Genomic DNA, 72,089 nt, shown 5'->3' with positions numbered 1-72,089 from the left:
TGCATGTCATAATGTAATATTCTTCATTAGACTTTTTATTGTATTGCATATTGTATTACATTTTAACACCTGCTTGAAGATGTAAACTTTTGGAGCATACGTAACAACACTTTATTACATACTGTACACTGCACAATATCGCTATCCTACTATTGTGTGAGGGGCAAAGTGTTAGTAAAGGCAAAATTGTTCACTTTGTGAACATTTATTCGCATTGAACGATTTTTGTGTTACCGACCAATATTAAATTGCCCCAATAGTTATTCTACTGTGGGCAGCCTTCATCTTATGACTCCCTCACTTTAGGTGCTACATATAAGTTCTGCATTATGCACTTATGGCAGTTTCAGTAGTAGATAAGTAGATTTGGGTACAGTCTGCACAGGTGATAAGTAAAGCAAAATGACTGAATATTACTACTGAAACAATGTGTTTACAGGAGGTACAATGGAGACCTAAACTTTGGATGTTACTAAAACCAGTTAGCATGGTATGGCCATATTGTGGAATACTTAACATGAACTTTGAATTATAGGATGCTAAAACAAGATGGTCACTACATAAAGTTCTACTGTTGGGAAATAGGTCAGATTTTGACATAATTGTTAACTATTGTTGGGTCCCTTTGGAGGCAATATTTTCAGTTATTTAGGTGTCTTGACCAAGGAGAGTGTTCTGGGCAGGCAAGGGAACCGCACATAGTACAGAAAGGACAGGGATCAAGGAGAGTGGTCAAGGGATAGGCAAAGGTCAAGAACAAGGATCAGACAATATTTAAGGGCACTCAGCAACTATGAAAATAGATTCAGTGTAGCAGTGGTCTTTATATGCAGCCTAATGGCTTAAACTGATCACATGGAGCCAGATTAATAACAGCTGAGCCAAGCCATGCCTATTTGCAATTACTAGTATAGCAATGGGAGTGAACCAGGGCCTTAGCTATTTGCTTACATAGAGCAGTGGTAACTCAAAAACACCAGGTCCCTGGTTCAACTTCAGGCAGGATATTACACCTTGCTTCTGTTTCACATCTCTTTTGAGAAGTATGTTATTTTCTTAAGGAGATGCCAACAACCCTTTCATACCTCATTTCATTGTAGATTAATGATGTTCCTTGGTAATAATATTTCCCAATCCAAATAAATTTTATTAGTTGATTGATTATTTATTCATCATGGATATATGGTCATTCTTAACTGTCATAACAGTAAGTAATGATCCATTTTTTTTGAAACTTCTCTTTATTTTTCACGGTAAATCTCCATACAAAATAAAGGCATATATCGTACATTACAGCCATATCGACACAGCACAAAACGTCAGAAGATACAGCAGCATCATATGTACAATTAATACCTGAGAATACAGTACAACCATTAACTAGGTCAACTAGATCATGTAGAGCAACCAGGTCACCAGGTATGTCCGTCAATCACATATCAAGATCAAATCAACATCAAATCAACTCAGAGTTACACAACCCTCCAGAGTCATGAGGTAGCCTGTGGGGTCGGGTGTCGAAAAGTCTGCCAGGCAGACCATATTTTATCGAACTTTAAGTAAGTGTGATCGTTCTTGGCTGCTATCAACTCCATATTTGCCCTGTGATCAACTGCCACCAAAACTTGTTGAAAGTCCAGCAGACCAGCAGTTTTCCAGTTCTTAGCGATCAAAAGCGTCGTAGCATTAAAAATATGGAACAAGAACTTCTTCTGAAATCTAGTGACCTCATCAGGCAGGTTCAACAATAAGGCAGCATCCGGTGTGTGTGGGACCCCCAGTTGTAAATCAACATTTATCAGAGCGAAAACAGCGGTCCATAGGTCAACTACCAAAGGACAGGACCACCACAAGTGCACCAATGTCCCCTGATGCCCACAGCCCCTCCAACACAAAGGGGAGTACGTCCCCAACATTTTGTTCAGCTTAACTGGCGTGAGGTGCCACCGATAAAGCAGTTTTTTATAAGCCTCAATATGGTTGGTACACTTAGTAGCACCAACGAGGGTTAGCTGAATTGCTTGCCAATGATCAGGTGTAAACTCTACATTAAGTTCCTGTTCCCACTTAATAATATGGGGATGTTTGTGGTCTGGTGGCAGAGTAAGCAGAAATTTATAGCAGTCTGAGAGAACTCCCTTAGCCAAACCACCCACTTTACACAAATATTCAACCCTGGACCTCTGACGTAAGGTTCTATACTCTGGTAAGGCTTTGCTCAGAAAATGAGTAAGTCTGAGATATGTGTAATAATCTTTCTGACACAGTTGGTATTTGTTCTGAAGTTCAGTAAATCGGCGGTAGACATTTATCAAGTACAAATCCGAAACTGTCTGTATACCCTTTTGAACCCAAGCATGCAAATCTAGATCCTGTACTAAAAATTTAACATTAAGCAAAGGCATATTCGGGGAAGGGAATTTCCCCAGGTCCCAGTGTTTGTGCAGGGAATCCCACTGAAGAATAATGAACTGGGTGGAGGGTAACATGTGTGAGGTCCTAGGTCTAAGCTTAGCTGGCAACCATAACAATTGGGAAACGGTTAAATTAGAAAGGGTAGCATTCTCAATATCTAGCCATCGTTTACAATTAGGGGGACTATGCATCCTCACTGCAGTCTCTAAAAGGGAAGCCCTGTAGTATTGCAGTAGATTGGGTAAACCCACCCCTCCGTTACTTGAGGGTTGGTATAAGACTTTGGCCGAGACCCGGGGTCTCCTACCCCCCCACACAAACGAGGCCAATTGCGACTGTAGAGACGTCAGGTACTTCCTAGGGAGCTGAATTTGAATAGTTCTAAAATAGTACAGTATTCTGGGTAAAACATTCATTTTAGTAGCTATAATCCTACCCATCCAAGATGTATAAAGGGTTTTCCATCTTTGATAATCAGCCAGTAAGGTTTGCTGTAAAGGGACAAAATTCAACTTGAAAAGGTGATCAGGGTCCTTGGGAAGTTTAATACCCAAATATGTAAGAGAGTTAGGCTTCCAGTCAAAGAGAAAGTTACCATGTAGGCATGTCAACAGTCGATTAGGGATGTTAAGTGCCAGCGCCTGAGTTTTGCTCGAGTTAATTTTGTACCAAGATGCATTGTAAAAGGCATCCAATTCCTTCAGTAAATTAGGGATAGCTACGTGCGAGTTGGACAGCGACAGAATGATGTCATCAGCGAAAAGGCTTATCACTTGAGGGCCTATGTTAGTGGGGATGCCAGAAATGTCTTGATTCAGCCGAATTTTACACGCTAAGGGTTCTACAAGGAGAGCAAAAATCAACGGGGAGATGGGGCACCCCTGCCTAGTGCCATTGTGGATGGGGAAGGCGTCAGACAGGATTCCAGATGCGCAAACTCTAGCAGTAGGGGAGGTATACAACATTGAAATTGCTTTAAGAAATGTAGGGCCTAAGTTGAACTTACACAAGGCAGCTTCCATATATCCCCAATGAATCCTGTCAAACGCCTTCTCCGCATCCAAAGACAACAGGACTGATGGTATGGAATTTTGCTTGATAATGTATAACAAATTATGAAGTTTCCTGGTATTATCTGCTGCCTGACGTCCCTGTATGAAACCTACCTGATCCGTGTTAATGAGGGAAGGTAAGATGTTGTTAAGACGTAACGCTAGAATCTTAGAATAAAGTTTTAAGTCGGAGTTAAGCAACGATATAGGCCTATAATTTTGGCAGAAATCCGGCGACTTGCCAGGTTTAGGTATTGTTGTAATGTGCGCCTGTAAGAATTCAGGGTTAATTTGTCCCGTGTCAATAATATGCCGAAAAAGCGTCAATAAATGAGGGGCGAGTAAATCTTTGTATGCCCTATAGTAAGCGTTCGTAAAGCCATCCGGCCCCGGCGCCTTTCCCATTTTCAGTATCTTAATCGCGTGGAGAACTTCCGATATGGAAATAGGGGCATTAAGTTCCTCCTTCTGATCTAGTGAGGGCTGTGGCAAATTACAAGAGTCCAAATAACTATCTATGAAATCCCGTGATGGTTGTACTTCTGCTGAATTCGTGGACAGGTTATAAAGGGAGGCATAATAACGTGCAAAGTGGTCGGCTATACCTTTGGGGTCAGTGATTTTAACATTATGGTCCATTATATGGCCTATTCTAGACTGGGCTTGTTTAACTTTAAGTTGGGTAGCCAGGAGTTTGGTCGCTTTGTTACTGTTGGTATAATAGAATTGCTTAAGTAATTTCAATCTATACTCAGTTTTATACATTAGTAATCTACTAAACTCTCTTTTATGGGTTTGGATTTCGGAGTACAATGCATTGGTAGGGTCGGAATGGTATGCAATAGTCGCTGACTGTATTTTCTGTTCCAAATCAAGTCTCTTAATATCCCTTTGTTTACGTAACCTAGCCGATATCGCAATGAGATCTCCCCTGAGGGTGGCTTTGTGGGCTAACCATAACGATTGAGGGTTAATTTCCGCTGACTGGTTGAGTTGGAAATACTCCCTAATTTTCGATTCTACTTGTTGACGTGTATCGGGATCTTGCAATAAGGCATCATTAAGTCTCCAGGGCGTTAAGTGGGATTTGTGCCTAGAAGCATCAAGATGGATGCCAATCGGCGCGTGATCAGACCAAGACTGGATGCCTATCCAGGCTTTGGTGATCAGTGTCGAGGTCTGTCGATCCGTAAACATAACATCAATTCTGGAGGACATGGCATGCCTGGGGGAATAGTATGTGTACTCCTTATCTAATGGGTGCTGAGCCCTCCACACGTCAACTAGTGCCAAGTTGTGAAACAGTCCCCGTACCTTAGCAGCTAACCGGAGCTGGGGTGTAGTAACTCGCGTAAACGGTTTAAAGGTATCTTGGGTGGGGTCTAGCACAGTGTTAATGTCCCCCGCCACAATACATCTCCCTGTCTTGTGCTCTAACAGACTTGAGAGGGTTTTTGAAAGAAACTGTAACTGGTTGTCATTGGGAACATACAGGTTAATAAGAGTGTAAATCTGATTGTTTAAAGAGCAAATAAGCATAAGATATCTACCCAGGGGGTCCGCAAATAGCTGAAGTTTCTGGAAGGCCAGTCTGGAACTCAATAGTATAGAGACTCCTTTGGTTTTGGAAGTGGAGTACGCATGAAAATTGTGTGGGTATTCCTTATTATAAAAATTAGGATGATTGGACCGTTTAAAGTGAGTTTCCTGATAAAATATTACATCTGCCTGAGCCTTGTAAGCCTCATTTAGGGCCAAATTACGTTTCTGCGGGGTATTCCAGCCCCTGGCATTAAGGGAGTAAAACTTAACCATCGAAATGAGCAGCTATTTGCGAAGCCTCATAACTATACACATTCATACAAGTAACACAGAGAATGAGCAATTGGACAGTGACCTGGTGACCATGTATCTGAGGTAAAAAAGAAAAGCAAACATTGCTGAACCTTAGCAAAACAAAGTAGGAGAAGAGGTAGTAATAGAAACAACATTGTAAGTATGCAAGATGGTGATCAATGTCGGCCAGGAAAAATCGTGACATAGTTACCATCCTGTGGCACAGAAAAGGGTGAAATCTTGGCTGTGCCGAAATCACGTCTGCAGGCAGTCAGCTTGTAGACTAGTGGGGGGGGAGAGGGTAAGAGAAAAAGAAAAAAAGGGGAAATAAAGTGAACGCTCCGTATCTCGAACCAATTCTTGGAAAAAAGGAAAGACATCCGCCTTAAATGAGGGTAGAAGCACATCTGTCGTCACCGATCTGTATTCAGGCTGTGTGCCATTCTATCGGCAGCTTCTTGCTGGAGGAAGCTTGCGAGGACATATTCTTGGGAGATGGCGGCCTTGTCGGGCCCAGATTCCAGCGTTGCGTAGCTTTTATGGCCTCATCTGGTGTGGACAAAGTGATCGGCGATCCGTTCTTGAGGACAATTAACTTTACCGGAAAACCCCAGCGATAAGGGACTTTATTCTCCCTGAGTATGGTAGTCGCTTCAGCAAACGCCTTTCGTTTCATCAGTGTGGCTTGCGACAGGTCTGCAAAGACTTGGACATCCGAATACTTGGCCGGCCAATTATCCTTTTTACGAGCCGCTTGTAAAATTCTCTCTTTGACCCTGAAAAAGTGAAGCTTAGTGAGCACATCTCTGGGGGCCGCCTCCGGAGCTGACCTGGGTTTAGGGACCCTATGGATCCTGTCGATGGTAAGCTCTATGGCAGGTGTATTTGGCAAAATCGCCTCCATTAGGCCCATAAGATAAGCCTCCAAATCCTGCGGCAAAACGGATTCTGGAATACCTCGAAGTTTCAGGTTATTCCTCCGTGATCTGTCCTCTAAATCCGCAACTTTGTTAGAGAGACGATCCACCTCTTTCCCCAAACTCACTTGCGTGTCAGCCAAATCGTTGTGGGCCTCGGTGTATTCCGCCATTTTGTTTTCCATGTGCGCAGTGCGTTCGCCCAAATCTTGTATTTCTTTCCGAATGTCCCGAGAAAGCAGCTTAATATCCGCTTGCAGCGTTTTCTGAAGGTCAATCAACATAGACTTAATCTCGTCCGCTGAAGTGCCGTCCTCAGAGCGGGGCAACACACCGTCCCCCTCCTCAGGCAGGTTATCAGAAATGGCGTCGTTCTGTACCTGCGCAGCTTGTGATTGCGAGGAAAAGTACGCAGTGACTTGTTGCGGAGCCTTTTTGGGGTTCTGCTTGGGCGCCATGATCCAGGCTAACAGTTGCGGTACAGCAATGCCGGTTAGTGCGGAGTCTGTGCTGTGATTAAGCGATTAGATGGCTCGAGTATACGGAGCTACTGTTTCAAGCGTCCATCTTGTGCAACGGGTAACTCCGCCCCCCAAGTAATGATCCATTTTCATTGTTTTATTTACTTTTCTAATGCTTAGAATCATGTAGAAAAACTTTAATTTACTCCTGCGTGTGAGATTTAGGGCTCCAGTCATTAAATCACAGGAACTGAAGAAGTTAGGACTTTTCTTTGTAAACACAGATCAATGTAATGCTTTTGCTTTTTTGCTTTCTCATGGACCTGAAAATGAAGTACCAGTTAGGAAATGATAGATTGGGGCAGGCGTCAGTATTTGCCTTGAATGTCGCCGGAGGAAAATTGATTAGAAATATGACCTTCAGGCTTATCGTAAGCTACCACTATAATAACTGATAACTGTGCAGATTTATACGTGGACAGCACATTATCATTTCATGCACAAATACTTGCTCTGAAAGGGTAATAGCCAAACATATTAGACTAAAGTATTACTATTTGATAAGAAAAACTTGTAACTAAGCCTGGATTTGAGTGTATTTAGCTTTAATTCTTTATATAGGGGAATGTTAAGGATGAAGTTTTATAAATGGAATATATATGTATATATATATATATATATCTATATATATATGTCAGGGGTTAGGTAGCTGGGTCTAATTTTCTGGGGTAAAATAGCCCACAACATAATCACAACTCATTAGAGTGTAGCATCTTTCAGGCAGTTTATTTTCCCTTGCAACAAATAAACAAGGGAAAAACTCTTCAAAATAAAATCCTTGGGCTTCTAACTAACACAGGTCAGTTGTCCTAACTAACCAAGAGTAGAAAACATGAAAGAAAATAAAGTATGGCATGGATTCACAGCAAATTTCTGCATGTCACCATCTATGAATTTTTTTGTGAAACTGCAGCAAAAATCCACTGTGAAGAATTTTGCTGCGTCAAAAAGACAAAATTGTTGCAGAGACAAAAAAGTCGCCATAAGAAAAAACACCCATTGACTTTAATGTATTTGGACAAAAAAGTCGCAGAAAAAAAGTCACCAAGACAAAAAAAGTCACCATAAGAAAAAATGATCATTTGATGCATTTGAAGGGAGAAAAAATTGTCACGAGGCTTATTGATTTCAATGCTTTTCATAAATTTTTCATTGTTTCGCAAATTTTTTGCATTTCACAAACTAGATTTTTTGAAGTCAAAGTAAATAAAATCATTCAAATCGTTCGATGGAAAGGATTTAATCGTTCGATCGAACGATTTTACTTTGACAGCAGAATACCCAAATGAGAACCAGGAATGCCGAAAAAGACAGACAGAGAGACAGACAGACACTGCTTTAACCACTTTCATTCTGCCCCACCATGCAGAACATGTGCGTCAGCTTCAAATCTCCAACATCACGTGTGTAGTGCGGTTACGCTTGTCTATCTAAACTTTTTAATCTTGTTCCTAAAGAGTGAAACATCAGAATAGGCCTCATTCTTTCTTTTGACTTGTTCTGCCAACTGGATCACAGTCAGAAAACTGACCAGCAGATTCTGCTGTTGGTAAATAATTCATTATATTAGCAGAGTACATCTCTCTTCATACCTTGGAATCTTCCAAAACAATGTAAATAGCAAAAGTACTCAAAACAGCACTCTAAGCAATTTAACATTCATTTATAGGTGATATAATTGCATGTGTTGCAGCTACAGTACATTCGAGATCAATGCTTACCCTGAATGTCCTTGTCATTGGTCAATAATGTGCTGTTTCACATGTTTGGGGGGGAGGTGATTATTACAAAACAATGAGATCATATAAATAGGTCTATAGAGTTTTACATTCAGTTGAGCATTACTGCCAGACCATGGTTTGATATACTGTACTTGGCCTCATGGAAGCAATAATGATTGGCCAAGTTGATTCATTTGGATAGATAATTCAGTCACATGCCCCATCTCCATCCCCCTTTGGATTACCCATTCATCTGCAGATGATCTGCTCTATTGAAATATCACAGATAAAATAGAAATTAAAAACACAATAAAAAGTGAGCTTTATACTAAACATTGCAACAGCCCCTTCCAGCACTTTTTTTGGTGATATTTACAATTTACAAGGTATTGACAGAACACAAATTATAGCAGTGCCAGGTCCGTACCATGACAATAACCGGGAAGTGGAGCTAAGGAATATTAAAATGTATGTGTGTCATTATATAGTTATCAGCTAGTTATCACTGGTTCATAAGGATTTTTTTTAAGAAAACACAACAAAATAGAGTAATACAATTCAACAAAGATAAGTGAAGTCCCAGAACCATCCATATATCATCATTTTAAAAAGCCTTTATTGGAATCTTAATAAAGACAATAGAGTAGTTATAATGGCTACACATGAGCCCACTGTATAGTTAATGATCAATATGTTAGAAAATGTATGGGGGAACCCAGTTATCAAAAAAAAAAGTAGGACTTTTGCAGGCTATCACTCTGAAAAAAGGAAAAGACGCCAGCGTTTTTTGGACTTTGATGCTTATTCCACTCACAGAATATGATGTAAGTAACAGAAGATTGAGGAAGATCTATGTGCGCCATTGTGGTTCACCTGGTCTGAACTGGCGAAGGCAAGTCTGGCAAAAGAGTTAATGCTTAGTAAAATCCGCATTTTAGTGAATTTGCAGAGTAACGTCCATTCAAGAGAGAGAAAAGTCGCCTGACGATAGAGTGCGAATGACCGCTAGCATCAATCTCTTTTGCTAACGAATTGGCGCCTGCGCCTGTTAGTAAATTGGCAATGTCCCTGTGGGCGGTAAAGCTGGTGAATTGAGTCTAGCGTTAGCCACTTCACCCTTTGGTAAATCTGCCCCTATATCTCAAATGTCATGAGGGTCATATTCTCAATTAAGGCCATGGGGCTCCAAAGTCTCAAGGTGGTGTATCCACATAGCTTCCTTTATAAGTAATATTTTTCCACGGTCACCACCGCAACAAAGTTTAGGAATTATATCCAGTACCTGAAACTTTAATTGTTGAACCCCATAGTCCTTCTCGGCAAAATGACATGACACTCTCTAATCTAGGCATATGATATTTCTTAGGTCAGTTCTAAGCAGAGGAGCTATAACTATGACTATGGAGTGTACTATGTGTCACAAAATTACCTTCACATAGCTTTCTTTTACAAGGAGAAATGTTGGTTGAATGCCTGTAATTATTTTGTTATATTGTGGAATTTAGCTGTAGCGTACCCTCTTGATTATAATTAATGTTGTGCTGGCACATATATATTTACACAAATATATTTTTTATTTTGCGAATAGAAGAAAGAAAGAATTTGAAATTGTCCTGAGACATGTATACAATATTTAATACTAAACTCTGCCAATTACTGTTTAGTCTTACTATTTGGGTATGTGTCCTGCCAATTATTATGTTGGGAAGTTCAATTATTAGAGGCATTGGCTCATGCCGGATGTTAAATACATATACACTAGGGATGTAGCGAACTGCCGATTTGGTGTTCGCGAACGCCGTTCGCGAACACCGGCAAAAAATGCGAACGTTCGCGAACAGTTTGCGAACTTCGAACACCCGCTAAAATCGTTCGATTCGAACGTTCGAAGGATTTTTCATTCGAATCGAACGTTCGAAGGATTTTAATCGTTCGATCGAAGGATTTTCATTCGAATCGAACGTTCGAAGGATTTTAATCGTTCGAACGAATGGAAATCGTTCGAACGAATGGAAATCGTTCGAAAGAATGGAAATCGTTCGATTTTAGCGGTCGAATGGTCGAACGATTTGTATTCGAATCGAACGCGAACTCAAAATGCGAACGTTCCCAAACGTTCGCGAACATTAGGCGGACGCGAACGGTCGAAGTTCGCGCGAACAAGTTCGCCGGCGAACAGTTCGCTACATCCCTAATATACACCTAATTAAAATAACAAGATTTGTTTTGCAAATAAAATAATGACAGGTATCAGCTGAAAAGAACTCTTAATTGTATTGGTAAATTATTCATCAATTTGCTTAAGAGATTATGTATACTGTAACATTCATCTTTTTGATTAAAAAAAAAATCACTGATCACTTTACATATATCATCATTTCTCATTCTATTAGTGGAAAAACAAAAACAATCTCAACACTAGTACACATCAGTGTAATAAGATAATTGTAAAATGCATCCATTCTATACAAATAAAAATGACTGTCCATTACTAACCATTCCTGGGAGACCTACTGACTTGCAGAAAGGAAGTACAGGTATGAGACCTATTATGCAGAATGCTCGGGACCTGGCGTTTTCAGGATAATGGATCTTTCCATAATTTGGATCTTCATACCTTAAATCTACTAGAAAATCACGTAAACATTAAATAAACCCAATAGGCTGGTTTTGCGTTCATTAAGGATTAATTATATCTTAGTTTGGATCAAGTAAAAGGTAAGGTTTTATTATTACAGAGAAAAAAGAAAATCATTTTTAAAAATTATGGATAAAATTGAGTCATTGGGTGATAGCCTTCCCGTAATTTGGAGCTTTCTGGATAATGGGTTTCCGGATAACGGATCCCATACCTGTACCAAAATGGCTCAATAGATTATATTGATTTGAAGATTATGAAAACTGAGGTTTAACTTAATGGTGGGCACCTGGAAAAATGGGGCTCACGAATCAACACTAGTCTTACTGGGCAGTAACCTATTGCAACTAACTGCTTTCGTTATTCAACTATGTGGTATTCATTTAGAAAATGCATGTTTTAATACAGTATGAACAACCCACCATCCTCCTAAAGATCTGACCCTTAGGCTGCAATCCAAGCCTGCTTAAGGGCTTTTACACACAGGCGTTTCACCTTGTGTTCCTCTGTGAATTCAGGAACAAGCTCAGCCCATTCTTCTGGATTGGGTTGTACTCACTGAAGCACAGACAAGCACTAAACACAAATGGAACACAACTTGATGTGGAAGAGCCCTTAAACACAATAAAAGAAAAACAGACACAAACTATAACTGAATGTCCGGTATATCTGTTGTGTGTAGCACCATGGTCCTAGAGGAACGTTGTTTCAAAACGTATATGGATGAAATGACAATAAACTCAATCTTGACTCTCGACTAAAGGAGAAGGAAAGGTTAAAACTAAGCTTTATCAGGTCTATATAAATACACCAGTAAATAGGGATGGGCAAATCTGACCCATTTCGCTTCACCAAAAATTTGTGAAACAGTGAATATTCGCCAAAGTTTATTGAAGTCTATGGGCATCTGTATTTTTGTGCGGTACATCAAATTTTTTTTTAGTCTTACGACAATTTTTTTTCACCCATTGGACTCTATAGGCATCATTTTTGCAGCGGAACTCATTAAAAGATTTCGCTCATCACTACCAGTAAACCCTCAAAGTAATGCTGCTCTGAGTCCTCAAAAGAAACACCACATTACTTTCCTAATATTGTGTACACATGGGCTTCTGTATCAGACTTCCTTCTTTCAGCTAAAACCTCCAGGGCACAGGCTTGAGCATGCTCAGTTTGCTCCTCTTTCCCCCTCCCTTTTTTCTCCCCCACTGCTGTAATCTGAGCCCAGAGCTATGAGTGAGCAGGGAGAGACTCAGGCAGGAAGTGATGTCACACCTAGATAATATGGGCGCTGCTATCCTAAACAAACAGAGAGCTTCTAGAGCTGTTTACTTAGGTATGGTGAAGCATTCTGCAGAATAAACATAGCGTTCTAGCTTGCACTATTGTAAATAATGTATTGACAATAAACTGCTTCAGTAGCTTTCCTTCTCCTTTAAGGAGTCGGATTCGAACATGACAAAAATAACTTTGTCCATGTAATCAATCTGAAATGTTCATCTGATTCTAAGAAGCAACAATTACCCACAAATGGCTGTTACGTCTATTGCTGTACGTGATCCCACTAACAGCTTTTACGTTTGGGTGAAGTCAAATTTATTTTTTATTGGGTCTCTTTTCTTTATAGTGAAATCTATGAAACGTTTGTAAAACAGAGTGGATTGTACTATTTGCAGGATCACATAACCCTCATCGATTCTCTTCTCATTCCGTAGAAACTGCAACAGGTTGAAACAATTCATCTGTCGAAGATATATAACCACAAAATGAAATTATTGATTTGAAACTGGATTTAAGGCTCAAATGCACAATTACTGATTTGTGGCACGTGTGCCCTAATTATTCTGCCTTGTACATCCGCACAAGCTCAGGTACCAAAATGCTATGTCACAAATATATCATGCAAAAAACACATGGGGCAGATTTACTCAAGGGCGAAGCGGCAAGCGATGGCGACAGTTCGCCAGCGTTACTGCCCGCAGGGACTTTGGCGATTTACTGGCGGGCGCAGGCGCCAATTTGCTAGCGAAAGAGATGGACGCTAGCGATGATTCCCACTCTATCACCAGGCGACAATCGCTCTGGCAAATGGACATTACTCAGCAAATTCATTAAAATGCGGATTTTACTGAACATTACCTCTTTCGCCAGACTTGCCTTTGCCAGCTGAGACCAGGCGAAGTTCACTGGAATAGATCTTCCTCTATCTTCTGTTACTTACATCATATTTTGTAGTGTAAAAAGTCCAAAAACTGCTGGTGTCTTTTCCTTTTTTTCAGAGTGATAGGCTGCAAAAGTCCTTAAATTTTTTTTTGGGTAACCGGGTTCCCCCATACATTTTCTAACATATGGAACATTAACTATACAGTGGGCTCATGTGTAGGGCAATATAACAACTCTATTTTCTTTATTAAGGTTCCCTGGACTTGTGTAGTGTAATGTATTTGCTGCAACATGTACGTCCATTCAACTTTAAAATTCCCGCCATATGCAAATTAACCTGAGCACAAGACCTCTAGCGAATTTGCGCTAGGCAGAAATGAATGCTAGCACATCTTCGCTTTGAATTGCTTGCATTGCTGAAGTAACGATAGTAAAAAGTTGCCAGGGTCCGTTGCCCAGGACGAAACTCCGCATTTCAGCAAATTTTCACCAGGCAAAGTGTGCCGATGGGAGCGAAGCAGTCACCGGTGACTTTTCCCCCTTGAGTAAATCTGCCTCATAGAAGGCTTGGTTAAACTAATTAAGATTTTTCTAAAGTAGAAATTGTTTTGAAATAAATCTCGGAAATGTTCTTTACTACTTATTAACCAAAGTCACACGCCTACTGCTTCCACCAACAGTATAATTAAATTAATTCCATGGAATTACACTATGCCCATCATTTCAAAGCAATTCGGGTTAATTCATGGAGAAATAATATGTTTCGGTGAATTGAAGTCTGTGGCCCTCCGGTTGTACTTGACTCGATAATCCACGTATTTATGTAAAGTCAGTGACTGGCTGTGAATACTGGAAGTATTACATTAAAACGTCTTTCATTTGTTTTCACAAACACAGTAATCTATTTTTGCGCGGATTTAAAATGATTATATTAGCATAATAGAATGTCAGTGGTGACAGCATAATGTGTGCTTTATGGCGTGGTTATATTAAAATCTGGTTACAGTTTGTGCAGCCTTTACATCTAAATCTGTACATCATTTTTCATCTGCTTTGGGTAATGTTCATTCCTAAATTATTCATAAATATAAAACAAAGGGTGACAGGTGCAAAACTTTACTCCAAAGTTTAAAGAGCAACTGCTATTAGTTCTGATCTGTCAGCTGAGGTCAGACTAATGAAAGCAACATTTGTATAATTTACCATGGTACATATGATATTCTGAAATCACATTTACAGTTGATTTTCTTTAATTGCCCGTGCAGGGGATTTTTACCGCTATTTAGTGTTATTGGAATGTACCATTCTACACAGCCCACCTTCCCTCTTCCAAGGCTTACAGGCAGTACCAGCTGCTCCATTCCAGACTCATACTTATGTCTCTGTCTGCTTACAAATACAATCCTGTTGAATGCCAGCCACCCCTGCTAAGCTTGTCCTTGATAACAATCCAGAACCTTTAGGACAATAAGTTGGAGAAGCCAAAATGTATAATATCATGCAATAATCTCAGAAGCACTGCCAGAAGGACAAGATAGTGGAGTTTATTCAGGATATTATAACTTAACAACTTTAGCTCTCTCTCTCTCTCTCTCTCTCTCTCTCTCTCTCTCTCTCTCTCTCTCTCTCTCTCTCTCTCTATATATATATACAAACATACCTGATTCTACAGATTGAAAAGAAGCCATCTGTGACTCATAAGAACTTTTACTCAACCCACCTTAGGCTCACAGAGTCCTGCAACCCTTCCTTCGCCTTTTTCCATTGTGAAGTGATGGATTTTTTTCTTGGTGAAGCAACACATTAGTAATTCTGTCTCAGTAATGGCTTAAATCACTGCAGCATCATTGCAATGATTAGCTGCTCATCCAACGTGTATAAGTAGGTCTGTAGTATGATCCAATCACTTTATCGACTCAATGTAGCCCAGCAGGTGGGTGTTTAAGTTTGGCAAATGTCCACTTGTTTGGTGATCTTGCCAAATGACAGTACTCCAAATCATCAGAGCAGGACTAAATAGGAATCTTCAAGATCATGAGATCATGTCCCAAAACTATTATTCAATACTACAAGGGGGCAACATCTGCCAACCAAAAAATAAAAAATAAATTGGGCAGGATCTTATGGAGGATCATGGCAGCATTATATTTTTATTTGTGAAACTTACAGATCAGTGAGATGCAACTTACTTTTAGCATGAGGACTGAAATTAATGGAAGCTAATGGTGAGAGGAGCACACATATATGAATAGTAATCACCAGCTTTATGCTTAGGAACATACACATTACAACATGGTGTATTATTATTGTTATTTTTAGGTTCATGTACTTGTGACCCTTGGAGAAAGTAAATTGCCCACTTATTCACCTATCTTCATGTCATTAGCCGATAGTTGAACAATAACAACTTTTCCAGACAACCAGCAAAGAGGTACTAACTAGGCTGAAGTTCCAATATTAAATCCCAACAGGTCTGTTAAATATTAAAGATCCTAGGCACAGAGAATGTCATTTACTCATCACGAGGAAACAGATTTGAAAGCCATTTTGATTACAGTCATGTTTGTTTCTATAAATTGGTACAGGTTATGGAGAAAAGGGTGCATATAGTGTAGCTATGCTAATATCAGCCATATTCTAAATATGATACAACTTGCCAGTTATTCAGATGACACCATATGGTCCTTTGGAAAGGAAATTTGCAGGTCTGCATATTCATCGAGCTGCATATTTTCAAGAAATTCAATTTGATTTAAATTACAGAGCGACATTTAGAAGATCAGTAGCAAAGAAAAAGCCTGCAGATGTGAGAATTACAGAATGTTTTCACATCTCTCATTCTATAAGTGGAGTCAAAAGGGGGTCTGCCTTTCACAAACAGAGAGTTCTGCCAGTGTGTTTGCCTGTGGTAGGAGATTTGTATGCATTACTGTGCCTCATTTATGCTTTAACAAGTCAGTAATATTAAACTTTAAGGGGCCAATTCATTAACTTCGGTGAAGGAATAGAAGAAAAAATACTTTGAATTTCGAAGTGTTTTTTTGGCTACTTCGACCATCAAGTGGGCTACTTCGACCTTCGACTACGACTTTGAATCGAAGGATTCGAACTAAAAATCGTTCGACTATTCGACCATTCGATAGTCGAAGCACTGTCTCTTTAAGAAAAAACTTCGACCCCCTAGTTCGCCACCTAAAAGCTACCGAACCCAATGTTAGCCTATGGGGAAGGTCCCCATAGGCTTGGCTAAGTTTTTTTGGTCGAAGGATAATCCTTCGATCGTTGGATTAAAATCCTTCGAATCGTTAGATTCGAAGGATATAATCGTTCGATCGAACGATTATTCCTTCGATCGTTCGATCGAAGTATTTGTGCAAAATCCTTCGACTTCGATATTCGAAGTCGAAGGATTTTCATTCCCAGTCGAATATCGAGGGTTAATTAACCCTCGATATTCGACCCTTGATGAATTTGCCCCTAAGACACAGCATAGTTGGCTCCTGGTAAAATTGACCCTACTGTGTGTGAAAGTGGTAGGAAGCTGGACTGCAAGTTCCACTGGGTGCAGAGTGTGAAATGAATAATGTATAGTCTCTTATTTAGAGTAATAAAGTAATACAGATGTGATCCAGAAACCTCAAAATAAGAAAAGGTCATCTCCCATAGACTTGTTTTAATAAAATAATTCACATTTTTAAAAAATGATTTCCCTTTTGTCTGTAATAACAAAGCAGTGTCTTGTACTAGATCCCAGCTAAAATACAATGGGGGAATGTAAAATTGGTCAGTGGGAGAAGTCCCAATGATTTTTTGATGTGAGCTGGGTTTCGTGCAATCGTGAAAATCAGATAAAAAAATCTCGAAAATCTGATTTTTCCCCGCAAAGAGTGGATTTGATCGGAATTTGTAGCAGAAAATATTAAGATAAATTCGGACTTTGATAAATAACCCCCTAAGTGTCAGATGGACTCAAAACGCGTAAAGTTTGGTCTGATCTGCATGTTGATTCCAGAGTGCCATATACCTTCTATTTTTCTATACAGATTGACCGCAACCCCTGAATTTAGAGCCTGGGAATAGATATATTTGTGCCTGGATTTGTATTTTAGAGGGTGCAATGGAGCCCTGTACTGACCACCTGGCAGTCAGCAAGGATAGGGCTGTCTATTGCTTGTCAACTCTGCACATATCAAAGAGCAACCAAAACCTAGAATCAAGTTCTTTCTGAATCAAGGGGAGAGCTTGTATCTGGGGTCATGCTAAATTACCACTATTGTGTTTCTATTCATGCCAACTCACTTCTCTGTCGGCTGAGATTAATCTGTAAATACTAACAGGCAAAAGAAAATTAATTCAGAGCCGTAATTGTATTATGCACCTGACAGACAATGGGAAATCTGTTCTGACAATCATATACACTTAAATCTTCAGATGCAGAAAAATGGGCTTGGTGGAACATTTTATGACAATGTCTTTTTTTGCTAAATTCTAGGAATGTTTTCAATTTAGTTCGTATTTCCTCTTAGGAGTAATAAGTATTCTATATAAATGCAAAATCTGTTTTGCTAATTCATACCACCTGTTTACACACAGCGTAGAAGCAACAAGTCAGCATCCAGAAGCAAACTGGGATATTTGTGCAGCCTTTGTTTATCAGCTGAATTCCCAGAGACAGGCAATGTGTGATTAAAGCCACAAACAACCCCGTAGAGGCTAAAAACATTTATACACGCTGGAGATCTGGACGGCAAACACACGCAGGTCACACTGGGATTTTGCAAATGGGAATAATCACATTAATGACCTTGTGTGCTGCATAGCAATGTTCTGTAGACCACCCAGCTTTAATACACTTTAACTGCACGCAGAAAACAATATTCACTGCATATTAAGATGTGGATTGCATTCACCGTGTGTTCCATTTTTATCTTTGTGAGTCATTCTTATGTTTGGCAATGCCCTAGCAAGCCTGAATGTGATAAACAGGAGAACAGATCCAGTACAATACTACACAATGAGCTGGTGCCAAAATGCTTATATAATAAATTTGGACTGCAGCTACTGTCATGCATCCAATACGGTGCCTGCTCATCAAACACAGGAAAGTTTGCACTATGAACTCATGCAGTTCTAGGAAAATGCAATGGCCGGTTGTTATTATAGTGGAGGAAAGATTAGACTGTTTATTTGTAGCAGTAATATAACTCCATGGGGCCAGTTGCACTAAGCTGTGAAGCAGAGGTGGGGACCACACGCAATTTATCTTCAGTGGCACTATTGAAAATGTTTTGAACACTTCAGGAGCCAATGGCTTTTAAAGGGAAAGTTAATCTTTGCTTCTGTAGTTTACTATGGTCTATCTTTTGTAATGCTATTATCTGTGCAGTCTTGTTTTTTTAAAATATTTTTTAACATTTATTTTCTGTATATATTACCAACTCAAGTGCAAGTGCGCCTAAGCTCATATGGAAGCAAGGCTGTGAGCATATTTATGTTATTCTGTTTACTATTACTGGGAAACCTCAGAGCTACCATCATGCAAAATTTGCCTATCACTAGCTAGTAGTGATAGGCAAATTTCTCCTGTTTTGCCGAAAAATTTGCGAAATTCATGAATATATTTTTACCCTGCCGACAATTCCAACGGCAGTGACAATTTTACGCGCATTAATCTCAACGGGCACCTTTAATTGTCGCCGGCGTCGGAACTGACCTGAGAATTGTTCAGACGAAATTCAACGGCAAATTTTTTCTGCAATTTTGCGAATTTATTAGCCGGCGGTGAAACACGCAAATTCACTGCGAATTTGCGTCTGGCGAATTAATTTGCCCATCACTACTAGCTAGCTTCTTCATAAACATAAGAATAAATGAGATCCGTTATGTGGAAAACCATTATCCAGAAAGCTCTGAATTACAGGAAGGCCATCTTCCATACACTCAATTTTATCCAAATAAAAAAAAAATGTTCCTAACTAAGATACCATTAATCCTTGTTTGAAGCAAAACCAGCCTATTGGTTTTTTTTTTTTCAATTTTTAAATAATTTTCTAGCAGGCTTAAGGTATGAAGATCCAAATAATGGAAGGATCCATTATTTGGAAAACCCCAAATCCCGAGCATTCTGGATAACAGGTCCCATACCTGTACCAGATTTGCCACTGCTTGAAGCATCATTAGGCAAAGCAGATTGGCATTGACTAACACCATTTTAAAGTGGCATGTCAGAAGTGTCACACCTCCACTGCAAAAATTTTAGCTGCAACACGCACCAGATTTTTAATGAACACTCACTTAATTGTGTTCATTTTACTCCAATACTATGCTAGTCCACAAGGACTCTGGAATTGTGGTGGCAAAACAACGCTTTGTGGTAAATATTTGCAGCGACTAAATTTACTAAACAGCGATGTGCCAGCTTATGTTACTAAACCAGCTTATGTTAGCGGTAATTTTAGCGAGTTTCGAATTTTCTAGCGACAAATTAAGTTTTTAGAATATTTATGCTATAAAATAGTCTTGTTTTATGGCGGTTATTCTGGCAATTTTTACTGTGACATTTATGGCCAGAAATGCATCTTCAAAACTCATAAACTTTATTGACTGATGATTATACCATCCAACAGCATTACCAGAGTAACAGCAATCAAACATGTCTGCATCATATAAACCCTTCTGCCAATAGAATCATATGAACAAGAAATCATACCAGTCAATCTCTTTGCTTCATAGAAATGCACAGTTTAATGTCGCCAATCACAATGAAATCAAAAAACGTAGAGGCTGATGAATCCTTGGACTGTGATGCCGCTGCCAATAATACGACTCTGAGCTGAAATTGCTGCTGTTGCAACAGATAGAAGCAGAAGCCAAATCATCCTGTCAGCAATAGCTACAGATCTCTCTCCTGTCAGCAAAGAATGATGGGTAAAAAAGTATTATGGGATATCTCCTGCCCTTTGAGAATTTTCTGGTGAAAAAATACTTTTACGCCACAACATAGGTGGCGGTAAAATTTAAAAATTTTGTCTTTTGCACATTTTGCTGTTTAGTAAACCAGGCATTAATGTGTACGTAGCGTTATTTTCAGTGAATGCGATAACTGGCGAACACATGGGGGCACATTTACTAAGCTCGAGTGAAGGATTAGAATTTCGAAGTTTTTTTTAGGTATCTCGACCATCGAATAGGCTACTACAACCTTCGACTACGACTTCGATTCGAACTAAAAATCGTTCGACTATTCGACCATTCGATAGTCGAAATACTGTCTCTTTAAAAAAAACTTTGACTACCTACTAGCCTATGGGGACCTTCCCCATAAGTTTTCTAAGCTTTTTATGATCGAAGGAAAATCCTTCGATCGATGGATTAAAATCCTTCGAATCGTTTAAACGATTTTTCCATTCGATATTCGACCCTTAGTAAATGTGCCCCTTATTCTTGTGCAAGAAAATTTGCCATTTCTTGCAGATTTGCCATTTGCACACTGCAATTGTAGTGGTTAATGAGCAGCTACACTCAAGCAGATGTATATTTAAATCCTGGGCTGTTAATGCTGGAAATAGACAGTAGAATAGTTATCTTGGTAACTTCCATTTAATACAAATCCGAAAACTACAAATGACTTGTGCAATTAATAAAGTCTTGAATTAACTGCATGTTTCTATTAAAAAAAAAAATGCGAAGCAGACGTTGATGCCATGACACAAGGAGAAATTTACTGAACTATGGCATGCATCCTCAAATATTTACTTAACATCATATGAATCAGAATGGCTTTATCAACTAAGTTATTTGCTTAATTTATGCTAAAGTAATGAAGAAGCTAGCTAGTTTGAAATAAAACACAAATGGGAGACTGGAAGTCATGCAATACCCTGCAGACAAAGATGAAGATTGGGAGCTTTGCTACTGAGACATATTCTAAATATTTATTTAAATATAGCTGCGTGTGTTTATTAAATACAATCTTCATAGTGTTTTCCAAGGAAGATTGCTTCCCTGTGAAGTTCAGCATTCCCCGGTACTGCATTTATTACTGAACATAATGAGCTAAACCGATTGAAAGAAATCCTGCAGAAAAGATGGCCATGATTACAAGTGGGAAACAATCTGAAAGGCATAAGCTCCTAATATAAATTTCAAACAGGATGACACGGGAAGTAAAAAATGTAATAAAAGTTGGTAATGGAAAAACTATTAGCAATGGAAAAAGTTATCCGTTGCAATCAAAATTCGCAATGCAATAACAGTTTAAGGAAGAATATCATATTGCGAGATGTTCCTATTGCTGCAAATTGTTTTTCACTTTGCAACATTTATGACATTCCCCTTTAGTCTGTAAAATCCTAATATAGAAGACAATATGTGCTATCCAAGCTATTTCTTAAGGTTATTCTGGATGAAATAATTGCTTTGAACGCAGGCTGGGAGCAGAAATGTGAACCATTTAACCTATAGAGTGGAGGGATGCATTAAAATGAAAGCTATATAAGACAGGTTATCTGTATCTGTAATGCACAGTATCACTGTACTGCTGCCACACATTGATACCACATGTAGGGCTTTTAGAACGCAAAACAAAATTAAATATTTATGATCCAAGATTCTTGCAGAATATGTAGCAGATTTTATGGCCACTGAAAAAAGGGGCAATCCTGAGTGATTTATACAAAAATAGCAATCAATCTCTTATATACTATATTCTGATTTCATTGTAATGTCCATTGTATGCTCAAACCAATCCACTAATACAAAAATGTATCAAAGAAATAATGACATTCCAATAATATGGAAAATCCATTATACCTAAATGTGCAAATCAAACTTGGGACCAGTCTATTAAAGATCTAAACAAATACATTATATATAGATACAATAGATAGATAGATAGATAGATAGATAGATAGATAGATAGATAGATAGATAGATAGATAGATAGATAAACACTGATGATGGCTCGAGTGTTGGAGTCGAAACTTTGAAATAAATATATATTTATATATATATATAAAGTCCTTGTGTTTTCTCCGCACTCCAAACAGCAGTAAGTGACCCAGGTGCTACCCGTAATGGAATAGATAAATACGTTGTAGATGGGTGCACACCAGGAACGTTTAAAGTCAAATTACTTAAATATTAAAACATACTTTATTGAAAAATTTTTTAAAACAGGCCTGTTATATATATATATATATATATAAATAGGGTTTGCAGGATGAGGGATGTTTCAGAGTTCATCTGACTGAGAGTTCATATCTGTTTGAGTTTAAAGATTTTGAGTTCTGGTATTCTCAATTAGACAGCGGAGACCTAAAATCTCTAAGGGTACGGGTGTTTCTATTTCTGAAGTTGCCCGAACTTTCCTGCTTCAATGAAAAAACGCCTGCGACAATGCACTCTCAGCACTTCGATTTCCAAAGTCGCCCGTGAGGAAACTTCGGGCGACTTCAGAAAACTAAGTGCTCCTAGTGCCATCCTGCCGTCGATTTACATTCTAGCCAGTGGGAGGGCTTTTTGGGGAGATTAGTCACCCAAAGAAGAGTAGATTTGTCGCTGGGCGACAAATGTCCCCAGATTCTTAGCTTGTGTCACCACCCTAAAGAGTTTGCTCTATTTCTTTACTGTTGCCCATAGCAGCCAATCATGATTTAGCTTTGATCAGTCTACTACAAGTGAGAAATTAAGGTAAAAGATCTGATTTAGTTGATATGGGTATTTTCACTGGAGGAATTTATCCCCTATCTTTGTAATTTAGCCCCAGTGTTGGGGGATAGAAAGATATAACAGGAATTCAGGCCTTCACAGTTGTCACAGGAGCTGCCAATCTTGGATTTAATGAGGAGTGTCTATGACATCCACATGCTCAGTGGGCTTTGAGCAGCTGTTGGGAAGCTAAGCTTAGTGGAACATAAGGTTGGCCTGTCATATAAGCTGATGCTACAGGGCTAATAATTAAATCCTGATGCTAATTGTGCTTGTTTCTGAGCTGCCATGTATCAATAATTATTTTTTTTATTAATCAGCCTCAGGATTATTTTGTGACATTTATTTCATATATATCCAGTATATTGTCGGTAACTAAGCTCAGTAAGTGACAGCAGCACAGAGCATATTCAGTGAATCAGCAGAAAAAAGATTGGGGAGCTACAGGGGCATCTTTGGAGGCACAGATCTTTACTGCTAAGCTAAAGGGTTGTGTTTGGGCTAGCACAGAAGCCCAAAACATAATGTACAACATTTCTGCCCTACTTCTTTAGTTAAGCTATAGTTCTCCTTTAACAGCACAGATAATGTCTGCATGACAAGAATGTATATACAATAATTCAAACTCCCATGCAAACAAATAAGCCAAAAAAAACCAAATCCATTTAAATCTTTGGTACATAATACAAAACAAAAGCGAGTACTCCTCTATACACATACTGTAATATAAAATCATACCACCCTGTAGTGGTTGTTGGGTTCTTCTCTACAGTACAGGTTACTCATTATCTGCATTTCTATCCCAGTTAGTTTTGGCTAAGAATGTGAAAAATCAAGACTTTTTTTTACACCCACTGTGCCAAAATGGTACCTACACCTAGGGGGTTATTTATCAAGGTCAGAATTTATCTTAGTATTTCAAATATCCAACGCTGACCAACTCCAAATTCCCGAATGGATCTTATTTTTTAACGTACGAATTGTTTGAGTTTTTTGCTCCAAAACCCCAAAATCATCAGATATCGGTACGGACATCAGTGCAGACACTGGGATCTTTCCCATTGACTTATATAGTACCTCGAGAGCTTTTAGATGCCAGAGATTTGGATTCTGAGTTTTTAAACCATCGGACGTTAATAAATCTAGAAAGATTTGTAGGTTTTTTTTCTCAGAAAACTACAAACTATTTCAGGTTTGGATATTCAGAGCTTGATAAATAACCCTCTAGTCTACAATCAAATAGCAAATCCCATCTGTTTGGACCACTGGAGAAAATTAGTTTAACTAATTTGCAACACTGATAACATCTATCAGAAGGTCAGGTGAGCTGTTTTGATAAAATATTGAAGATTCAAGATATTATGCTGTTTGGAAAATGTTTAACCCCAAATTAGTATTTGTAGATAATACATTGTCATAACATTGAATATATGCTTGAAACATAAGGTCTGCAGTTGAATGTTTGGTTAATTATCCATATTTCATACAAACTGTTGTTGCACATGAGAATAAACAGGTCAGTAAATTGAATTAAACCTGTAGAATATGGAATGACTGCAACCATGCATGACACTATTAAACCAAAATATATATAGTTATAAGACTGAGACTGAGTTAAAAGACACTCTAATGGCCTTTAATCTTCAAATGGTTTTAGTTTATTTTAGGGCACCCATCTTGCCTCTTCTGAGCAGTGGTGCACAATTGTGCCTACTGATGTTGTGGATCCCTGGAGCTGCCACCATTCTGGACATGGCAGAAGCTCCATGGTTGCATCCAGGGCTGTATCAATGGCTGTACCAGACTTAAGGCATGTGAATAGGATGAAAATTCGGGTTTGAGCACACAGTGACAAAGTGACAAATTCCCCACTCTAAAAATGCTAGACACAACCTTGTACCTGATTTGCAAGTGGAATGCTTTGACATATCTGGCACAATTGTGGAGGATGGAATTCCGAGTGCAGCCACAATTACACTAGCATTATTTGAATAGAAACATGGTGATGTGCTTCCGCAATTGCACTTTGCACAATTGACTTGCTTTTGTAAATGTCCCCTGTGGTCTTGCCATATGTATTTAAAGTCTACTTGTGGTTCTTTTATGCAAAATAAACCATACATTTCTCTGAGAGTATGGCCCAAAGGAACTGTCCAGACAGATTAAACTCTTATCCAACTGGAACATTCTTCTCATTGCCCTGACCAAGCAATCCCTAGCCAAAAAAGTTGGATCTGAGTCAGCATGTGGGTGGATTCTTCATCGAACTTAGCCATTCTCTTTTGCTGCGTGTGTTTCATAAGTTCACGTATTGCAGAATGCATTTGCAGTGCTTCCTGGTTTGCTAAAGGCCCCTTGTGGATTTTACTAAGTGCCGCGACAGCATATACACATCTTCACAAACAAGAAATAAGGATTTTCTTTCAGGGCAGGCTTTATAGTTTAAGAGCGTAAAAGATCTGAACGATACTTTCAAGATTCTTTCGAGAGGAAGAATTGAGAGAAAGAATTTTGAAGTTGTGCTTCAACTTGTGTTCTGCTACTTAACCCTCTCACCAAAGGGCAGACATTCAACAATCTGTGTGGCTGAACTTTATGTCCACCTGTTCAAATGTAATGTAAAAGTTCAAGCCTATTTCTGTTCATGTTACCAATTTGTTTTGGAAAAAGCACAAGCTATTACAAAGTGAAAGATAAGAAAACAAAAACAATAGAGGGAAATACTGTCAACAAAGAAATCTCTTTTTGTATTTCGGAAAAGTGTTTTAAGAGTATACAAATAAACACAGCCTGCTCACCGTCAAAATATCTTTAAGAAGATAACAATAATAGGATTTCTTGAATATTTACAATTATGTAAACCTAAATATAGCTATTTATGACCAAAATGCAGAGTTGCAGTTAATCAAACTTCTTCACAGTCACTTGCACAAAAAATCCTATTCATGAAAGTTATGATTAGCTTCTACTTGCCACCTATTTGGATTAAGCACAGTTACACCTATTGATGCAGAGAAAACTCTAAAGCTATCTCTACCTAATAACAAAGCATGAGCTCCAGGGGTCCTACAACTCCCTGCATCAATCTCCCCAATGCAGTTCAGCGTAAAAGAATAGGGCTCACATGTCAACTGGTCTCTGAGTCAAAAGTAACTTCTTTTGTTGACCACAAGGATGCTGGAATTATGGGGAAAGCACCACACTTGTGTAAAGTAACACTATTCTGTTGTACCTATTAACCCTTGAGTACAGTATATGTGTCCTCCAAAGTTGGCTTTCGCTTCAGATTTTCTGTGTCAATCACCACTGTGCAGTTACAGGGAAAAAAATAGGGCACAAATATCAGTCGAACACCAAAGTGCTGCAGAACTTCTAACCATATTTATCAATACATTTTCATGCACCTGGTGCAGGTAAAGACTTGATAAAATTGTAAAAAAAAATCGGAATCGTACAATTTTTTTCAGATTTGACGCCTTGCACTCCGACTCCGACTTTTTTGCATTTTCAGCCGAAAACCGCAAAATCTTCGGATTATTGTACGAAACCCATCTCAGATCAGGCTATCATCCAATGGCAAATGGGACATCTGCCATTGACTTCTACATGAACTTGGCAGTTTGAGGTGGAGCACTTATTTGTTTTGACTTTTAACAACATTGGAGTTTAATAAATCATGAAAAATGTGAGTTGTTTTTCTCTGAAAAATGGTGTTTTCCCCTATTAAAAGTCCAGCCAGAAAAAAATGGACTTTAGTAAATAACCCCCCCAAATGTATCCAAACTACAATGTATGACAGTTACTCACCTGCCAAATAACATAAATTACTCCAACTGGGGTATGTGTCATGCTGAAGTGCAAATATAATTAGCTGGGGTGATTCTTCGATGACTTTTCGCTGCCTGAGTCAGCCTTACAGATGCCGCCCCCTTACCTTTCCGAGCGCCGTTGTGGGTCGAGGAGGGGGATGCATCTTTAGTGCAGAGAGAAAAAAAATTAAAAAAATCAAATCAAAAAAAATTTGCTGTGTGGTAAAAAAATTTTGACGGCCATAGACTTTAATGGGCGTTGGCGAAATTTCGCCGGCATTTGTTGAGGCGAAACGGGTCAAATTCACCTATCCCTATTTATAATAAATACTAGCCAGGTAAACTACCTACATTCATTAGCCAGCCACAGTTAAATTCACGGCTTCAGTCCCATTTTACCAACTGAATAGCAATTTTTGTACTGCCAATATGTAGTTAAAATGATAATAGTTACAATAATTCTCTGTTATGAATTGTGTTCCACGGTGTTTAAATAATCCATTACTCAACAAGTCATTTCTATAAATGGATTATCAATTCATTTTGAAACAACATTTTCAAATCCAATTGAAACTCATATAACAGTAAATAATGTTATCTGAACAAAGGTAAACAGGTTTAAGCAATAAAGGCAGCTAGAACACTTCGACATACAATGAAATTGGAGCAATAAAACATTGCCTCTCATAAAGATGATTATTCCATGGTGGAAATTACAAGACAATTTAATTTTCAAGCTACCGAAGAAAGTTAAAACCTTGAATCCAGAAAAAAAAACTTTTCTTTAGTAAATTGTGCAAATTAAACTTTGAACTTATTTAGATAGAGATAGAGAACTTCAATTTAGGACAATGATAAATTATATTGTTATGCAAATTAGTACACCCAGCACAGAAACCTAACATTGATTAACTAGGTTAAGGTGCAGTGTAAAGGGTCTTTTAAAGTTTTCCACAATTATATGGCCAGTGATACCTAGGCAACAGTTCCATTTCATGGCATTTACCTAAGCTTATCACCACAAATAAATTTTGATGCACTCAAGATATATACAGTATACACGTCTATCTATCGATCTATCGATCTATCGATCGATCTATCTATCTATCTATCTATCTATCTATCTATCTATCTATCTATCTATCTATCTATCTATCTATCATCTACAGTATCTATCTATCTATCTATCTATCGATCTATCGGTCTATCGGTCTATCTGTCTATCTATCTATCTATCTATCTATCTATCTATCTATCGATCTATCGATCTATCTATGCCATATTTGTGCAGCAGTAGTCGGTTAACATTAGAAACTGTAACTGACAGGTTAAGAAGTGACAATCAGGTTTGCAAAACAATCAGGTTTATGAACTTCAAATTACAATTACTTACAAAAGCAGAACTATCAGCGAAAAACGATCAGCATGACCTATAGGTAACTTTTAATGTCGATTAATATTTTCAAAAGAACATTTTTATTAAGTATCACAAAGTCTACTAGAAAATCGTGTAAACATTAAATAAACAGAATAGGCTGGGTTTGCTTCCAAGGAGGAGTAATTATATTATAGTTGGGATCAAGTACAAGGTACTGTTTTATTATTACAGAGAAAAATGAAATAATTTTTAAAATTTTGGATTATTTAATTATAATGGAGTCTATGAGAGACGGCCTTTCTGTAATTTTGAGCTTTCTGGATAATGGGTTTCCACATAATGGGTTCCTTACCTGTACTAATACCAATACTGGGAAGTACTATTTGCTCAGTGTCCCAGACCTCTGGTTTTTAGCATTTTTATTTGCATGTCAGGTGAAGTTCCAAGAGCCAAGCATATGGTGATCCCACCCCATTTATCAACTAGGGAGCAGGCATCCCATAGGAAAAGTAGAAGCTTCTGGAAGTAAATCCACAGCACTTCTGCTACTTACATGAAATGGAATTAATGGAAGTTCCTGGTAAGTGCTGACAACATGCTTCCAGTTGTGGCAAATTATTTCAAATAAGGAACTAGGCAATCACTTTCTTTTACACTTTTACGCTTGCGCTAATTCATACAATCAGCAGATGACAACCATGATGATCTGAAAAAAATTGAAAAAGGTTCGTTGGAAATCTTCTACACCCCGCTACTCTCCTTCTTTCCTCTAAATGTATATTTAAAATAGTCTTTCTTTCTTTAAAACCTGTAATATATACTGTACTTCTCAGGCCATTGCTTTTTCTTACCAAAATAATATAGAGAACAATTGCAGTAATACACAAGAATGTTAAATTCCTCTGGGACCCACTGATGGAGGCAGACTCATTCTACTTGGCCTATTGTGTATTTACTTATAATACACAAAAGCCATAAATATCCTGTAAATTATATCCTTATAAACGGTGAGTTCTGATGTCATCAGTTATAAACGGTGAGTTCTGATGTCATTTCTGTCACATGACTCACTGAAACTTGTGTATTATAATAAATAAAGTACCCCCAGTTGTAAAATATGAGGATATTAGAAGTTACCTCTGAGTTCCATGACCTGTTTAAAAACATTCGGCCTTCGGCCTCGTGTTTTTATATGATCATGAAACTCCTCGGTAACTTATAATATCCTTATATTTTACAAGAGGGGGTACTTTATTTATTATATAATGTAGCTGCAACACCTGAGACCTGCAATAAAACAATTCCCTACATGGTTTGCCTACATATTCCCTATATTCTTCTAATGGGGATATGAAAGGATCCTGGAAAAAGCTCATGGGTGCAATTTTTAGACTTTAGCAAGTGTTTCCTAATTTATTAAAGAAAATATACATCAATACAATGCACAATTGGAAGGCTGCCAATGAATTACCCATCCCACAATAGTATACAGATACTTATAACCATGCAGATTTACTTTATCATATTATTGTATCCTATTCAAAAACTCTAGATGCTGAGCTGTCTTCTTTTTGTTTGAAAAAGGTTGACAAATTTAACAGCCTTGATCAAATAAAATAAAAATAACACTTACCAAGCAGGCACAAAATAACATGTCTTCTGCCTTTACAGCGCAAGCAGAACTGACTTAACTTGACTTGTTCAGTCACAATAAATTAGGCTCTCAAAATCAGTGGCTCTGTTAAAAGATACCTTTGAGTTGCACAAAAATCTGCTTAAAAATAAACTTAAATTGAGGGGGATTTTTTTACTATATTTTATAAAGCAAGGCAATGTGAGACTATTGTTTCAATATTTGGTGTTTCTCTTAAAATATTAATGAAAAATGCTACGGGTGCATTCCAGTCTGATCATCTGTGGTTAGACATTAATTACTGCTGACTTTTGTTTTTATGTCGTTGTGTACATACAGAAAGCATGTTTTCTTATAGGAATTGCTAAGGCTTCAGTCTTATTAGACAACATATATTTGCCAACTGAACTTATTTGAAAGTAACTTATCATTGACATTCAACTCAAGCTCTGTTACGGGCTGATCAGTCTATAGAATGTGCTGGGCAATGGCAACTACTTATCAGAGAAACAATGTACAAAAATGATGACAGTTGGAATTCTATTTCATTGTAAAAAGTAAGTCCAAACTGAGAATTAGTAGATAACTCCTAAGGTAAGATGTAAAAGGCTCTGTAAAGCAGGTGAGATTTCTCTTTAGCTAGTGACACCTATTCTGTTCTCCCTGTAGACTACTGATCCAAGGTTTAACTTTAATTCATTAATGGATATTAATGTAACCTTAAAGCAGAACCAAATATTTTATCAGTAAAAAATAAATTAAAATAGAATGTTACTCAAGGGGCCGAACCAATAATGCCCAATTGTGTACATAAGATATTAATACAGCAAGTTATTCTGTTGCAGATTATTTTATTCCACAATTAAAATAATTGGTCGATTACACAGGCCAAATTATCTTAGGTCTTAAGAAACACTCTCCTTTATGGATTGTTATATGAATGTTTTATTTCTTTTTTCAATTGAGTACATTGCTCAGGTAAAGTTATAAATATAATATTCTCATCTCCAGCTCCTACCCAAAGCTTTTCATTTGCAGCATGTCACTTCCCTGTGATGATCCTATCATGATTTAAAGAAAAGGGTATTTAGCTACCCAGACCAGCACCTAAACATACTTTTGGCTAAAGAGCTGCCACTGGAGCTGTATTTAGGGGGAATCCATATGTGTGTAATAAAATCTTACCCTGGTGGGGTTCGTTGGATTGGTGAGGACGCCCGCTGCACTCCAAGCGGGGACACCCGCCAATGCAGTGTGCTGCGGCAATTTCCTAGGGCGCGTGCGGCTTGCCTCCTTGTGTCTTAAAGGCCCAGGCGTGCTGACGTATGATGTCAGCGCGCAATGGCGCGAAATTTAAAAATAGTTAAAGATACATTTTCTTTTTACACATTGCTGCTATAGGAGTTTGTTCCTGGTGCTTTCTGAGTGTTTGCTATCCTGTATTGAACCTGATTGATTCCTGTTGTGACCCCTGCCTGGCTTTTGACTATTCTGACCTCTGGATCCTGACCTTGCCTGAATACCGACAACCTCTTCTGCTTAACCCTTCTGATTGGTTTGACCCTTGCCCGCCTGATTACGTTTATTCTCTGCCTGCCACGAACCGGCCTGATCTGACTACTCTATTGCCTAACGCCTTGTACCGCGACCTTTGGCCTAAAAGACTCTAGCTAACAGTCGTGCCCCTCTGCCTATCCAGAACCTCTAGCCTTGCACCTCTTGTTTAAGTCCTGGTGGTATCCAAGTAGCTGAGGGCTCCTCCCGATGGCAAAAGGCCATCGGTCACCAGGTCACACTACAGGTGAAGCACGTGCCGAGACCAGGGTGCTTGGCATTTGTTCTGGTGTTGGGTGCCGACCGTGACAATGTGCTGGTACTAGCTGTGGGCAAAACTCTATATACAGTAGCAAAGACTCTCTTCTCCTCCATGAATTACACCTTTATAAAGAGAACATTTGTAAACAAATGGTTAGTTATGGAAAATATTTGGTGACAATGCACCTCCACGTAACACCAGAAGGCTTGAAACACTAGTGAAAGATGAGGCCTAGAATTTCTAACCCTATGTGGTTGCCAACTAATGGAGAGAATTTGAACAAAAATGTAGACCCATAAGGACACATTTATCAAAAATCATGTTGTTTTGCATAATTATCTTGCATAAGCTCAAGTTATTTGTCTTGTGCAGAATGATAAACTAATTTTGAATCTCCTTACATCTGATTGTACAGTAAAAGAGATCTCAGTGGGTTTATCTAGATACCATTTACATGAAGCAATTATACTCAAATGTTTGCAAAAATACAGTCTTCATTTGTTGTGTCAGGCCACATTGAAAAATTTAAATATTCATATGAACCATACATGAACTGGAATATCCCATTTCAATTGATTTCAGTCATATCTTGGCTAAAACTTCATATTATTTTATCATAAATCAATTAAATTAAAAATCAATATTTTAGGCCAAACCAAATAGTCCACCTTCAAGATATTTAAGCAGAATATGAGAATATGAGAATTGCCCATGTTGGTGTTACTGCTTAAATTTCTCCCATGTCCTGCTGAAAAGACTTGACTATACCGAAGGTATAGTAGTAAGTGAAAGAAGACTTTCCATTTTCTGTGTAATGACATGTGGCATGATTATTTTAACAATAATGTTTTAGAGAATGCAAATTAGAACAAAGACAGGAATAAGATTTGAATGACAGGGACATTGGTGGAACTGAGGCTTTACAAGCTTAATTTGATTAAGCATCACTGCTTTTTAACTAAACCCAAATTAACTTCAAACTATGGGGCAAATTCACTAAGCAGCGAAAATGCGCTCAGTGAGGCGAACGGTAGCGAATTTGTGCTAGAGTTAATTCATCAAGCAAAGCGAAGTTACGCTAGCGATGCCTAAGTTGCATACGGCGCCAAGTTAAAGTACAATGGACGTATATGTAGCAACAATACATTACACTACACAAGCCTGGGAAAGCTTCATAAGATAAAACAGAGTTGTTATATTGCCCTTTAAATGTGCCCACTGTATAGTTTAGGTGCCATATGTTAGGAAATGTAGGGGGGAAGGAGGGTACCCCAAAACAATTTATGATCTTCTTCAGCCTATCACCTTTAAAAAAGGAAAAGACACCAGCGTTTTTTGGGACTTTAGGAAAAATTTCAACTTTTTTTGAAGTAATCCCTATCTACCCTATTGCACTCCGCCTGGTCTCAGTTGGCGAAGGCAAGTCTGGCGCAAGAATTAACGTTCATGAAAATCCGCAAGTTAGTGAATTAGCGTAGTTACGTCCCTTCGCCATAGCGCAACTTCGCCTGGCATAAGGGTGCGAAGTAGCGCTAGAGTAGGTCCACTTTGCTAGCAAATTTACGCCAGCACCCGTTAGTAAATCGGCGAAGTAACGAAATGACGTCACGCTGTCGAATTTGCGCTAGCCTTAGCGACTTCGCGCTATAGTGAATTTGCCCCTATGTGTCTTCCTTTTACTGTTCCAGATTCACATGTAATTTAGATTTAGAGTTTGGCATTATTTTGATATTAACTGAGAGTGTGTGTCTCCAGAAAGCAGTTTCCAGCTATTTCAGTTAGTGAGTACTTCTATAGACTACCAATAGATGTGGCTTAGTAACTGTTGTCACACTCTTTGTCAGTGGGTTTTTGCTATTTATCTGAATGAACACAACAGCAGAGTTCAGATTGGGAACACTACTGTTTCACTTCCTAAATGTAAATTGCTTTGCAGAAAAGAGTTCAATTGTCCTAACTTTTGGAACACAAAATGCATGTCTCACATGAGCTTAATGAATGGATATTTTACAAAATAATTTACTAAGAGTGCCTTCGTTTTTACTAAAAAACAATAATGATTTACATATTTTTTATGCATCAATAAGTCAATCATTTAAGAATGTATATGTTGTAAACTCTTCCTCTCTCTATGGGGCAAAGCATTTGAAGTGGATCTGACATTCCGGTGAAAATCGCTGCCATCGCCACACTTCGCTCAAGCAACCCTAATTCCCTAAGTTGAAAAGTTTGTCGCCAACGCCGAAAGGTTGCGAAGTTGCGCTAGCGTTAATTCGGCAAGCAAAGCTAAGTTGCGCTAGCGTTGGCTAATTTGCATACGGCGGGAAGTTAAATTTCAATGGCCGTATATGTTGCAGCAAATACATTACAATACACAAGCCCAGGGAAAATAGAGTTGTTATATTGCCCTACACATCAGACCAGTTTATAGTTTATGTGCCATATGTTAGGAAATGTAGGGGGGAAGCCGGGTACCCTAAAAAAAATTTACGATCTTTTGTAGCCTATCACCCTGAAAAAAAGAAAAGACGCCAGTGTTTTTTGGGACTTCAAGCAAGTCTGGCGATAGAGGTAATGGTCAGTAAAATAAAAAACACAGTGAATTTGTGTAGTAACGCTCTTTTCGCTAGCGAAATGACGCCATGCTGGCAAATTTTCGCCAGCTTTAGGCACTTCGCCACTATATCTATAATTAATCTATATTGAAGGGATATTAGCATCCCTAAAGAGAAAAACCCCTTCTGTTTTTGCAAAAATTATCTTGATATTGCATCTGTAGTCCTTGGGGTGTTTCTTACAGGAGAACAAAACTAAGAGCACCGACAAACCCATTTCTCAATTAAGGTGCAGATTTATCAAGGGTTGAATTTTGAATTTGAAAAACTTCGAAATTTGAATTCAAAAAGACGAACCGAAATTAAATCAAAGGGGGTTTTTTTTTGGCCGAATGGGTCCGTTTTAGAACTATTCGGTCCATTTTCGAATCGCATGAGTCAAATTTTTAAAGAGACAGCACATGATAAATTTTGAAATTCTGATTTTTTTATTTTGTGTTTGAACCACTACTATACTTTATATAAACAGGCTGCTGTGTAGCTATAGGGGCAGCCATCTAAAGCACAGGTTATGTAGCAGATAACAGATGCACTCTGTGAGTACCATTGTTTTCTGTTGCATAGCTTTAGCCTGTGCCTTTTCTCCTTTTTCAGTTTGAATGGCTGCCTCCATGGCTACACAGCAGTTTATTTACATACATTTTAGTAGTCTTTCTAAAGCAAATAATTAACCTTCACCAATGCAGAGCAATAGTATATGATATTTCAATTACTTTAAAAACACTTTGATTTTTTTTTTGCTGTTACTGTTCCTTTAAATGGTTGTGCTATCAAGAGTACTTAAATTAGATATTAGACTTTAGACAAAATTAATATGTGTGGGATACTTTTTTGTTATACAGACAAGCTATTTACAAGGTAAGATTCTCTTATACATAAAAGCCTTTAACTTCAAGGTCACTCATTGTAGAGTTTAACAGCAAATGCAAGGAAATTCTACCATTTAACACTCTGGTCACATTTCTCTAGAGCTGAGAACAAAAGGAGCTCTGTATTTCCCTTTGAGTGTGCCCCATCAGCTTCTTGCATGTGACCATAGCAATGAACACAGCACAAAAATGTTGAGGTTCTTGATCTTTTTGTAGATCTGAAGCTAAGTAATAGAGGAACACTTACCATTTTGTTAACATCTCTATATATATATATATATATATATACCAATAGTTTCCAAACCAGCACTCCCTTTAGTGAAAAAACGTAATTTTTATTATTACATGGTATCTTTTTCCAACGTTTCGGTCCCTGACCTTTTTCAAGGAAGATCCACAGTGTTATAAAACAAAATCTTAAATACCCTAGTGCTTCACAACAAGCCAATCCGTGCTCAGGTGTCTCATAATTGGTTAATTGATTTAAAAAAAACTTGAATTAGTTAACAACTTTTGTATATGTGCAAAACATCTGTATATATATATATATATACATATACACACTGTATATGTGTACAATTCTTAGTTAAGGAGCATAGAGGGCACAAGTGTGGGTTCCCGAAGCTGACAGGGGCCCAGTGCAATATTACACTTGAGCATAACTATAGTTGTATTACTGATCATGCACCTACCATCAAGGCACAGCCTGATTTAATGAATTGTGCACAAGGTGCAAAGTAAAGGCTTCCATATATCCTTGATTTCTTTTGCCATTTTCAAATTCAGTCACCTCTATGTAAGGCTATTGAATGTGGCTAACCGGATCTCTCAAAACCATGAGCTGTATTGATAATTGCCATGGATGAGACTCTCTTTTCCCAGATGTGAGCTTTAACTTAAGGTAGAGGGCAGGGTGTAGCGCAACTATATCTCTAGGGTTGAGATGACATTAATGATGGGCACCAGAGGTTCTTAACTTAACCATGAACAGATTTATTGAACAAGGTCCACAACGGAGTGTAATGGGATGTTATAGAAATACAGGATGTAGTAGTTAGAGATAACTAACAGCACACAGTATTCGTCAGCATAAATCTCTGCAGGGTAATCAATGAGAACCGAGCAGCTTACAAAGAGGCATCCCGGGCCTTCAGGATCTGGCCTAAATTGGAACCAAGGGTACTTCCCTAGTCCCTGAGTCTTGTTTCCCTACTTCTGGGCAGTACTGGACCTGGGAACCTAATTCCACTTATTTTCCTCGGTGGCGATTCAGGCTGGACGCCGAAACAGTCCTAATCTATCTATCTGTCACTCCTACAGCGACCTATTAAAGAGTATATCTTACCACTTACTACATAGGTTCCACAAGTCTCTTCCTGACTGCTCAGGTGAGGCAACCACAAAATGGACCAAGAGCACATGTGTGTTCAGCTTATATATTTTAACATATTGCCATCTTATGGCTAAAATAGGAATTGTAAAAGTCATACTCTGGTCCAGGAAGGGAAGCTTATTTCCATTCTATGGGTAAGGACCCCCCCTTAGCTGTCCAAACATAGAATGAGGCCTACATTGATGGTGAAACCTTAGGGGACTATCCTCTTAAAGGGGAAGCTCTTTTATCAATCCCATACATATACATTTATTTTCTACCTCTATTCTCTGTTTTTGCCTATTTCTACTCTACTCTACAGATTAAGCCACATCTAATGTTCTTATGTTTTATTATTTTCTTATATTTTATTTTGTATAAAAACAGATTAAGTCAAGTGTTTAAAATATTTATTCTCCATTTTTTACAGTATTCTTCTTGCACACTTTTTACTAAATACATTGTACAACCAGTATTTTAACATGATAGGGACCTATTTTATATACTGAGCAATTTCTAGTGAAAAACATTTCTTAATTACTCTGTGCTGAATGGGATTGGGAACAGTAGGAGAGCTTTTATATTGGGGTTTAAAATAACAGGTGAATAGAGAAAGAACAAACAGTTAGAGGGACCAAACATGACCCTACTTGAAATCAGCAAGCTCAGAGATCACTGGTGATAAGATTACTTTGTCAGCTGCACTTTAAACTCTGTTCTCTATGATTAGACTGTCTTCAGTGTTGTAAAGCAAAAGACATACATGCTTATTTAAACGTATGGTGCACTTCATGTGCATTCAGTAGAAATAAAAAGAAAGATAATTCACCTGTCACGGAATGTCAGATCCACTTCAAATGCTTTGAGTTATAGCTTGACTGGCTTTAAATAAATAATAAGGCAAAAAAAAAAAACAACAATTTTGACAATACATAATATATTTTGCTCTTCTCATTATTTTTGTTTGTTCATACAAGAAATAATTGCATCCTTACTGAATAGAATTCAACACTTTGCCAACTATAATAATAATTTAATATAAAAAAATGTGGCTATATAGTAACATAGCTAAATTGGGTTAAAAAAATACAAAGTCCATCAAGTTCAACCCCTCCAAATGAAACCCAGCATACATACACACACCCCTCCATACTTTCACATAAATTATAAATACCCATACCTATACTAACTATAGAGTTTAGTATCACAATAGCCTTTGATATTATGTCTGTCCAATAAATCATCCAAGCCATTCTTAAAGGCATTAACTGAATCAGCCATCACAACATCACCCAGCAGTGCATTCCACAACCTCACTGTCCTGACTGTGAAGAACCACCAAGTTGCTTCAAATGAAAGTTCTTTCCTCTATTCTGAAGGGATGGCCTCTGGTGTGGTGATCATCTGTATGGGTAAAAAGGTCCCCTGCTATTTGTCTATAATGTCCTCTAATGCACTTAGTAAAGTGTAATCATGTCCCCTCGCAAGCGCCTTTTTTCCAGAGAAAACAACCCCTACCTTGACTACCCTCATAATTTAAGTCTTCCTTCCCTCTAACCAGTTTAGTTGCACATCTCTGTACTCTCTCCAGCTCATTTATATCCCTCTTAAGGACTGGAGTCCAAAACTGCACTGCATACTAGAAATAACAAACATAGCTTTTTTATAATTAAAACAAAAGGTAAGAGTATGCTCTATCCATTAAGCTTATGTTGGAAAGGGTACATACTGCTCCTTGAATTGTGCAAGAGATTATGATGCACTACTAAAAAAGTGAATGGCACCATAGTATAGTTATTCTTTTCAGCACATCTGGGTTCTCGGTGTGAAGCCATATGCGCTCATGTCTAGAAGAATTAGTGTTCATAAAAGCAAAGCGACACATTCCCTCAAACTTGTATAGCATAAAAATAAAATGTTTTGATTATTTTCCTTTTTTGACTATTTTTATTTATGCATTTTTACATTTTTTTGTTATGCCTTAGTTTAGAGTTTATATGTTGTGGTATATGATGTATAATATATATATATATACCAAAAATGGTTCTTAGTTATGTTATCAGCTATAATCAACTCTTGTGATGTAATTTGTATCATATGACCCACTCAAACTTGCCATCATCATTGTTTATTACACCCACTGGCGTGTAAGACAGCAAAAAGAAATGTCATCTTCTGTCTGTGGCCTATTTTTAACTGTTCCCCATGTCTGTTGCAAGTGAGTGGAGGCCGGCCTAGAGTGACATGGAAAAGGAAAGTTAATAAACGTTATGTTGTCATGTCACTTTAGGCTGACTTCCTCTCTGCTTTCCATTTGGTGTCCAGTGAAGGGCAATGTTGGTGGTTGAGTCTATACTACACCTTAGTACATGTCCACCTCCATCACCTTTGCAATATGATGGTGGCCATGTCCTTTAGATGACAGTGAATAAGAAGGTCACTTCTGAGACTGGTGGTTTGGCTGAGAGCTTGACTAAGTCAATTTCTGTCATGCACGAGCACTGGCAAGACACAGCTCTGGTACAGGCTTTAGCTATTATACTGTAAGCCTTTTTCTAAAGTAAACGTACTCCCATCTTTTCATACAATACTGCTAATATAAGTAAAACTATGAATAACTATAAATGGCAGTTCTTCATTGATGCTGATGTTTCAAAATGTAAGGCCATAATTTCAGTTTTCTTTCACCTGACCTTCAACAAATGCTATCAAACGTCAAAAGTCAACAAAGTTGATATAGCTTCCTTTGCCACTCCATGCACTGCTCTATGATGTTGGAGAAAGACAAAATCTGATAGCAGCACACCCTTCCTCTGCGGAATCCACCTTGCTCTTATCCACTGCATTATCTTACTAGGAGGAGAAGTATGATAGTTACATAGTTACATAGTTAAATTGGGTTGAAATAAGACAAAGTCCCTCAAGTTCAACCCCTCCAAATGAAAACCCAGCATCCATACACACAGCCCTCCATACTTTCAAATAAATTATATATGCCCATATCTATACTTACTATAGAGTTTAGTATTACAATAGCCTGCATGGAACCTATAGTTCTGCACAATTAATTATAATCATCAATAGAAACAGTACTTTCAATGCCCACCTCTAGGTTATTAATAAACAAGTTGAAAAGCAAAGAACCTAGTACAGAGCCCTTCAGTACTCCACTGGTCCAATTAGAAAATGTTCCATTTACAACCACTCTTTGTAGTGTACAAATACTATGTTCCAGGCCAAAATTCCTTAATTTAACTAGTAACCTTCTGTGTGGCAAACCTTCTGTATCAAATGCTTTAGGAAAGTCTAAGTAAATCACATCCACTGCCATCCCATCCCATTACCTTCTCATAGAAAGAAATTAAGTTAGTCTGGCAAGATCTACAGTATTACACATAAAACCATGCTGGCACAAGCTCATAGTATTGTTATTTGCTATGAAGACCAGTATCTTATCCTTTATTAACCCTTCAAAAAGCTTTCTTACCACTGACGTTAGACTAATTGGCCTATAGTTTTGAGGCTGAGAAAGGGAACCCTTTTTGAATAGCGGCATCACATTAGCAATTTTCCAGTCTCTCTGCACCATGCCAGACCTCAATGAATCCTGAAAAATTAAGTAAAGAGGTTTGGCAATAACAGAGCTAAGCTCGCTAAATACCCTGGGATGAATACCATCTGGCCCCGGACCTTTGTTTATCTTAACATGTTCTAGTCTCTTTTTAATTTCTTCATGTGTAAACCATGCATCATTAGTTGTATTACTAGAATTGGGACTATTAATAAGGAAACCTTGACAGTTGTTACAATCTTGATACTATGTTGATATCTTGATAATCCTTTATTCCATTCCTATTTGCACTTAATATTGTCACATCCAGAAGCCTTTCCTTTTTTCAAGGATTTTATAACTACTATAATGGCCTCTCTTTCTGGTGGTGCAGTGTTGATCTCAAGGTCTGTTGAGGCTTCTTGGATTTTAGCTTCTTCTCTGGAGGAGGTCTGTTCAAGATTTCCAGAAAGTGTTCCAAGAGCAGGATTTCCTGCTCTTATTAAGTTGTAAACAAGATTCAGAAAGACCATCACATACTTTTGCAGTAGAATATTTCCTTATTGCTCCTTTTTCTGTAACAAAACTTGTTTTATGAGTGAGGGTTTGTTAGCTCTGCGCTTAACCCCCAAACCTGGTGGACCAGTGGATCACTTTTAAGTCTGGTCTTTACCCTTTGACCCGTCTGACAAATGGTGGCCCTATCAGAAGCATAAGCTCCAACCAGTATAGCTTTCTGGGTTACAGAGGCATGAAGGGCCCCTAATCAAGACAAGGTAGCAATCCAGCTGAAGGAAATGAAACTTGTATATAATGAAAAATAATGTACCCTTTGTCATAAAAGAATGTGCAAAGTTCACCATCCCCCCCGTAAGAGCTTAATATCCTACATACTGCATTGTATTAAAATTCCACTGTGCCAATATTAAAACTGTTTATAAACATAATCATTTAGTTCTGTTATGTACTTTTGTCTGTGGCAGCTGATAAATGCAAGGTTATATCCTTATAAATTAAGTTCATGAGTAGACTTGACAGGCCAATGAGCATTTTGCTCAGTACTTGCTTACACGGCCTAAAACAGCTGGTAAATGCAAGGCTTACATCCAAAATAAACGGAATTGATTGGCCAAGTGGGAAAGTTCACTCTTCTACTACAATTATATTTAGTGTATCTGCGATGACAACAATCTATAGAGAGTGTAAGGATGTTATAAGCGCCTAAAATATTTTGTTAGTACATGAGCTGCTAGAATAAAACTTGCCTTGGTGCACTTTCACTGATGGTACAACATGATAAAATACTTAGAAACAAGACTGTTATGGTATTACTATAAAAGTCAATGCAACTGTCTTCATAAAATCGTTTTTATAGGTTGCTCATGTTATCTAGGTTCCAACAGCAATAACAAAAATATAAAATTCCAATATTAGATTTTATATGGTATTATAATGATGATCCTTTCAGGGGATGAAAGGCATGGGTAAACTGTGCTGCATTTTTTCCTTTTATTTTACTAAACATTGTATAGATATTTTGTTCATAAAATGCATTTTTTTTTAGATTTTATTGATATTTTTAATATTCTACCCACAGTAGTAACTGTCCAGGAAACCTTAATTTAGGGCTATCAGTACTATGTATGTTAGTCAAGGCATTGAAACACTTTCCATTGATTAAAGGGGAATTATCGCAAGAAAATAAAGTGAAATATAAGCTTCTATTATTTTATGGAAATAAGAATATTTCAAAATATAATTAGTTACAAATGCGTTTCTAAAATATTCAAGTTACTCTCTTCATGCAGAAGTAGAAGTCAGATTTTAATTGACATTGAGGTATAATATATCTTTAAGGGGCTCTCTTTACTAGCAGATGTATTAGAGCGCACTGAAATAAACAACTCAAGCACAAACAAAATAACCACCAACCCCAGCACAAATCCTGCAAGCAAAAAGAGAGTATTTCTGATTATTTTGAAAGAGTGAGCCCTAATACATCTTCTAGGGCAAAAGAAGCAACCCAAAGAATGTATTAGGGAGCTAACTGTCAATGAAATCTGACTCTGAAATTCTGAGAGAGCGTTCATTATTTCAGAATTGGCACAGAATTTGAATTGATTATATAAATATAAATTTCTTATCTCAGTATGATGGAGCTTATATTCAATTTTCATTTTTGCGATAGTTAAAACTCTGTATCAGACGGCTACCTAAACTTGTATCATATGGAACGTTTTTCAATCTCTACAGTTTTGTATTCAAGTCACATGCATTGGTTTGAAGGATCCAGATATAAGCTATGGGGTGCTATGTTTAAAGGAACAGTTCAGTGTAAAAATTGGGTAAATAGATAGGCTGTGCAAAATAAAAAATGTTTCTTATATAGTTAGTTAGCCAAAAATGTAATGTACAGACTAGAGTGACTGGATGCATAACATAACAGAACAGAACAGAACATTACTTCTTGCATTTCAGTTCTCTAACTCTGAGTTAGTCAGCGACTGTAAGGGGGGCCACATGGGATATTACTGTTCAGTGAGTTTGCAATTGATCCTTAGCATGCAGCTCAGATTCAGAAGCAGCAGTTATGACCCATGTGGCCCTCCCTCAAGTCTCTGATTGGTTACTGCCTGGTAGCCAACCAGTGGAAACCAAGAGAGCTGCAATACAGGAAGTAGTGTTGTGGCTGTTCTGTTAGATATCCAGTCACTCCAGCCTTTATACATTACATTTATGGCTAAATAACTATAATAGAAACATTTTTATTTTGCACAGCCTCTATTTTTTTATTTTTACACTGAACAATTCCTTTAAGATGACCTTACAGAAAAGCACATTCATACTGGATTTGACAATTTTCTTATTGTTCATGTCCCCCAGGGCTCCCACACGGTTGCAAATAAGCTAAAAGGAAGCCAGACTGAGGCATAACAGTACAGGGCAAGAATAAAACAGAACCAATGTTTAGAGGTGTAAATATTAGCCAGTATACCTGAATTCACAATAAAAGGTCAAGACATGCAACATAAATCTTATACAGGCAGAGGTCAGAGACAAAGAAAAAAGAATACAAGGCAGAATTAGAAACTATGAAAATCTTGGAAAAGTGTAGCTGAAGCTGAAAAAGGAGTTGAGACTGGAGAGGAGGTTCATCATCAGGATCAATGGAGAGACACAGTTTAATGTCCCTTGGAATAGCCAAATGCTCAAGTGATATTTTCTAAGATATCTACCCAGTAAATTTTCTTTTGAACCCATTTCATTATAGGTGACAAGTTGAGCCTAAGAAAATGTATTGTTTAAATAGTTATTTTCTTATAGATATTGTGTGGTTCAAGTGCAGGAAATAATTGTATTACACAGAGATAGCTAGAGACTAAATTGCTCATTTAAAAATGCAGTTCATCGTGCAAAATTGGGAAGCAAATTGACATGGTTGTACCCATAAAGCAACAGTAAGTTGTCAATTCTGGTGCACAGTAAGTTCTTTGCAGGCAATTTTATAAAGAGGTGGTCTTCCTTCCTGCACTCAAATTGCACAGTCCTCTTTAAAAGAAATTCTATGCCATCTCTGGGGTGGCATTTTGTTGCTGGTGCAGTATGTGCATTTGTATACATATGTTAATACATATTCTTTTACCTAACAAATATATAACATTTGTAACCAAAAAAAATATAGAAATTGAAGTGCAATGTCAATATGATGTAGCGTACAAACTGTGTGTGTTAAACCAATGCACTGACATTTAAGAATAGGTGTTAATTAAAAATCTGATGATGAGCCATCATTGTTAAAACCTTTGCTTTAAGGGGCACATATTTCCATGTCATTAATAATTAATAATTTACATGGCATAGAAAAGTAAGTAAGCACAGTGATTATCAACAGTGGCACGACTTCAAGAGCATGTCACAGGCAAAGACTAATGCTCCATTAAATGTGAATAACATAACATCGTTTTGACATTAGTTTACTGTATTAATATGTACATGCACAACTAGCACTTCTGTAAATGGGTTTGTCCCTGTGACATAAACCTTGATGAATCATAATTTATTCGGAAGTTTTACTTGACATTTTGTCTATTTTCATTGAACTAAAGATGCGAGACTGCTCACAGCAAAGGATTTACCTGCAAAAGTTAAAAAAGCTGTTCACAGACATTATATTGGTCTCGTGGAGATACCTTTCCTTGTGTGAGTCTCTGTTCACATTGAAATATGCATTAGTTTACTTGTAATCCTATGTGTCTATTTTAGAACTAGGGATAAGCAAATTCTTTCACCAGGCATGAATTCTTTTTGCGAAACTATGGCAAAAATCTGCAGCAAAAATTTTTTTTCACCCGACAAAAAAAATTGTTGCTGAGACAAGAAAATTAACATAAGAAAACACGTCCATTCACTTTAATGCGTCTGGACAAAAAAGCCACTAAGACAAAAAAAGTTGCTAGAACAAAAACACCAAAAACACAAAAAAAGACCCATTGACTTTAATGCATTTGGAGTGAGTTAAAATTGTCACGGGCTTAAAAAATTGTCAAATGTAAAAAAATGTTGACTCCCATTGACTTCAATTCATTTCATAAATTTTTTGGAGAAGTGAAATGGGACAGATTCGCTCATCACTAGTGATAGGTGAAATTATTCGAATTTCCACGTTTCGCCACCAGCAAATAAAACTGCAGCCGTGAAGAAAAAAAATGGTTGCATGACAGAATAGTCGCGCGCATAAAATTGACGAGTCAAAATTATTCAGAAACCCATGGGAATAGTAGGCATATATTGATACCCACCAAAACTCGGGTATTTATGTCTCTTACCTGTATTACCACTGCAATATGATATTACCATAAGTGATGGGCGATTAAATTTGCGTGGCATGAATTTGTAGCAAATTCCCATGTTTCACCGGCGGTGAATAAATTCTTGAATCTCTTGCGAAAATTCGCCAGTGAAAATTAGCCGGTGTCATTTTACGATTTTCCCGATTTTTGTGAAAACATTCAAAATGCTCGATTTTTTCGTGAAAAGGTTCGAATTGCTAAATTTTTTCGGAAAAACGTCTGAATTACACTAATTTTTCATGAAAACTTTCGAATTTCACAATTTTTTCATGAACTTTCCGATTTCACAATTTTTCTCGAATTTTTCTCGTATTTGCCCATCACTAATTACCATCAATAAAGAAATTACACCACACTGGAGAATGTGTGGTGAAAGGCCGCAGCTGCTTTTATTATAACTCAGAATAAACAGGAATTAAGTATTCATTCCCAACAACATTTTATCTGTGTACAATTTTATTATTATTAGCGTCTTTTAGCCGGGCGCTATACTCTCAGTGCCCGCCATGACTTAAATGTTCTGCCATGCCCAAATGCCAGAACCATCAGTTAACATCACCATATATTAAATAATATTAACAGCCGCAACAAATTATTATTAATTCTTTTTAAATAGGGTGAGTGGGCTGGGGAGTTCCACAAGCGGTGCTGCCCAGGCTGCACTGTGCACTACCGGTAAGGGCTTTATACAGACTTCACTTTCCCGGGCTTTTGTCAGGAGGGCCAATTTAACCAATAACATGCGCTTATAAGCGTTCACCTTTAAATGTAATAATTACCTATTGGCCCTAGAGACAAAAGGCCCTAATATAACATGTATAAACCTATATTAAAATGCCACATTCCCATGTCCAGCTAAAAGGGGGTTTATTACCCCCCCACACTTGGCTCATTGACATGCATCAAAATTATTTTGACGCCCATTGACTTCAATGCGTTTTGCGTGGTTTTTGCCATTTTGCCAATTTTCCTGTAAATTTGCTAATTATTCGGTGAATCGAAATGACACAGATTCTCCCATCACTACTCATCACTATTTAGAACCCCTAATCTATAAAACAGTAGAGCTCACTAGTACAAATATTGGCATTGACTACCAAGCCCCAAACCTTCAGCCATGGCAAGCAGAAACAAAGTAACAAAAAAAGGCTATAATTAAGGGGCCAATTCGCCAAGCTCGAGTAAAGGATTCGTAGTAAAAAAACTTTGACTTTCGAAGTGTTTTTTGGGCTACTTTGACCATCGAATGGGCTACTTCGACCTTCGACTACGACTTTGACTTCGAATCGAAGGATTCAAACTACAAATCGTTCGACTATTCGACTATTCGATAGTTGAAGTACTGTCTCTTTAAGAAAAAACTTTGACCCCCTAGTTCGCCATCTAAAACCTACCGAACTCAATGTTAGCCTATGGGGACCTTTCCCATAGGCTTTCCTAAGTTTTTTTGGTCGAAGGATAATCCTTCGATCGTTGGATTAAAATCCTTCGAATCGTTCGATCGAACTATTTGCGCTAAAATCCTTCGACTTCGACATCATTATGTAATAAGTCTCTTAAAAGAAACTAGTGGAGGAGTGCTTACTGGTGTACAGCATAAGTTACCAGCAATGTTTTTTAGAGGCACAAACAAGCCTCCTAGATATTTCATTTAGCTGTACTTGTACTAAACACATTTCAACAAAGAAATGCACGGGGCTTCAAGACTGTTGAAAATGGTCTAGAAATACCTTTGGTCAATACTTGGAAACCCAACTGAATTCAACATATGGAACCATTCCAGATCCAAAACTCAACACTTTTTCCACATTCTGCATAATTTTGCTATACAAATACTGTTAATTATTTAATGTGATTTATTAACAGCAGTTTCCCTGAGGTCAGCTGCCTTCAAGCACTGACAGTTTCGTCTACAAGGAACAACTTCAGTGATGCATTTTTTATAACCCTGTGACATCTACCTGACCTAACGTTTATACCATGTGATATGTGTGTATATAGAAGACCTACACATATCTATACATGGTTATATAAAAAGACAGCTATGAATAATATAAATAATTGCTCCCCATCAGGAAAACTTGACTCTCAGGACATACAGTTTTAAAAAACTGATAACAAATGACCCAATAAGTAGGTGTAAGGCGTTTTAGTGGGCTGTAAGAAAACCAGAATGAAGGTTATACAGCAACAATATTACAAAAAATTATTTTTATAACAATGAAATAATGACTATAATAACCACTTTATCCTGAGATTACAGATGTGTAAACTTTTTGGAATTCTTTCTTGCCATGTCCCACAGAAGTGTATGGAAAACTTTATCACTGACACTTTTCTGAAAATATAATACTGAAAATACTGAAATATATTGGGCTGTACCCCATGTGATATAAGCATTATATTTAATGGAGTCTGTTCTCAGTTTGGAAACACAATTCAAGGAAACAAAAATAAAAAAATGGTTCTTCTACACTTATCTATATTGTTTTATTTAAAATGTGTCTACTTTACATGCCCTTACTTGTAGATAAGCAGGGGGTTTTGTCAATATATTTAAACTGGCCAATAGCGATGGGCGAATTTGCGTGAAGAATTCACAAAACTGCGGCGGTGTCTCGTTTTTGACACTGGCGTCGAAAAAACGGACGCCGGCGCCCATTTTTCGACGCCGACGCACGTTTTTAACGACGGCGTCCGTTTTTTTGGACGCCGACAACAATTTTTTTTGACGCTCGTGAACTTTCGTCAGCGAATTTTCACGGCCGTTTCGCAAATTTATTCGCCAGTGGCGAATCGCACAAATTTGCCGCGAATTTGCGCCTGGTGAATAAATTCGCCCATCACTACTGGCCAACAGTTATTCCTAGTCTGATCAAAATGACAAGAATTTATATCTAATATACTCAGAATTTCAGCATTGGTCGAATTATGAGGGTTCAAACTCCAAAATGGTTGCCCTATTTATTAGACACAACAGTGATCACCTGGGAGAATTTGTTCCCCCCCCCCATAATACAATGTTTTTTTCCCAGAATGCCAATGTCTTTTCAATCGCAAGGGGGCATTGCATCTGATGCACTTGATGGTGATGCACCACAATTAATTCAACTGCACTTCTCATTGTTGCAATGCAAATGCAATTGCTCTGAGAGTTTTCCAGAGCATTTTTGATGTACCTCATGAATGTGCTTTTACACGCAACTGACGGCAGGGAAATTTGCACAAAAGCAACTGCATTCGTAAATAATAATGACCCCTATTGGGTATGATGGATGCTACAAGAATATGCTGGCCACTGCTTCTGTATAAGCTAGTTGCAAAATGAAAAGTTGTGCTTACCACCGCAACATTTTTAATTAGAAAGCAGTGGTTCAGTGATGATGTGACCCTATAATATGAATAAACAAAAAACTTCAAAATTCATAAATCAAAATTCATAAGTCTTTCCATGTTTGATTAGAAACCACTGAACTATATATAAACTTTATATTACATTTTAATATGTTATTGATGGAACTATTAATTACAACTTTTTAGTTGGACTTCATTATCTACTATGTACTGTATTAATGCATGTTTATATTAATGCATGTCTCTTAATTATCAGCATTCCTACTCTTTGGAACTATTTATATCAACTTTTTAGTTCGCTTTCATTATCTACTATGTACTGTTTTAATACATGTTTATATTAATGCATGTCTCTTAATTATTAGCATTCCTACTCTTTATATTGCCAACATGTAACTGAAAATGCTTTTTGGTTGTTGATCTCAGACAACTTCTATTTCGACTTACCAGCCTGCTCCCTTGTTGCTAGGATAATTAGGAGTTAGCAGCTATACATTGTAATTCCAAACCTGAGAGTTTTTTTAGTGTAAAACATTTTATTCAAAAACATTTGCAAGACAAAGGGGCACATTTGCTAAGGGTCGAATATCAAAGTCGAAGAATTTACCGCTATTCGTTCGATCGTACGATGAAAGGAATAATCGTTCGATCGAACGATTAAATCCATCGAATCGAATGATTCGAAGGATTTTAATCCATCAATCGAACGAAATTCCTCCGATCAGAAATTAGCTAAAAGCCTATGGGGACCTTCCCCATAGGCTTACATTGATGCTCGGTAAGTTTTAGGTGGCGAAGTAGGGGGGTCGAAGTTTTTTTTAAAGAGACAGTATTTCGACTATTGAATGGTCAAATAGTCGAACGTTTTTTACTTTGAAATGTTCGATTCGAAGTCGTAGTCAAAGGTCGAAGTAGCCAATTCGATGGTCGAAGTTGCCAAAAAAATACTTTGAAATTCGAAGTATTTTCCATTCAAATCCTTCACTCGAGCTAAGTAAATGTGCCCCCTAATGTAAATTTTAAAATAACACTGCTGCCTAACTCATAATCGTATTTACTTTGCATATTAAACCCCCTTTAGAATTGAAAACATTTATTTTGGTACCTGCTATTTACATTAAGGCAGACACAAGTACACTTCACATACATTTTCGAATAAATCTCCTACTATTTTGAATATCTAGTTAATTCAGTTCTATACTTAGGAACGGTTTGGAGCTATAAGATGCTTGCCGCTGGCTTCTTCAGAATGCTAGTTAATCCTTAATCATATGTTGGCTTTGATGTTGCAGAATAGTGGACTCTATACAAGGATCTTGCCGTTAGTTAATATTTGCCTTGCTGGAAAAAAAAAGTGCATCTCTTTAAGCATGCAATGAAAAAAATGTTTACTGAACATTCCTACGGGACATATATGAGATACTCAGCAATACTCTCTGATTTAAACTGCTTTTAATCAGCAAACTGGAAATAACCACTTTTTACTACCGGTAATACAAAAAAAAAATGCAAGGATGTTAATATAGTTTTTGCTTTCAATATGACAATACTGTCAACAAAAATGTCTGTCTTAGATGCACTGATGTATGTTTGTTTGATGTGCAATGCTCAGCTGGCCATGTTAAAGTCATGTTCTCTCAATATGAAGATTTGTTCCCTTTATATAGAGAATGGAGATGAATGCATAGTCGTGTAGACAAGTTTCTATCAAGAAAACAATGTAAGCATCCCTCATGACACAAGACTCTTGAAAAACCTAAGCACGGAAAGAACAGCTGAAGAACAGCAAACTAAATAAAAGTAAGCATTCATTATACACAGTATGCATGGCTGACTTTTCAAATTATTACTGTTTATAATAAAATTCCCATACTTTACATCTGCCGGGGAAACAGATTCATCCCTTTCAGGTCTGGATCACTTAGAGGCTAAAACACAACCTTATGTTTTCTTAGTGTAGAAATCTTTGGCAGCAATGTCATAAAATATAACTAAAATGGAAGGGGGAGATTGTAAAAGAAATTCCCACTTTGGTAAACATGTACTAAACAGCTTCCATCTCTGGAGCTATCACCATAGAGAGGAGATCTTCAGTATAATAAGATTCCTTCTGTGTCTTCCAGAATAAAAACTTATTTTGATATTACTCCTATTAATATAATACTTTATATAACTATTAGACAATGTTCATGCAAACACATTACATTATAGAAATCTGCACTGTTCTATTGGCTATTAGCACATCTTCTGTCCTATTATAATGCACAAATATTTTTTTTCTCTAAGATTTATTGAGCATTTTTGATTTAAATGTTTGTAGATAAATGTTTGTTCATACTGAATACCCTGGTGTCAGTCCCTTGGTACTGGCTTGCGCCCCGGCAAGAGGTCGCGGCGTGTGTGCGCACCGGCGCGGTTGCGTCGAGTTGTGCGCGCGTGCGTGGACGGAGGTTCGCGGGCGCGCGCACGTCTTTGACGTGCACGTTTTGACGCGCGCGCACGTTTTTGACGCGCGCGCACGTTTTTGACGCATGCGCACGGTGCGTAAAAGGACGCCGAGGCCTGCAAGTCACTGCGAAGTGATCTTGCCTCTGACACTAAGCGTTTTTGAATTCCACATTGCTGATCCACTGGTTTCCTGATTATTGGCCTGTTTTTGACTCTTCTCTTGGATTTCCCCTGGTACCGCTGATTCCGTTCCTGACCTACGCCTGGCTTTGACTACGTTTCCGCTTATCCCTGTTTGGCTACCTCGACTAGACTTTTTACAAGTGCCTATCCAACATCTATTACCGGCACCTCTGTTACTCTCCATCTGGACTTATTCCTGTCTCCACCCAGGCTCTAAGTTCCAGTGAGAGGCATAGGGGAGGCTATTATTTCGTCGGACCCATTACGGAGCCTGATAGTATCACTTCGCCAATATGGAGTCTGGCGGTGATCAAGCCTCTCAGCCTTTTGATGCCCTCGTTCAGCAAATCACATCTCTTACTAAAGCAGTACGGGACCTGCAAGGAGGTTATCAACAGATCCAGATTCAACTTCATGATCTTACTCCTCCTGTTAATCCTCCTCCACCTCCGGTGTCCCAAGCTCCAACCCAACCTACCGCTTCCGCTTCTGTTTATTCCGAACCTAAGGTGGCGCTACCAGAAAAGTTTTCCGGAGATAGACAACTTTTTCGTGCATTCTTCCATGGTTGTCGACTAGTATTCTCCCTGAAACCACAGACCTATGCCTCCGAACAAGTCAAGGTTGGAGTAATTATTTCCTTACTGTCTGGGGAACCACAAGCTTGGGCACACCGTCTGATGGAGAGCCAAAGTCCACTCCTGAATGACTCTGATACTTTCTTCCAGGCCTTAGGTCAAATTTATGATGACCCCAGACGCGACGTTTCTGCTGAGGCCGCCATTCGTGTGTTACGCCAAGAAAGACGGCCGGTAGAGGACTATATTTCTGATTTCCGCAGATATGCAGCAGACACAGAGTGGAATGACAAGGCTTTGAGACATCAATTTCGTCTTGGACTCTCTGATGCCTTAAGAGATGAACTGTCTCGTGTTGCAATGCCCACCGATTTGGAAGGCCTTATTGATCTAGTAATCCAGATGGATCAACGCCTGAGAGAAAGACGTGCTGAAAGGTCTTCTTCCTGGCTTCTTCCCAAGGCTCCTTTGCTCCCTCGCCTTTCTGCCTCTTCTCATCTTGTGGAGTCGGGTGAACCTATGCAAATCGGTCTTCTAAGGTCTGCTATCTCTCCTGAAGAAAGACTTCGCAGACGCCAACTGAACCTCTGCCTGTATTGCGGGTTGTCTGGTCATTTTCTGAAGGACTGTCCCACTCGTCCTTCTGGTAAAGCTGGACTGTCTTTTTTATCTGTTAGTACTTCGTCCAGAGGATTCTCACCCTTAACTCTTTCCATTTCTCTACAGTGGCTCGAAAGAAGAGTTAAAGCATCGGCCATCGTTGACTCTGGGGCGTGTGACTGCTTCATTGATTCTGAGTTTGTTAAGACTTACGTTATCCCTATTCGTCTCAAACAAGAGCCCTTCTCTGTAAGGACAGCCGATGGTTCATCGCTCTCTTCCGGGCCTGTGACGCATGAGACGATCCCTTTGAAGGTTATGATAAACTCCTGCCATTCAGAGTCTATTGTTTTCAATGTGATTTTTTCTCCCCTTTTCCCTGTTATTTTTGGCTTACCTTGGTTAAAACGTCACAATCCTTTAATAAATTGGTGCACTGGTACCCTGCAATTCGACTCCGAAGTCAGTATTTCTCATTCAGTTACAGAAAATAAAGAGGTTTCCATGGCTCTGTGTCCCTCCTCTGACGATCGTTTAACAAAAATACCATACTTTTTACACGAATTCTTGGATGTCTTTGATGAGAAGGGAGCTGACAAACTTCCCCCTCACCGTGTTTACGATTGTCCTGTCGACCTTTTACCTGGAGCAGCCATTCCTTTTGGGCGAATTTACCCTCTTTCGGAACCTGAACTGTCTGTATTAAAGAACTATATCGACGATAATTTAAAGAAGGGTTTTATTCGTCCTTCCACTTCACCAGCTGGGGCAGGCATATTCTTTGTCGAAAAGAAGGACCACTCTTTACGACCATGTATTGATTATAGGCAATTGAATCATATAACTGTCAAGAATCGTTACCCTCTTCCTCTTATTCATGAACTTTTCCAGAGTCTTCGAGGGGCAAAGATATTTTCAAAACTTGACCTACGAGGTGCTTATAATTTGGTGAGGATCCGAGAGGGCGATGAATGGAAGACAGCTTTTAGATCCCGCTATGGACATTTTGAATATTTAGTCATGCCGTTTGGCCTATGCAACGCCCCCGCAACTTTTCAGCATTTCGTCAATGATATTTTTAGAGACATCCTCGATCAATTCGTTATCGTTTATTTGGACGACATACTTATCTTCTCCACATCCTATGAAGAACATGTTACACACATGAAGAGAGTTTTCAATAGGCTCCGTACTCATGGTCTCTTTGCTAAGCTAGAGAAATGTGAGTTTAATAAATCTTCCATCGAATTTTTGGGTTTCATCATTTCCGATCAAGGGATATGCATGGATAAGAAGAAGGTTTCTACAATTCTGGAATGGCCAGTTCCTGATAATCGTAAAGCTGTTCAGAGATTTGTTGGTTTCGCCAATTTCTACAGAAAATTTATTAAAGACTTTTCCAAGATCATCGCCCCCATCACAGATTTGACCAGTTCTTCTAAACCCTTTGTCTGGACTCCTCAGGCTCAATCTGCATTTCAGAAACTTAAAGAGTTATTCGTCTCTGCACAGATTCTTAAACACCCAAATCCAACTTTGCCGTTTGTCCTTGAAGTCGATGCCTCTGAGGTTGCAGTCGGTGCCATTCTTTCTCAAAGGTTTGGAGCCCAAGGTTCTCTTTTTCCTGTAGCTTTTTTTTCTAAAAAGCTCTCATATTCAGAAAAGAACTATGACGTTTCCGACAGGGAACTCCTTGCAATTAAAGCTGCATTTGAAGAATGGAGACATTTGTTGGAGGGGGCTTTACATCCTATTTTAATTTTTTCTGATCATAAGAATTTAGAATACTTACGTACAGCTAAACGTCTCAAGCCTCGACAGGCTAGGTGGGCTTTATTCTTCTCCCGTTTTAACTTCCATATTACCTATAGACCAGGAGCAAAGAATGGTAAAGCCGATGCTCTTTCCCGTATATTTTCTGAAGATGATAAAATTCCTGAACAGATCCATACCATTCTCCAACCTCAGAACTTCCTTTTATTACAGTCTGAACTTATGTCCAGAGTTAAAGAAGCTTCTTTTTCCACTAATATCTCCCCAAATCTGGAACCAAAGGATGGTTTTCTTTTTTTCAAGAATAAAATTTTTGTCCCTGAGACACTTCGTGTGGACGTTCTTCAGTTTGTTCATAGTCATCCTCTGTCTGGACATTTAGGTACAAAAAAGACTATTAATTTAGCCAAAAGACTTTTTTTCTGGCCCAGGATGAGTAAGGACTGTAGGCTGTTTGTCAGTTCTTGTGAGACGTGTGCTCGTTTTAAATCTTCTCATTGTCGACCCATGGGGCTTCTTCATCCGTTACCAGTCCCTGACAGGTTTTGGGGATCACTTTCAGTGGATTTTATTGTGGAATTACCTCCTTCTCAAGGCTTTAATACAATCTTTGTTGTGGTCGATCGTCTATCCAAGATGGCACACTTCATTCCCATGATTGGTACTCCTTCGGCTGCTTCTACTGCTGAGGTCTTTATTAAAGAGGTTATCAGACTACATGGGGTTCCGGATGAGATTGTTTCCGACAGAGGGGTACAATTTACGTCCAAGTTCTGGAAAGCACTCTGCCAGTCTCTGAAGATTAAACTTCTTTTTTCCACAGCCTTTCACCCTGAAACTAACGGACAAACAGAAAGAACGAATCAAACCCTTGAACAATATCTTCGTTGTTTCACTTCCTTCCTACAAGATGATTGGCATCAACTTCTCCCATTTGCCGAATTCTCTTACAATAACTCCGTGCACTCATCAACTAAGGAGACGCCTTTTTCGCCAATTATGGTTTTCATCCTCAAGTTTTACCTAACCTTCCTAGAGAGGTGACACTGCCCGTACTTCAAGACCGACTTACATTTTTGTCCAGTAACCTTCAAAAGATCCGACAAGCTATGACTGTGTCACAAAGAAATTATAAATTTTTTGCCGACAAGAAGAGAAGAGGGAGTCCGGGTTTTAAAGTGGGGGAACAAGTGTGGTTATCCACCCAACATGTTAAATTAGACTGTCCTTCCAAGAAGTTGGGGCAAAAATTTCTTGGTCCGTTCCCCATCATGCAACAAATCAATAATGTGGCTTTTAAGCTGAAGTTACCTGCATCTTTCAAGATCCACCCAGTATTTCATGTATCTCTTCTCAAACCGGTTGTCAAGAACACGTTTCCTGGTCGTTCTTCTTCTCCTCCAATACCAGTAACCATTCAAGGAGTTGAAGAATTCGAAGTAGGTGCAATTTTGGATTCCAGGTATCACAGAGGTCAGTTACAATATCTAATACATTGGAAGGGTTATTCTCCTGAAGAGAGGTCTTGGGAACCAGCAAACAATGTTCATTCTCCTCGGTTTATTAAAATGTTTCACAAACGCTATCCTGCTAAGCCTGGGCCCGTCCAGAGGCCGCGCCTCGGGGGGGGCAATGTCAGTCCCTTGGTACTGGCTTGCGCCCCGGCAAGAGGTCGCGGCGTGTGTGCGCACCGGCGCGGTTGCGTCGAGTTGTGCGCGCGTGCGTGGACGGAGGTTCGCGGGCGCGCGCACGTCTTTGACGTGCACGTTTTGACGCGCGCGCACGTTTTTGACGCGCGCGCACGTTTTTGACGCATGCGCACGGTGCGTAAAAGGACGCCGAGGCCTGCAAGTCACTGCGAAGTGATCTTGCCTCTGACACTAAGCGTTTTTGAATTCCACATTGCTGATCCACTGGTTTCCTGATTATTGGCCTGTTTTTGACTCTTCTCTTGGATTTCCCCTGGTACCGCTGATTCCGTTCCTGACCTACGCCTGGCTTTGACTACGTTTCCGCTTATCCCTGTTTGGCTACCTCGACTAGACTTTTTACAAGTGCCTATCCAACATCTATTACCGGCACCTCTGTTACTCTCCATCTGGACTTATTCCTGTCTCCACCCAGGCTCTAAGTTCCAGTGAGAGGCATAGGGGAGGCTATTATTTCGTCGGACCCATTACGGAGCCTGATACCTGGATTTGTTGGAGTCATATCAAGCTGATCGCACCCTCTGAACTATGAGGCTAAGCCTATTCTGACTAAAGCATACCGGATATAGTCTTATATTGCCATCAGATTAATATAATCAAACCAGAGGAAAAATGAAGGTTTAATGGCTCTTTAAGAGAGTTGAAGGTATGAAGTTCTATTTTATTTACTTCTCCTAAACTAGAATAAAACTCTTGGGTTTCAAGTAATAAATAGCAGTATTTAATCCTGATGTGTGAGGTGTGGAATATACTAATGTAGTAATTTGGTCATAAGTTCAGCTAATGTATGTATGCTGTAATAAACACAACATTAGTATTGCATGCAATAAAAAAGGACTGGTATTTAATCTTAGCAATATTTTCCATCATAATTTAATTCACTTAATTGCTGTCCCCAGTGAGGTTATCCATTAAATATTGTAAATTCATATCTTACAAACAACACTTTCATTTCACAGGCAAAGGCTTTTATGTGACCAAGTGAATTAAAGCTGCATTATGCTGGTAAAGTAACATTTAATTAAGAGCAGTAGGAGGATGAAACTGAAGCTGAAAACTAAAATTCTTTTCATCAGGAAGAGCTCATACTCTTCACTAAATCATTCACAATTTCCAATGTTCTGGGTATCTTTCTCCTACTGATATAAGGGAAGGACCAGTCTATACGAGCAGAGGAAGGATGAATATTTTTTTTCTTCTAACCTTCAGCCACACTGGGTGTCATAAGAGTTTTGGTGCCTCTAAGCAAAGCAATAATGTATAATTGAATTTGGGTGGAAAAACCTTTTGTAATCTAAATAAATGAACAGTGACCTGGGGGCAGATTCACTAAAGGGCGAAATGGCTCACGCTAGCAACAATTCGCCAGGGACATTGGCAATTTACTAACAGTCGTAGAGGACCATTCGCTAGTTAACAAGACCGTTGCTAGCATATGTTAGCACTCCATAGCCAGATGACTTTTCCATCGGTCTTTACTCCTCAAATTCACTAAAATGCGAATTTTACTGAATGTTACCTCTTTCACCAGAGTTTCCTTTGCCACCTCAGACCAGGCGAACTAATATATGAAGTTACATCTTCCTCAATCTTATGTAAGTGACATCATATAGTGTATGCAGGAAATTCATTAAAGTTGTAAAATCTTCCCCTAAATGTATATATACAGGTATGCTGATCTACTACTAATACTGGAATTTGTTACCAAAGCAGAAGGCTCCATGATAAACATAGTGGCACAAAGAAGCATAGAGCCCCTTCAAACTTCCACTTATCGGCTAGTTAAAGATAGATGTATGTGGATGGCAATTGCACATGTAGATGTTGTAAATACTTAGGCCTGGTGGAACTTGAGTTATAAAGGTAATTATCTTCTTTATGTATTTACATTTTTTTCTTCAGTTGACAATAACAAACCATAAATAGGGTTAATTAGCAAATTGACTGGGATAAGAAAGTTTAAGATTTAAAAAAAAAATCAAAACAGTTTTACATTTAAACTATATTTAGTAACACTTAACTAAAGCTAATTAGAATGGCATAAATGAAGTAAGTAACCAGTTCAGATACATGTCAGAATACATTGATAAATCACTCCAACCCAACATTTTCACATATATATAGTGTGTTGCTAAACCTTCCTATATCTTTCTTATATCTCTTACAAAAGGGAGCTTGGTGTTCCTCTCATGGCCTGACAATGGATGTGCTGGGAAACATTGCCTTACAAAGAGTACAAGGGTAGGAGCTGAGTCTAAGAGAAAAGTAAGGCCTAACTTGTGCATATACATTTTGACTTTTGATGGCATAGCATAGATGTTCCTTTCAAATTCTCAAAAGAGAATAATGATATGTGCATAAAAAGTGAAATATAAGATATATTTTATTGTTCCTTTCTTCTCAACGCTGATTGATATTTAATTCAATATTTTTTTTGGCAGAATTGTAGAGTTGAAGCTATACCTGCAAAGCCTCAAATAAAATCCACTTTCTTTTAGCAACAATCCCTGTCAACTTTCACATGACTGGTTATTTTAATTTATGATTAAAAAGTCATAATGATCTGCCCGAGGGTTTTTCACTGAAATAGAAGCAATTTTTCTACTTTGATGTGTTAAAGGGAAAGGGAACTCTGTGCCCATCCGATTGCTGAAGAGATAACAATCTCTATTTCTTTCTAAAGAAATCCTTAAACACTTTCTAGTGAAGGGACTGTGCAGTTTTAGTAATGTCAACAGAACAGTGTGTGTGTGTGCTTAATATTTAATATTTTGTAAAATGTATAAGATTAATTTGAAATAATCCAATACTAAATTGGAGGCACAAAGCCAGTGCTGGAGATGTAAAAAACAAGAAGGCACATTTAGCCACATTTGGTACCAATGCAACAAAGATACTGGCAGGAGACAATTAGAATTATGGAACAAGTCACCGGAGAAACAGTAGCCACGAACTTCCTACCTAAATTGATGCTACACTATGATCAGGACTCTAATTCTATAATCTCAAACAGACTATTGCTTCACATGCTACAAATGGCAAAATCAATGATTCCAGGAAAATGGAAGGATACGGAGCCACCAACATGCCATGATTGAATACACTTGATGGAAGAAACCAGGAAACTAGAAGAGTTTCCATAACAATGGAATTATCCATAACAAGAATACCAAATATTGGCAAATATGGTCCCCTTGGATCAATTATCTTAAATTGACTAACTTATAGGAGGAACTAAATTAGAAACATCCTTGTTAAAATTATCATATCTCTGCTTTTCTCAAACCATCTCACCAAGAGATAAAATCTATTAAATTGGGTTAGACTTAATGTGAATAGAATAGATATAGGAAACCAATGCGCTCTCTTTCGATTGAATAATAAGTTTATGCTTTGTAAATACAGTTATAGGATCCCTTATCCAGAAACCCGATATCCAGAAAGCTCTGAATTACGTAATGGCTGTCTCCCATAGACTCCATTTTATCCAAATAATCCTAATTTTTAAAAATGATTTCCTTTTTCTCTGTAATAATAAAACAGAACCTTGTACTTGCTCCCAACTAAGATATAATTAATCCTTATTGGAAGCAAAACCAGCCTATTGGGGTTATTTAATGTTTAAATGAATTTCTATTAGACTTAAGGCACGAAATTTACGGTTAAGATCCGTTATCCGGAAAACCCCTGGTCCTGAGCATTCTGGATAACAGGTCCCAGTACTGTAGTACTGTAGTATCTGTACTACTATTTATAAAATGTACTGCTGCAATTTTTATGCTTATGCATTTACCCCCCTCCCCTTATGTCTACCCTTCTTCCCCTCTTCCTCTCTGTACCCCCCTACTCCCCGAGAAATGTTTAAATAAAGAATTTATTAAAAAAAAGTGTAAATTGTGTGTACAAGTATGTACAGGAAAAGGAGCAGACAGGCTCAGAAACCATGAATCCATGATTCCTGTTTTCTTCTCTGTTCTATCAATTTCACTAGACCTACCAGAATATGAAGATGCCATTATGATAAAAGTATAGAGATCTTTAGCTGTTGGGGCTATAATATTTCCTTGAGCTATATGGCTTCCAAACCAATTAAACTTTAATACAGGTATTTTCATACAGGTATGAGATCCGTCATCCAGAAAGCTCAGAATTAGGGAAAGGCAATCTCCCACAGACTCGATTTTATCTAAATAATCTAACATTTTAAAAATGATTGCATTTTTCTCTGTAATAATAAAACAGTACCTTGTACTTGAACCAAACTAAGATATAATTAACCCTTATTGGAAGCAGAACCAGCCTACCTTAATTCTAGCAGAATTAAGGTATCAAGATCCAAATTACGGAAAGAACCATTATCTGGAAAGCCCCAGGTCCCCAGCATTCTGGATAACAGGTCCCGTACCTGTATTTGCTTCAACATATGTTTGTATCACTATGCTTAACTTTTTTGTGTATTCTATGAGAAGCCATGAAAATATCACTCTATTAAGACCTAGAGAGTAGTGATGGGAGGATCTGAACTGTTTCATTTTGCCAAAACTTTGCAAAACAGCAAAAAATGTGCAAACACATAGATGTCTATGCGCATTTTTTGTGCAACAATTTTTCAAACGATGCAACATTTTTTTAACTGTGCAACGTTTTAAAACAATTTTTAACTATAGTCTATGGGTGTTTTTTTCTTGCCAAAATGCAGCAAAATATTTTGCTCATTGAAATTGATTTTGAAAACAGTATACTTGTGTGAGCCTGTACTTAATTGATATATATTATACCCGGAGGAGCTCCCACTGAATTTTCAGTGTTATCAAGTTACTGAGTAATTTAATCATTGCACCTGTGTGATAATATGTATGTATACACATGTGTTTCATTTAAGTATTTATCATGTAAAACGCCAAGCATCACTATAGAGCCCTGGGAATCTGGCCTCAGTAAACTCGTCTTCCTACCGCTACTGACTAGTCCGCCTAGTATAGATAGGCTTTGTGACTTAAAGTGATACCGATAATAAAGAAAAATACTTTTGAAAATATTAATGTACATGAAAAGTTACCTTATTCCTAAACCTAAAGACTATTTTGCCATTTTGAATGTCCCTTCTCAATCTGTCAAAATTTCTAATGCTAACAGACTACTGATGCATAAGGAAATATGGGGGATGAGATAGTCATGTAAAAGCATTACACAAATACATACTGTATATGGCAAATTTATAAATAGCATGCAAAGGCAATGTTTAATACAGTGGAACCTCAATTTTACATCTCCTGATTTTAAGTTTTCCCTCATTTTACATTTTTGTTTTGTGGTCCCACCTATATATTATGCATAATAAATTTCCCTAATTTTAAATTTTCCTGTTTACACCATTTTTTCTGGTCCCCTGAAAAACATAAAAAAGGTGTTCTACTGTATACGAAAAAAAAGGTTTAATTTTTGTTTACAGTGTCGCATTAACACTCTAGGGGGAAAATTCCCTAACCTCTGGAAATTCGCCAGAGACGGCTTCGCTCACATCGCCATACTTCGTCAGGCAAGAATTCGCCAGGACAACGCTATTTCACTAACATGCAAAGTTGCATCCTGGGCGTCAAATGATGGCGAAGTTTCGCTAGCGTTAATTTGGCAAGCAAAGTGAAGTTGCGCTACTGTTGGCTAATTTGCATATGGCGGGAAGTTACATTTCAATGGACGTATATGTTGCAGCAAATGTATTACACTACACAAGCCCCGGAAACCTTAATGAAATAAAATAGTGTTGTTATATTGCCCTACACAGAGCCCAGTGTATAGATTATGTGCCATATGTAAGGAAATGTAGGGGGGAAGCCGAGTACCCTAAAAAAATCGACGATCTTTTGCAGCCTATCACCCTGAAAAACTGAAAAGTTGCCAGCATTTTTTGGGACTTAGAAAAATGTTTAATTTTTTTTAAGGAACTCCTATCTACTCTATTGCACTTTGCTTGGTCTGAGGTAGCGAAGGCAACGTTCATTAAAATCCGCATCTTAGTGAATTTGCTTGGTTACGTCCCTTCGCCAGAGCGCAAATTCACCTGGCATTAGAGTGCGAAGTAGTGCTAGAGTTTATCTCCTTCGCTAGCAAATTTTCACCAGCGTTAGTCACTTCGCCCTTTAGTAAATTTGCCCCTAGACCTCTAGCACTACCAGAGAGTCTACTGAGCTTGGGGAAGGGAAATGGTGAGGCAAGTAGACTCAGCAAGAAGCTTGGTCAGCAAAAATATGAAGTATTCCAAACATACAAGCAAGAAAGACATATAAACCTGGTAGAAAGTCATTGTCCTCAAATGGTTTATAAAGATCCACTGTACCATGTGAAGAACCAGGCTAGGTCAAAGCTTCATACAAGATGTTTTCCCATGGTTTTTGTATCAATATAAACTCCGTGCAGTTTATATGCAATACTGCATTTGGGCAGTATTACCTTACAGGGTGCTGGCTTACATTTAACATCCAATATCAACAAATATCAATAACAGGTGTTAGGTGTGAGCTCGGCATCATGACTGCTGTGACACTGACTTCCTTTGGTAAATATCATGATAAATACACACATGTGGCTAGCGGTGTCACACATTCACTGCACAATACTCTCTTACACTCCCACTATATGCAAGCTATTTGAAAAATGCTGAAATCAACTAGTTCATTGTCTTTCTTTTAACATTAAATGTATTTATTATTTTCAATACAGTAGTTCTATTTACCAAGCTATCAATCACCATTCATTGAGACTTTGCAGTTGACCAATTGCTGTGACAAATCATATTCCTGCATAGTCTTTCAGCCCTCCAACAAACCTCTCACCCTTTGACTGTCCAACACAATGCCAGCAAAATTTCCTTCAACTGTCACGCATTAAATCAAGAGACTCTACAGTGTAAAATTCCCTCCAGCCCTCTCACAGCCTGCCCCCAAGAGAAAGAGACCAAACATCAGTTTTTTTTGTGCTTTTTTTATCCTATATGACGAAAGCATTAATAAACCATTCAGCCAATATTTCAGATGGGTTTTTAAGCATTATGCACTCCTGGTATATGCTTTGAAATACACAGCCACAGTTCAAATCAGCATGCAAATTAAGTTAATCACTTTGTATCCATGTTTTTCCTTGTTGCCCATAGGCGCTACACAGTGTAGGATTAATTGCAGCATCCAATATGCATAATGCAAATTCAACTTTAACTAAAGTCTTTGAAAATTTCATCTTTTTTATCCAAATACCACTTAAATTGAGACTCGGATTAAACAAGCTTGTCAGAAAGAGTACATTTAAAAATGATGGTGGACACCATGGACAGTTTTGCAGCTTATATTATGTAAAATGAATATTATTACCCTAATATAAAGTTTACAACACTTCTTATCTCCTATGTTGACCAATCAGCAGGTAGCATTTGCTGGTCACCTGTCTAAAATCAAACATCTTATTGGTTGCTATGGCTCCTAGGCAAACTTTGTAATATTTATTATATGGGAGTGTAAAAGGGGTAATCGTGTACCTTATTTGTTTGGTTTCCAGTTTTAATGGAAAACATAAGGCAGTTGTGATAAGATTACACAAGTAAACTTTGCATAATCTAAAGGTTTAATGAAATCTAATTCTAAACAGGGAAAACTGTCTTAATCCTTAAAAAGATCATACAAGTGAAAACAAAAGATTAATTGGGAAAATTGGTTGAAAATATGGGACATCAGTCATAATTATTTCTTACTACTGAAACATTATGTTAAATACCTTTTTTTTTCAGAAAAAGACTGCAATATATTTTTAGCAAGCATTTTGTGTTTTACCCATAATGACCTAAGGATGCAAATATGTGTGCTCACCAGCAATAGATAATCAAAAGAATTGTCACAGGCATCAGTGAGAGTGTTCTGTTGAAGGTGTCTTGTCTATAGGGAGATGCCAATGTCTATAACCTGCATATAAAGTACATGTTGGCTGAATATTCTAATTAAGGGGTTAATGATAAGTACTGTCCAACTGTAGACCCTGTTGGCTTTTCTGCTCATCACACAATTTTGTGCCGGAATGACACTGAACTGGGTTAGTTAGAATGTCCTAAAATGGCAATTTTTGCACCAAAGGATATCTGAAGATCTCAGGTTGCTACTATCTCCATTCTGGGTACAAAATAAGACTAGTCTTTGGCTGCAGCTCTTTAAAATCTGTCCAATTGAGGACATCCTTCTTTAAACTATGTAACAGCTATTCCTTATAGTCCAATTGTTGCTCATAACAAGGAGAGTGCTGAATGCAGATCAGTTACTCACAGATTTTAAATGTCAGGAATCATCCAAGCCCACAGATATGATTATCTACTAAGCATTATTCTCCTGGATTAGACTGACAAGTCTGACCAAGTATCACTCAGCTATCCTAGATCATTACAATTCACTATGGAAAAATCCACTATAGAATGATGCAAAACTTACTGAGTTATACAGAATCTAAGATACAACATTCCAGAAACATGCAAATCTTCTGCATAGAATGTCAAAACACTGGATTCACTTAGGATACTCATGACATAATGGTCACAATGGTTCACCTAGACCAATGGTATATAAGGTCCATATGTGGTAGTCCCCTAGGGTGTCAGGGTGGGGTTACAAGAAGGTCAATTAAGGTTAAATTTAAGTGAGGATTTGTCTACCTGAAATTCCTAAAACTATAATAGAATCAATGTTGTGATCATGTTATCAAATATCTGGGACTATGGGGCAATATGGGGCCCAAACTGTATGACCGTGTCCTGGATCGGTTTACTTGATATATCACAAGAGCCACAGCCATCAGAAACATTGGAAAAGCACTACACTAACTTATTTTCCTGATCAGAGTCATAAAAGCTAGGTCAATGGCCAGGGTCCTCCAATCATCAGTAGATAGATTAACATTTAAATACCTCTCCCCTACTTTGTGAAAATGAATTAGAGAGTTTGCGGAAGTAAATTAGACTGTGAGGTCACTGGCTATCTAGCCCACTTACTACAAAAATTGTCACCACATGTGATAATTTCTATTAGACCTTTGAGAACATACTATTCCCTTTACCTTGGCCATATGATAGGAAGCTGTCTAGATGTCCTGATGGTTTCACTACTACATATGTATCACTAGTATCCCAGCAACCCCCTTGGGGGTCCATCCTCTGCCTATGTGCCCATTTTCCTTTGACTATATCCAGAAGTTATCTGACCCCTTGCACAATTGTCTTTGGGTTTGTTAATTTTTGGATTTTTTTTGAAAAAAGCAATTGTAAAATTCTATGCACAGTTTAAATATCTTAAATTTAAATATCTTCATTATTAAGGTATTTTTAAACATATACAGTTGTGTTCAGAATAATAGCAGTGTTTAAAATAAAAAGTAAATAAAGCTCAAAATTCTTATAATAGCTTTTATTTCCATACACTCAAATGCATTGGGAACACTGCACATTCTATTCCAAATCAAACCACGAAGAAAAATATATAGATTTTTTTTGCCTCAGAAATAGCATTTCTGATGTCTCCCCACAAGTTTTTTGTTGGATTAATGTCTGGGGATTGGGCTGGTCTAAACAGTGTAGTGTGGATTCGCACACCCTCCTTTCCAATGGACATAGATATGCCTGGTGCACGTGGTGGAGGCTCTGCAGGTGGAGGCTCGGCAACCTCCCAATGCAATTCTGTGGAAAAAACCTCACGGCACCCAGGTCTACGTGAAAATTTCAATCTTTTATTAAAGCGTTTTTTTCCACGGGGATTGGGCTGGCCACTCCATAACATCAATCTTGTTGGTCTGGAACCAAGATGTTACCCATTTACTGGTGCGTTTGGGGTTGTTGTCTTGTTGAAAATCCCATTTCAAGGGAATTTCCACTTCGGCAACATGACCTCTTCAAGTATTTTGATGTATTGAAACTGATCCATGATCTATGTTCTATGTTATCTGTGTTCTAAGGCATCATTTGATGTTTATTTTCTTTGGATTGATAGGTAATAATCCTGTTATGTTGTGTTAACTGATGGGGTTATGTTAGCCAATCCTTTGTTATGTTTACTCATGCTGTTTATTCAAAAATGCTAATAAATAAAATTGAAAAGAAAGAAACTGATCCATGATCCCTGGTATGTGATAAATAGGCCCAACACCTTAGTATGAGAAACATTACCATATCATGATGATTGTGCCACCATGCTTCACACTGTACTGTGACTTGAATTCAGTGATAAACTGTCTACGGCCCCTAGACCCAAAAAGAACAATCTTGCTTTCATCAGTCCACAAAATGTCGTGCCTTTTCTCTTATGGCCAGTCAATGTGTTCTTTGGTAACTTCAGTACATGTCTTTTTTTCATCAATGGGACTTTGCAGGGGCTTCTTGCTGACAGCTTGGCTTCACATAGGCACAACATTTGCTGCCTTCTTCTCAATTGAGAAAGGTCCTAATAAGGACTGAAACGTTGGACATTGGTACAATAGAAATAAACAATTGAGATTTTTTACATGGGAGTGCCGGTTTCTCTTGTATACAATGTTATATATATTTTAACCTTGGACCCCGGCTATATAGGCCGCAACAGTTTTTGTCTTGGATACTCACTGGATTGTGATTTTATATATCACTTAGGTAGGACTGATGCATGGACACTGCCCTGGCGGGGCGCATCAGCTTATGCATACTTTGTACAAACCATGTAACCAAAAGTATCTCTTTTTGCCAAATTCAGATAAGTTTTCTTTAATCCAATTGTTCCTTAAAGTTGTATAATGATAGTGCTGGGTTAATTTGTTTAGTTCAGTATATGATATAAGCCACACACCCATGCACCAGACTGATTTTAATTGCAACACATGGATGAGCTGCATTTTTTGTTTTTGTATATATATATATATATATATGTAATTGTATTGCAAATGTTAACATCTGTATGACTGGTGCAAAGGTTATTTCCAACTGTCTGATACCGTCGATGTATAAAATAAAATAAAAAAAATACAAATAAAAATAAAATGTACTGGTTTTATGGTTATTTAAAGGCAACCATTTCCAAATTCTTTTCTTTTAATATGAATAAAACACAGCGGTGCTGTGTGCTAGGCAGAGATTTATCCATGAACTCTTATTGATTCTGAAAGTAAATGGATTTCTGCAGAGAAGAGCAGAGCAATCACTTGTTTACATTAGTGTAGTAATATAGTCATTTATTTTTAAGCTTGAGGAGTTATGGAACAAAATCAATCAAAAACACAACTAGAAGACTGATATGTCTGTGAACTGGTGCAGTTACTTAACCCCATCACCTGATCATAGGCTGCATCTAAAGGTAAACTTAAACCTTTTTTTTACATTTCTGCCATCTACAGTAGCTGCATTCAATATTTCCAGGGGTAAGTGAGATAGAAAGACAGAAGAACATTTCTTGGCAGAACAAACAATCCAATACATTAAAATTGTTCATGTTCTGTAAGAAAGACAATGTTCCTGTCAATATCCTAATTCCAACTGCTTTGGGATAGATTAATCCTGGACAAGCCCCTATCTCCATATGCTATATACCGGCTCTACAAGTACTTACTGAGGATTTATATTGTCATTTGTATTTAAGCATTATAGAATGCCACTAGATCAAAGAGTCAAACAAAGTCACATCTACAATTCAACTCCAGGTTTCTTCAGACTTGAACATTGTTCTACATGGAGCTAAAGAGATCAACAGCTTTAAATATTTTTAATTGTGGTTGATTAAGGCTAAAGCATGATGGTATGAATTGCAGCAAGTCAGCATATAAGGGCTCCTCCAAACGAGCACTTTAACCTGTGGGCCCGGTCCCCTGATTTCCATTTAAATTGTTCAGCTGCAGGAGAGCACATGAAAGAACAAAGATTATTCATTTAAAGGGGCCCATACAAACTTGTAAGCTCCATACGCAGGTGGAACACAGCATGTTGTGTTCTACCTGCAGTAGGTATTTACATGCACCTGTATCAGTACATAGCCATTATGGAAGAGCTGGTTACATACCTTCCTGCCCTACCCTGTGGCTGAGCACATTAAAAAGGAAAGCAGGGGATCGCGGTTTAAAGTGCTCATTTTGACAAGCACTAAATGTATATTTCTTCTTTCAATGTGGATGCCATGATTTCAACCAAATTGAAATTTGTTTAAAATTGTTTGCAGCTCTAGTTCTGCTTAATATGGGTCTAACCTGTGGATTGTGGTGGGTTATATTTCCTTTACTTGGAACAAATAACCTGAAAGAGTTGAGAAGGGGGTTTCTAGAGAACATCCTGTGATTTTTTTGGTAAGTAATTACTTGTGTAGGTTAGTGTGTAAGCTTCAGGAAAGAGGTATGTTTTAATGCAACTTGTGAAGAGGTTACAAGAATGCAAGAACATTTTAGGTCATTCTTGCAGCAAAGTGGTCAGGTAAAGTGGTTAGGTAAACAAGGTAAACATGACAGGTTTACCAAACTAAAGGTGGCCATACGCTATAAGAGCTGCTCATTTGGCAAGGTTGTCAAAAGAATCGATCTTTGACCCACCAAAGGCATGCAATATCAGGCTTGTCCAAATGTTCAGCCCTAGGGCCAAATTAACAGATTACAACAAATAGGCACTGTGAGGATGAGGACTGTATCAACTAGCCGGTGTGGTCTGGGAAAATGAAACCAGATTTTGGCCAGATATTGGTCGGGTAGGCCTATTTGAGAGCCCCATACAAGGCCAGATAAGATGTTGAATCAGACCTGAATCAGTATCTTAAATCTGCCTCTGTATGGTCACCTTAAGGGCAGAGACACAAGCTCAGATTCGGGGAGATTCATCGTCCAGAACTGGCTTGCCCTGCCTTCCCACTGGCTAGAATGTAAATCGCCAGTGGGATAGCACTCAGAGCACTTAGTTTTCCAAAGTCGCCTGAAGTTTACTTAATTATTTCTTAAGGTGACAGGTACCCTTTAAACTCTCTGCAACATGCCCCTCCAAACTATACTGATGCTGCTGTTGGTGGGTTAACTTTTTTTTTCTCTCTGCTGAGCAGAGCATCATATATGTTGCCAGTCTACACAGGGGCTACCAAATAGCCAATCACATCACTTATTTGGCACCCCCAGGAACTTACTTCATGCTTGCGTTGTTTCTCAATTCTTTTTACATTTGAATGTTTCACACAAGTATAAAAGGTTGGGGACCCCTGCATTTGGCTATTAGCATGTTCCATCCAAATTAAAAGGAGTTTTATAAAACTGTTTTCTTAAGCTTCAGTAATAATTTATAAATATTTTGGTGCATTTAAGCCTTTGTAAAATGTAGGGATGCACCAAATCCACTATTTTGTATTTGGCCGAACCCCCGAATCCTTTGCACAAGATTCGGCTGAATACCAAACCAAATCCTAATTTGCATATGCAAATTAGGGGTGGGAAGGGTGACATTTTTTTTACTTCCTTGTTTGGTGACAAAAAGTCACGTGGTTTCCCTCCCTGCCCCTAATTTGCATATGCAAAATAGGATTCGGTTCGGCAGAAGGATTCGGCTGAATCCAAATCCTGCTAAAAAAGGCCGAATCCCAAACCGAATCCTGGATTCGGTAAATCCCTAGTAAAATGCAATGATAAACCTTTATGCCTTTCTTCTGCTGGCTCCTGTTGGAAACCCAATAATTGTCCTGCTCCTGCCCTATAAATACCATATTTGAATATTCTGTGCACAAAAAGGTATATTGATGTATATTGAATGCAAAGTTTACAGTTCACTTTTTTAATCATTAAAATGCAGATACAGCTCCAAAATAAAAGGGCCTCAACCTTTTTATTGAGAACACAACTTGCGAATCTTAGGACTGAGTTGGACCTACACCTTTCAGCTAAAGCAGCCTCCACACTGCAATGGAGAACACAAAAATACCACTCAATGAGTAACAAACCTACAGCACTCCTAGCCTGTCGTCTAAGAAAAAATCCAAACCTGACTCCGACATCCTTTTAGAATTAGAACAACCCAGGGGGAAGTTTCAGGAAACCCAGTAAAAATCCTGGAGGAGTTCAATCAATTCTACCAGACTCTCTTTTCCTCCAACCAGTCCTTTGCTAAGGAAAAAGCTGACCAATTTTTAGAATCAGCTAACCTCCCCCACTTAACAAAACCCCAAGCAGAACAGATGGAAAATCCAATCAAATTTTGGATGGGGGATTTTGGGGCAGAGATTCCCTTCTCTCTCAGCCCCCCCCCCCAATTCCCAAGCTGGTTCAATTATGAACCTAGATCCTAGCAAAAATTTTAGACAGATATCAGGTAGGCTTTGTCCCAATAGTACCAATTCTAGTAATACAACTAATGATGCATGATTCACACATGAAGAAATTCAAAAGAGACTAGAACATTTTAAGATAAACAAAGGTCCAGGGCCAGATGGTATTCATCCCAGGGTACTTAGCGAGCTTAGCTCTGTGATTGTAGCTCTGTGTAACCTCTTTACTTAATTTTTCAGGATTCATCAAGGTCTGGCATGGTGCAGAGAGACTGGCGAATTGCTAATGTGGTGCTGCTATTCAAAAAGGGATCCCTTTCTCAGCCTCAAAGCTATAGGCCAGTTAGTCTGACGTCAGTGGTAGGAAATCTTTTCGAAGGATTAATAAAGGATAAGATACTGGACTTCATAGCACACAACAATACTACGAGTTTGTGCCATCATGGTTTTATGCATAATAGATCTTGCCAGAGTAACTTAATTTCTTTTTATGAGAAGGGAAGCAGGGACCTCAATTTTGGGATGGCAGTGGACCTGATTTACTTAAACTTTGCTAAAGCATACAGTGCCACACAGAAGGTTACTGGTTAAACTAAGGAATGTTGGCCTGGAACATAGTATTTGTACCTGGATAGAGAACTGGCAAAAAGATAGACTACAAAGAGTGGTATAAATAGGCTTGTGCGAATTTGACCCATTTCGTTTCATCAAAAATTCGTCGCTGACGAAATGTTGCCAGTGGCCATTAAAGTCTATGGGTGTCAAAAAAAATTAGCTGTGCCTCATTTTTTTTTTTTTGAAGCACCACGCCATAAGTCTATGGGCATCATTTTAGCAAGCGAAATAAGGCATAAAATTGGCCCATCCCTAGTGGTAAATGGAACATTTTCTAATTGGATCAGTGTTGTTAGTAGAGTACCGCAGGGCTCTGTACTAGGTTCCTTGCTTTTCAACTTGTTTATTAAGGACCTTGAAAGTACTGTTTCTATTTTTGCAGATGATACTAAATTGTGCAGAACTATAGGTTCCATGCAGGATGCTGCCACTTTGCAGAGTGATTTGTCTAAACTGGAAAACTGGGCAGCAAACTGGAATATGAGATTCAATGTTGATAAATGCAAGGTTATGCACTTTGGCAAAAATAATATAAATGCAAGTTATACACTAAATGGCGTGGGTTGAGAGTTTCCTTAAATGAGAAGGATCTTGGGGTTTTTGTAGATAACAAGTTGTTTAATTCTGGGCAATATCATTCTGTGGCTACTAAAGTGAATAAAGTTCTGTCTTGCATAAAAAAGGGCATTAACTCAAGATATGAAAACATAATTATGCCTCTTTATAGGTCCCTGGTAAGGCCTCATCTGGGAGAAGCAGTGCAGATTTGGACTTCAGTCCTTAAGAGGGATATAAATGAGCTGGAGAGAGTGCAGAGACGTGCAACTAAACTGGTTAGAGGGATGGGGTTGGGGTTGAAAAAAAGCACTTGCGAGGGGACATGATTACACTTTACAAGTACATTAGAGGACAATATAGACAAATAGCAGGGGACCTTTTTACCCATAAAGAGGATCACCATACCAGAGGCCTCCCCTTCAGACTAGAAGAAAAGAACTTTCGTTTGAAGCAACATAGGTGGTTCTTCACAGTGAGGACAGTGAGGTTGTGGAATGCACTGCCGGGTGATGTTGTGATGGCTGATTTCTTGGACAGACATAATATCAAACAGTGTCGGACTGGGATGCCAGGGGCCCACCAGAAAACCTTAGAGCGTGGGCCCATTACAAAACCAAAGACTGTGGGCCCACTTTCCAAATTATTATACCTACTCTCTAACTCAACCTCTTTATTCTCATAGTCTTTTATATCTACTTACTATAATCTATTCTTCCATTAATAAGTATTTTTTCCCCATAAAGAAATAGGGAATGACCATGACATAGGCCAAATGTTTAGAAGCAAGGGGGCCCACTGACACCTGGGCCCACCGGGAGTTTTCCTGGTATCCCGGTGGGCCAGTCCGACACTGATATCAAAGGCTATTGTGATACTAAACTCTATAGTTAGTATAGATATGGGTATATATGATTTATGTGAAAGTATGGAGCTGTGTGTGTGTATGGATGTTGGGTTTTCATTTGGAGGGGTTGAACTTGATGGACTTTTTTAACTATGGTTTAACTATGTAACTATGTAACTATTTGATTCAATTTCATGGCCATACCTGCAATATAGCTTAGAAAAATGGGGTTTCAAACAAAAGTTTTGCCATGTGATTAAAGCTCTCTACAACTACCCCCAGGATTTTGTATGC

This window comes from Xenopus laevis, chromosome 5S (genome assembly GCF_017654675.1).
Source record: "Xenopus laevis strain J_2021 chromosome 5S, Xenopus_laevis_v10.1, whole genome shotgun sequence".
NCBI classification, from domain to species: Eukaryota; Metazoa; Chordata; class Amphibia; order Anura; family Pipidae; genus Xenopus; species Xenopus laevis.
This window is presented reverse-complemented; position numbering follows the sequence as displayed.